We start from the raw sequence: 72,089 nt of genomic DNA, 5'->3' as shown, positions 1-72,089 counted from the left end.
CAGTTCTACAGAGGAATTATTGAGTCTGTCATTTGCACCTCTATAACTGTCTGGTTCTGTTCTGCAACCCAACAAGAAAAACACAGACTTCAGAGGATAATTAGAACTGCAGAAAAAATAATTGCTACCAACCTGCCTTCCATTGAGGACCTGTATACTGCACGAATCAAGAAGAGGGCCGTGAAAATATTTACAGACCCCTCGCATCCTGGATATAAACTGTTTCAACTCCTACCCTCAAAACGACGCTATAGAGCACTGCACACCAGAACAACTAGACACAAGAACAGTTTTTTCTGAAGGCCATCACTCTGCTAAACAAATAATTCCATCAACACTGTCAAAATATTTACTGAATCTGCACTACTATTAATCTTCTCATAGTTCCCATCACCAATCTCTTTCCACTTATGACTGTATGACTATAACTTGTTGCTGGCAATCCTTATGATTTATATTGATATATTGACCATCAATTGTGTTGTAAATGTTGTACCTTGATGAAGGTATCTTTTCTTTTATGTACACTGAGAGCATATGCACCAAGACAAATTCCTTGTGTGTCCAATCACACTTGGCCAATAAAATTCTATTCTATTCTATTCTATTCTTTTCTTCCCGTTGCTCGTCCTACCGTAGGCAACTGTGGCAAGAAAAGTGAATGGTTAATTTTCTGATCTCCAGAACCACCACTCTGTGGAATTGAGGAGTGACAGCAAAGGTGGTCCAGGCAGAATAGATGAGCAGCAGCTGCTCCTGACCAGAGGAAAGTTGAGGAATGTTGTGCTTCTATGTCTTTGTGTTTTACCTCTGTTTGGGTGTAAATTATCCTGCCTAGCAAGATTTTAGATCAGGGGTCTCCAACCTTCGCCCCTTTAAGACTTGTGGACTTCAACTTCCAGAGTTCCTCAGCCAACTTTGCTAGCTAAGGGACTCTGGGAGTTGAAGTCCACAAGTCTTAAAGGGACCAAGGTTGGAGACCCCTGTTTTAGATTTTTGATTTATATTCTGAGAAGATCAAAATATGAGATCCTTGGTATTGTTGGAGCTTGGTTGTTCTCTTCTAATCAGGGGTGTCAAATGGGAGGCATCACACGGAGGCCACGCCCACCCCAGCTGGGCGAATGGGAAAAATGTCATGAAATATCATGTGGTGGCAACGTAACACGGCGAGTTTGACACCTGTGTTCTAGATGTTTCATTACCAAACAAGGTAACATCATTAGTTTTAGTAGGGAGTAGGGTTTGCTCTAATTTTATATTTTAATGGCTTCCCTATCAGTGTTAATGGGAGTTATCTTGGTTGGGCTGTTTACTGTTAGCTTGTTTTGGGTATTGTTTGCTTCTTGATTGTTAGTCTAATGTTAAACTTGATTTTAATCTCCACTCATCTTGGTGTTGACTGCTGGTGAGGAGGTGTTTTGGTCTTTTTGTTTTCCCTTTTTGGTGTATTGATTGCAGGGGTGAAATCCTGCAGGTTCTGACAGGTTCTGGAGAACCGGTAACAGAAATTTTGAGTAGTTCAGAGAACCAGTAAATGCCATCTCTGGCTGGCCTCAGAGTGGGATGGGAATGGAGATTTTGCAGTATCCTTCCCCCAGGAGTGGGGAGGGAATGGGGATTTTGCAGTATCCTTCCCCTGGAGTGTGGTGGGAATGGAGATTTTGCAGTATCATCCCCCCCGCCCACCAAGCCCCACCCACCAAGCCCCACCCACCAAGTCACACCATGCCCACCAAGCCACGCCCACAGAACCAGTAGTAAAAAAAATTGAACTCCACCACTGATAGATTGCCTTTTTTGAATGGTATGTAAACGTTGTTTATGTCTTCATGACTGTTAATGGCCAATTTGTCAGAGTGCCTCCTCCTGGTAAACCAGTGGGAGATGGATTTCTCTTGAGTAAAGTGACATGTTGAGTTGAGTTGACTTTCCATAAGAGTTTCAGGAAGAGTCTAAGGGGGTGTGGGGAAAGGGTTTGGAAACACTTCATGAGAATCAGTGGAGGTCCAAACCACCATATCATGCAACCATGGCATGCTACTTCATCAAAGAACTCTTTCTAGGAGAGTTCTAATCATTGATTTTTCTTTGGGTGGGACATCCAAGTCTGTCTTTGCTCTGGCAACTCAAAAAAACAAAATAAATCTATTTTGATTGGGCAGAAGCCAAGGACTTCAATAAAACCAACAGTTCACATTTCAGGTATAACATATCTGTCCTGATATGTCTGATTATTCTGTGTTTTTAAATTTATTTTCTTTTATTAAATAACTCTGATTCACCATTTATCGGGAGATTAGAGGAATTACCTTTTTGCATAAAATGTCACGTTGAAGAATGAACTACGATCTCTTCAAGGTAGTTTTGAGTACCTCAGCAGAGTCCATCCATTACATTTCTTCAGGGATTGTGATCTCTTGGTGTTTTATAAAGGATCTATTTTGAAAGGCAACTTTGTGATTCCCCCCCGCTTAACATCCCACCTTCTAAACCATGGGTGCTCCATGGTTTCTTTGTTTATGTTACAGACAGAAATGATGGCTATTGCTCAGGCAGAAAGCATTTGTAAAATTAGCTTTGCATTCCCTCCCCAAATCCAATTATTACAACAGCCCTCCGAGGCAATGGTATGGTTAAATGCCTGTCAGTATTTCTATTATAAACTCCATCCTGCAGGACTTACAACTCTGCCATAGACGTACATTCTAGACTGCAATTTGTCTTAGATGGTTTTAGCCCAGACACATTTTTTTGTTCAGGCAGCAACATTTCCAAATGTCTGCTGGACTATTTTTAATTCTCAGGAGTAAAAGTATACCAGACAAGTTGATATGATCTTTTCACTGCTCAAGATAATCAAAAGTCCTCTTGAATTTATTGTCAGCTACTATAAATCACCTAATGCACAGCCTATTTTTCTGCTGCAGCCTAGTCTCTGTACTTATATGTCTGTAACTACAGAACATGTCCAGAATATTACATATTTGCTAATTATGTGGCCGTCGCTTGGATCTATTTACATCGAGCTTATTTAATTAAGTGGCTTAAAATGTAAAGCAAAGAAAAGCCTATTGCAACAGAATAAGGTCAGTTATCCTAAAGTGTTCTTTTAATATATATATATATATATATATGTATGTATGTATGCATGTGTGTATGTATGTATGTATGTATGTATGTATGTATGTATGTAATTAGAAATATAGTCCTTTACTGAAATTTCTATGCAATATACTGTAAAGGGGCACATACATTCTTTATCTTTCCTTTCCTTTCCCTTTTTCTTTTAAAGGTTTTTTTTTAAAAAAATAAGGTGGATTGGAATAGTAAGTTTGCTATGCTAAAAGATCAAAGGAGAAAAGTATATATACACTTTGAGTACTGCATCCAGTTCTGGTCTCCATGATACAAAAAAATATGCTGAGATCCTAGAAAGGCTGTAGAGATGAGCAACAAGGATGATAAGAGCTCTGGAGGCTAAATTGTGTGATGAATGGTTAAGGCAGCAAGGTATGTCTAGCCTATCGAAGAGAAGGATTAGGGGTGACTTGTTAATTGTCTTCCAGTACCAGAGGGGCTGTCGCAGAGAAAAGGGGGTTGGCTTATTCTCCGAAGCACTTGAGGTCAGGAAAAGAAGCAAGGGATGGAAACTAATCAAGGAGAGAACATAGAACTAGAGAGAAATGTCCTGATAGTGAGAGCAATTAATCAGCAGATCAGCTTGCCTCCGAGAGTTGTGGAGGTTTTTAAGAAAAGATTAGATAACCATTTGTCCAGGTTCTTCTGCCTTTAGTAGTGATTTGGAGTAGTGATTTGGGAGACCTCCAGATTTCTTCCCAACCCTGATTTCTATGCCTCTATATGAACCTTCCACCAAAGTTCTTCAAATTATTGAGAAACCAAGCCAGATTTTAACCTGAGCTGAAATAGCAACTGGAAACAACCAAGAAATATCAGAAAACAGCTGTCTGATTAACTCTCTGGCAATTTACAACAGATCAGTAACGAAGTAATGGTGCAACTGACCAAATGACATCATCAGCATCAGTTACCTCATCTTCACAATCACCAGGCAAACAATGTAAAAGGAGGCCAGGGTGAGTGTGGCCAGCTCAACATTACTCATGTCGCGGCTCCTGTGGTGGTTCGAGCGCTCTGCCAGTGAAAACAGGCTCCAGAGCTCCATTTTAGGCTGTGACAGTTTCCTGCAACCCTCTGCCAGTGAAAATGGAGCTCGGGAGGGCTGCCTTTTCGTTGGCAGAGGCACGCAGGCTGGTCCTTCACTGTTTGCAAGGCAGTCCTGTGGGCCAGATCTAAGCAACCTGTAATGTATTACTGTAAGTTTTGGCGGGAGTTTTAGGCGGGAAATATCTCGCTTCTGATTGGATGCAGCCTCTGGCTGAAGTGTATATAAGGAGAGGTTTTTCTCCAGAGTTTTGCTGGGTCACACTATATTAAAGAGCTGTTGTCACTAACCTGGTCTCCTGCCTCGTCAATACCCAAACTTAACATTGGCGACGAAGGTGGGATTTTGAGGCAGAGCGCCAGAACAGAGCTGAACTCACTACGAGAATCAAACCCAGCAAGGTGATAGCGAATGCAGCGATGACCGGCTACACGCCACCCACTCCGTTTGACCCTGCCCAGGAGACATGGGGAATATATATGACCCGTTTCGAAAGTTTCCTGGAGGCAAACGAGCTACAGGGAGTCTCCGACAACCGCAAACGGGCTTACTTCATAAGCCACTGTGGGTCCGCAGTCATCGCCGTCGCAGAAGCCCTAGCGGAGCCAACACCGCTACACTCCGTATCGTGGCAGACCCTTCAGACCCTCCTGAAGAATCACTACGCACCAGCCCCGCCCAAATACGCTCGACGGCACGAGTTTGGGGAGCGAGGCAACAAGAAGGCGAGTCTATCAGCGACTACATGGCAGCCCTGAGACAAGCCTCCAAGCATTGCGAGTACCGCGATCTGGACGAAGAGCTGCTGGAACAACTTATACGGGGGGTCAGAGACATCCGTTTGAGGAGGCGGTTGCTAGCCAAGAGCAACCTGACATTGGCAAACGCACTGGACGAAGCCAGAGCCCATGAGATGTCCAACCATGCAGCAGACACCTTACAAAAGCGACTCACGCCGATGGCGGGCGCAAAGCCGAGCACAGTCCACCACGAAGAAACCTATCGTGAGTCAACCAGCGAAGAGGAGGAAGAAGTCCACTACACCGGAAAATCGACAAAGGAAGACCCGGAGGAATGCGGAAGTTGCGGGCGACATCAGCGCCAAAGATGTAAGTTCAGGGACGCCATTTGCGGCGGTGTGAAAGGAAGGGCACCTGGCTCAAGTCTGCCGAGCACCCCAACCTTCCGCCGAAAATTCAAATCGCCAATCAGAGCGGCTCTGAGTCAGAGATGCAAACCCCACATTCCGCCGAAATTTCAAACCAGCCAATCAGGCGCGAGATCGGCGAGGCGACCCGCGATTGGCCAGGAAAGAAAGAGCGCGAAGTCAAACCGAATGACTGTTACCATAGACCACGCAGCTACCCGCATCAAGAAAAGATCTTCACAAACCCGACAATTGAAGGCGTACCGTGCCGACTGGAAGTAGACACAGGATCAGCAATCACAATCATGTCCTGGGACACTTTTGTGAAAGCCTTGCCGCACCTCGCAAAGCGCAAGCTACAGAAACAACGGCTCCGGTGGCAGGATTACCAGGGCAACCGCATCCCTGTTCGAGGGACAACGACCGTCGAGGTCAAATCTGGGACATACGAAAAGACCCTGCCCATCACGTTAGTCGAGGAACCTTGCCAAGCTTGCTGGGGCTAGACTGGTTCAGGCGTTGGGAATGGGGTGACTGGCGTCCACGGAGCGGATGCAACCTGCAAACGCCCTAATGGAGGAATTCGCAGGCGATTCGAGGACCGTTTAGGCAAGTACAAGGGACCCCTATCTCCTTCAATTTAGACCCCCAAATAGCTCCCATTAGGTTAAAGGCAAGGAGGGTTCCTTTTGCACTCAAACCTAAAATCGACAAAGAGTTAGATAAATTAGTCAGCCAGGGGATACTAGTGCCAGTTGACCATGCCAAATGGGAGACGCCAATCGTCACCCTATAAAACCAGGCGGGTCCATAAGAATTTGCGCTGATTACAAGGCTACCTTGAACAAAGCATTGCAAAAGCGCCTACCCAGTTCCAGTAGTGCAACACTTATTGCACTCACTAGGCACGGACAAGTTTTCGCCAAATTAGACTTGGCACAAGCGTACCAACAGCTACCCGTAGATGCTAGCACAGCTGAAGCCCAGACCATTGTAACGCACCGGGTGCCTTTAAGTGCACCCGGTTACAGTTCGGGTGAGTGTGGCCCGGGCTATTCAAAATTTGATGGAGCGGCTCCTACAAGGGTTACCGGAGTCGTACCCTATTTCGATGATGTGTTGGTATCAGGGAAGATTTAAGAGAACTGGGAAGCGATTAAGGAAAGTTTTGGCCATTTTAGGTCGGCAGGATTAAAAGTCAAAGCAAGCAAGTGTCAGATAGGGGTCGAATCTGTTGAATTTTGGGCTATAGAATAGACAAAAGGATTCACCCCACTGAGAGCAAAGTCAAGGCGATAAAGAGAGCCCCAGCACCCAAAAACAAGACAGAACTCCAGGCTTTCCTGGGTCTGGTAAACTTTACGCCGTGTTTTTAAAAGACAAGGCAACCGTTGCTGAACCGCTGCATAAATTGCTTGGAAAAAACACTGCTTGGTCGTGGGGGAAGTCAGAGAATAGGGCATTTGAGGCAGTAAAAAGTTTGCTATCAAGCGATAGCCTGTTAATACAATACAACAACAGACTGCCGTTAGTATTGGTTTGTGATCGTCCCCTATGGAGTAGGAGCTGTACTTAGCCACAGACTCCCAAACGGCACTGAAGCCCCTATAGCGTTCTATTCACGAGCGATGTCCCGGCTGAGAGGAATTACAGCCAGCTAGATAGGGAGGCTCTTGCAATAGTGTCAGGGGTGAAAAAATTTCACGAATACGTTTTTGGGAGAGATTTTGAAATTATCACTGACCACAGACCGCTATTGGGATTACTGGCTGGCGACCGCCCAACGCCAGTGGCACTATCACCCGGCTGACCAGATGGACTATTTTTGACCGCCTACTCCTACAAACTGCAGCATCGACCTGGAAAGAGCTGGGGCATGCGGACGCATTGAGCAGATGCCCATTGCCAGGGAAATCGAGGACCCTACTCCGGCACCCCGTTCTACTAATTGACTCTTGGGACTCTGGGCCAGTCACATCGCAGGAAGTGGCTCGGGCCTCCTACCGGGACGTTGTTTTAAGAACTGTAATCGGTTGGGTTCAAGGGATGGCCCGCTCCGACCGTTTTAAGGAATTTGTAAAGAAAAGAGGGAATTGTCTGTGCAAGGGGTGCCTGCTCTGGGGGATAGGGTGGTAGTTCCAGAGAAGCTGAGAAAAAGTCCTGGAACTACTGCATGAGGGTCACCCAGGAATTGTAAGGATGAAGGGCTAGCCAGGAGCTATGTCTGGTGGCCCCTAATGGACAGGAAATCAGTGACAGGGTTGGCCGATGCCAGGTATGTCAGGAATCCAGACCACTACCACCACGGCCCCAGTTTTGGAGTGGGAGAAACCCCAAGGCCCTTGGTCCCGCATACACATTGATTTTGCCGCCCTTCCACGGCCAAACATTTCTAATTGTGGTGGATGCATTCTCCAAATGGCTGGAGATCATCCTAATGAAATCCACAACCGCTGGAGCTGTCATCTCAGCACTAAAACACCTTTTCGCCACGCACGGGCTACCGGACACCCTCGTGTCCGATAACGCCCACAGTTCACCGCAGCATTATTTGAAGGGTACCTGGCTGAAGAGGGCATCCGACATGCCCTCTCAGCGCCGTTCCACCCTGCGTCGAACGGCCTTGCTGAACGCTTTGTTCGGTGCGAAAGAAGCGCTATCACGAAGCGGCCCGGCGATTGGCAGGCACAAATCGACGCATTCCTAACCGTCCAACACAGGACCCCTGTGGCCACCGCCGCAGCCCAGCCGAGCTATTAATGGGGCGGAAGCTACGGTGCCCGCTAGACCGGCTACACCGAACTACGTGCAGGACGGGTTCAAAACAAAACCAGATAGAATCCGAATTAAACATAGGAGACTCAGTGTGGGCACATAATTACAGCGACGGCCCAACTGGAAGAGGGGGATAGTCATAGACAAAACGGGCCCCAAATCTTACCTAGTGGAAATAGACGATGGCAGAGTTTGGAGGCGCCACATAGATCAATTAAGAAACAGATTGAGCGATAAGGCAGAATTAGGCGAGACCAGCCCTGACTATGATTTAATTAACCCCACAGCTGACTGGAGCCGAGAACAAACAGAAAGCGTAGAACCAAACAGAGACTTATCTGAGTCAGGCGAAGTCCAGCGACACCCTCCGGTCCCTCTAGAGGACAGCAGGTCCGAGCCGGCAAATAATCCAGGGCCGGATGGCCGGGAGGAGGAGCTCAGAGGAACGAAAAGCCCCTCCGGCAAGCTCGACTCAACTCCAGAAAGTGAATTGCGCAGGTCCGGGAGAGTCAGGAGACGCCCCACGTACCTGCGGGACTACGTAGAGAAGTAATATGTAAATATTGGCAAAGTGCCTTCTGGGAGGGAAGGAGTGTAATGTATTACTGTAAGTTTTGGCGGGAGTTTTAGGCGGGAAATATCTCGCTTCTGATTGGATGCAGCCTCTGGCTGAAGTGTATATAAGGAGAGGTTTTTCTCCAGAGTTTTGCTGGGTCACACTATATTAAAGAGCTGTTGTCACTAACCTGGTCTCCTGCCTCGTCAATACCCAAACTTAACACAACCCATGGGCCAGATCAGGCTCGCGGGCCTTGAGTTTGACACCCCTGACATAAAGGATGTAAATCACCATGACAACCTAATCTCAAAATTTAACAAATAGGAAGAATGAGCATTGTTAGAAATTCTATTTATATATATAGCACCAAAGAGCAAACAAAGAGTACAGCCACCATGTGCTTTACTGCTCAACTATATAACTGTAACAGGAAACGGGAAACACTACTTAGAACAAAAGAGCATAGAGTATATATCAGGGGTCACCAACCTTTTGGATCTCAGGGACCACTAAATTCATAATTTTAAATCCCGTGGACCACTAATGACTGGCTGGGTGGGTGTGACCAACTCAATGTCACTCACATCGAGGGGTGCCTTGCTAACTTCTATTCGCCCCTCCCCTCCTCACCCGGACTCCTTAGGGCCCCAAAAGGAAGCAGGGGTTGGAGCTAAGAGAAAGAGTTGGCAAAACAACTCATTTCAAATTGGATCTGACTGAGAAGGATGCTCAGTAGGAGACCTCACTGAGGACTATGAGCATAGGCTTTCCAAGCAGAGGGAAGACCTACAGGAGTGCAAAGACCTACAGGCACCTGGAGGATCAGTGGGCTGAGATGATCAGCCAGTTCCAGGCCATGATGCAGTCCCACTGGAACAAGGTCCTCTGCTCTTCGCCACCAGTGACTCTTCCCTCCAGCCTTTGCCTAAAGCCCCACACCAGGAGGCTGAAACAGACCCCAAGTCAGAACCACTGCCCCCCTCTGCCCCACCCAAAAAGACCCTGAAGAGGAAGACTCTCTGCAGCAACACAAACGTTCATTGCACATATCCAACCCAGGGGCCATAGTTTGAGGACCCCAATTTAGTGCAATATAAAAAATGCAAATAATTTTTCTGTGGACCATCAAAATTTTCTCCTCAACCACCAGTTGGTGACCGCTGACATATACCATAGATCCAAACTTGTAAATGCTGCCATCTACTGCCTGAATGCTACTATGGTTGTTGCATAAAAATACATTCCAACAATGAATTCCAACAAGCATACATTTTCATAATTTGTCCATGGTTTCACTAACTTATAACTCTGTGTCTGTGCATGCATGTGTGTTTATGTTATGTTGTTTCAGTGTATATTCAGATGGGGTGTGGACACACGGTGGAAAGTTTCACAGCAGACCTGCTCTTGGGCAGCAGGTGCAGATACAGCTGAGGTCACATCAGATATTGCCCTGAGCATTTTTACAAAGCTATCAAAGCTGCGGCGCATTCATTAGAGCCCTGGATGTTCCAGTTAGTTACAGCAACTAAGAGACAGCAGACAAGTTTGTCAAAGAGAGCACCAGCTTGTTAGTTTTGTAAAACGCTCAGGGCGCTATCAGATATTCGGGGCATTCAAGGCAAAATGTTGCTATTTCATCTTTAAGCGCAACGACAGAAGCACTAACTTCAAAGGGGGAGGCAGAAAAGCTCTGGACAAATCAGGAATTCCTCAGCATAATAGGCTTCCCTTATCTGGGTTGGAAAAATCCATATGACCACTAGATGGCAATTCGGTGTTTGCCTGATTTTTTTGCAGACCAACTTACAGTAGGCTTGTTATCTGGAGAAATTCCCCAGAAGCAAACCAAATAACCTACAGGGGAAAAATAACTTTCTTAGCCTCAGGGATGAATACTGATAGATACATGAAGGAAATAAGATGTCTCAACAGGGAACTGGTTACAGCTCCCCATGCTCACCTATCCTTTGTTCTTATTCTTTTTCTTACAATAACGTCTCCTAGATATAATGCTTGGCCATATCTAAAAACTATTTTGGTTACTCCCACCCCACGCTCGACCCTACCTCCTATATCCACTAATAAAATCAAGAGGCAGGTTTTAAAAAACCCATCGGAAGACTTTAACTTAATTAACTTGGAGGGAATATCTGCAGTCCATTAAGGCTGGAGATGGCAAGGGGGATCAAAAGCGATAACAGAGCTCTCTGCCAAGCGTGCCAAGCAATACAAATTGCAAGCTGCAGCCAAGGTTAGAAAACTACAGCTGACGAACCTCCTGCAGACCTCTCCCCAATTTGTCTCGCTGCAATTGATTGACAAATATTTAATAGCATAATGTTTTGCAGGTGGGTTAATAAAAAACGAAAGTAAATGTGTTAAGCTCTCATAGGTTTAATGCAAACATGACTGCAGTCCCTCTCCCGCACAACATTTCAGCCCCATGCAGTGGTGGGATTCAGCCAGTTCACACCACTTTGGGAGAACCGGTTGTTAACTTTCTGAGCAGTTTGGCAAACTGGTTGTTGGAAGAAATCATTAGGGCAGAGAACCGGTTGTTAAATTACATGAATCCCACCACTGGCCCCATGCCATCTGCCTTGATGATATCATTGTATCAATACAATATCACCTAAAGCAGGAGTCTCCAACCTTGGTCCCTTTAAGACTTGTGGACTTCAACTCCCAGAGTTCCTCAGCTGAGAGTTGAAGTCCACAAGTCTTAAAGGGACCAAGGTTGGAGACCCCTGGTTTACACCATTAACGTCATTAAAAGTATATCTCTGTTTTCTCTTGATATGCCAGCACAATCTCCACACGTCCTATATGTTAAGTCCAACAGAATGTTAATTATTTCTTTACCCCAGTGGGGGTCAATATACAGTTCCACAACTCATTTGGCTCCTGAACAGTTTTTGGGATGGCCCTAAGAGCCTCCTCCAATTCTTGTTGCTGAGAAATGAGGTTGTCATTTTTCTGCAATTTGCAATCACCAAACATAAAAACTATGGCGCTAAATCTAAAGCAGGTTTGCTGTGCTTAAAAACAAAACCAATGCCCAGTCTATGAAACCAGAGAAAATGCCATCTGTCTCAGCATTTAAACTTTGTATAACTATCCCATCCATTGTAGCCCTTATCTCCTCAGTCAAGTTAAATGCATCCAATGGCCTCTGAAATATAGATCAGTCGTACTTTCCTTCCAGGCTCTTTCCAGCTTACTCTACAAAATATAATGTATGAATTGGCCCTAAGCTTGTCTCATATTCCTTTCATTTCAGTCTGGCACTCAAACAAGCTTCTAGGGCCATTGCCTTTCATAGCCTGTCACAGAATTCACTGACTTTGATACCTTTGATTTTTTTTGTCATATCAGTATATATAGGCATTAATATGAAATGAAATATATAATATATATATAAGCATATATATGAGCATAAGTATGTAATAACTATATTAATTGGATATAATGAAAAGAAACAATAGGACAGGAATGGTAGGCACTTTTGTGCTCTTATGCACGCCCCTCACAGTCCTCTTAGGAATGGGGTGAGGTCAATAGTAGATCGTTTTTGGTTAAAGATTTTGGGATTTTGAGAAGAGACCACAGAGTCAGGTAGTGTGTTCCAAGTGTTAATGACTCTGTTACAGAAATCATATTTTCTGCAATCAACTTTGAAGCAGTTGACATTAAGTTTGAATCTATTGTTTGCTCTTGTATTGTTGTGATTGAAGCTGAAGTAGTTTTCAACAGGAAGTACATTGCAATAGATGATTCTATGAGTTAAACTTAGGTCTTGTCAGAGGTGACTGAGTTCTAAGTTTTCTAAACCTAGGATTTCGAGTCTGGTGGGATAAGGTATTTTGTTGTTTTCAGAGGAATGGAGAACTCTTCTTGTAAAATATTTCTGGACAGGTTCAATTGTGTTGATGTCAGAAATGTAGTATGGGTTCCAGACAGATGAGCTGTATTCAAGAATTGGTCTAGCAAATGTTTTATATGCTCTGGTTATTAGTGTAGTGTTTTTGAAAAAGAAGCTATGTAAGATTAGGTTTACAACTCTTAGAGCCTTTTTTGCGATGTAGTTGCAGTGGGCTTTGGCACTTAGATCATTTGATATGAAAACTGTCTTTAACAGGGTGGGGGTCATCTGTAAGGTAATGTCCATCAAGCTAGTGTTTGGGTTCTTTTTTCCAATATGTAAGACTGAGCATTTGCTGGTTGAGATTTGGAGTTGCCAAGTTTTAGACCATTTGAATACAAAGTCAAGGTCTTTTTGAAGGGTAGTTGTATTGTTGATGGTGTTAAATAATTTGACATTGTCAGCAAAGAGAACACAATTACTTGTGATATGGTCACAGAGATCATTAATGTATAATATGAAGAGTGTTGGTCCAAGAACGCTGCCTTGGAGAATGCCACTCTTGACAGGAACAGGATTTGATAGAGCATTGCCTATTTTGACCACTTGTTGTCTGTTTGATAGGAAAGCAGTTATCCAATTGTGGAGGGGTCCTGAAATGCCGTAGGATTTTAGTTTTAGGAGAAGTTTATCATGTACTACTAAGTCAAGAGCCTTACAGAAGTCTATGTAGATTGCATCTATTGCTTTGCCTTGATCAAGATTTGTAGTCCATATATTTTTGCAGTGAAGAAGTTGTAAGTTACATGATAGTTTTTTTCTGAAACCAAATTGTTTATTAGAGAGTAGGTTGTTTGCTTCTAAGTGGAGGGTAATGGATTGGTTGATGATAGATTCCATTACTTTGCAGTATATATATATGTATATGTAGGAAGTTAGCACCCACCCCTCTCCTAGAAGAATGAAATATTTTAGAAAATATTAAAAAGGGCAGAATATTATATTTCCCTAGATGAGAAATGGAGAAACATATTTTAAGGACAAACAGCTCCTTGCAGCTTCCTGCCTCCCCCACCTTTGTCAATGGGCCAGAGACAGAAACCCAATTCCCCCCACCTTTGTCAATGGACCATCATCTGCAACACAATAGGACCCATTTAGCAACAGAAACTCACCACATGGCACCTGGGGAGATTACATCAGCCAGCAAGGCTAGCTAAGACCCCCATCCCCTGGGAGTCTGACAACCAATCAGGATGCTCTCCCTGTGCCCCGGGAAGTTCAAAGCTTAGAGAGAGCATAAAACCAAGGCACACTCAGTATCTCATCCCTTTTCTGTTCAGGAACTCAAACCATGAGATCCTGTCCACCATTAAACCACCTTTCCAAGCAGTCTCCATGTTTCCAGTGTCTTTTTCCCCACTTGGAACTGAACCCAGATGGACTTTTCTTCCAACAGATAGATACAGTTTCTAGCAAGTATCAAAGGACCAATCTAGCTAAGGACCAACCTGGAAATAAAATCAGTAATGGGCAGCATTTAATTTTCCCAGGACTAACTCAGAGTCATTCTAGCTAATCAAAATTGCCATCTGCCAAAACCACCTCCAGATAAGTCCACCAGTATGGCCGACTGATAAAGGATGTTAGCACAAGCTGTCTGCAAAGAGTCATTCAAAATGGATTCTGCCAGAAGGATCACATTGCATAGGAACACAGTGTTTTGTGGAATACATAGCTGAGGTGGGGGTGGGGGGAGGAAATAAGATACAATGGAAACCCATGGAATTGTTCTTGTCAGTTTACAGACCTAAGAGCTACAGAACTTCCTTGCACTATCGAATTTAACTTTTGGAAAGACTCCCACTGAAAGACAAGGTCAGTCTGCAATTTCAGAGCGGAATAGCTTTCTTTGATCTCTTGTCATCATTTCAGTTTTGCTTCTATGCAAAGAAAATTGTGTCTTATGTTGTGAGTCATACTACACTGACTCTTGGATAGCTTTCCACTGTCAGTTGCTACCAAGACCTTTTCCTGTCAAAATGTTTATATCGGTCATGAATTTGCTACAAAAACCAACTATAGTTCCAAGATGAGAAGAAGCTGTCTTTTCCTCTTTTTTTTTTTTTTTTAAACTGGTCTCCCTGCAGCTTCTTTGCTTAGCCATGTGCTGATAAAATAAAATTTAAAACATACACTGCATTTTCAATGAACGCTGGTGTATGTTCAATATTGTATGAATAAAACCAAAGAGCCTCAGTTGCCTGAAAGAGAGGTCATCTTTCATACTTTGGCCTTTGGTAATGTTGATTTGGAGCTCTCAAAATGTTAACCTTTTCCGCTAGACTTCAGAAGTGAAATAGCCAACAGTCCCTGAGTAGTACTTCTCTTACTATCTCACTTTTTATCAAAAATAAATAAATAAAAAAAAGGTGGAAAGGTTTCTTAATCTGTCAGCATTGCCTTTCGGTCATCTTGATTTTGAATTAAAGCTCGCAGGAGAAATGATGGCTCAGCGGAAAGTGTTCAGCGGGGCAGCCAACTCTGTCTTCTCAAAGAGGAAAAGCAAAACCAATGTACTGCATGCATCCTCCAAAAGAAGAAAGATCTAACTAGAAGAAAATCAAAGAAGGAAAGAAATACACTTGTATTATCTAGTCACACAAAAAGAAAGATCCAAATTGCAGAGAAATACATGAAAGAGAGAGATAACTTGAGATCTGCTAAGGGAAATGAGCAATTTCCAAAGCCCTGGTCCTTTTTCTTTTAGTTCTTGATCTTAAAATTAGATGCGATCGCCTGAACAACGCCTTCAAAGACCATCCAGTCCTCTTTAATGTAGGAGCTCACATAGCTCAACCTCCAACGTGCTAGTATGGCAGTATTCTAATATAACTTTAAAAAAAAAAGTTTTGGGGCAAATTCATGGAAGATCAATATTACCTCCAGGTGGGAAAGGACTGTGTCTCCATCATCTAGTTCAGGGGTCTCCAACCTTGGTCCCTTTAAGACTTGTGGACTTCAACTCCCAGAGTTCCTCAGCCAGTTTTGCTGGCTGAGGGACTCTGGGAGTTGAAGTCCACAAGTCTTAAAGGGACCAAGGTTGGAGACCCCTGATCTAGTTGGCCATTTTGAGAAAGATAATACTGGACTTATGGGCCCTGCCTTGATTCAGCAAAGTTATTTTTATGTTCCTATGTTATGTTTTTATGAAGTTTCAAGATCCAATCTGGGTCAGTCACTGGGACCAGAGGTTTAGTCTTCCGTGTTTTTGGACTTGGATGAGCTGGAGCCCATCCTCAGGGAACTTCTCTCTACTGGAATATGTGCTTTGGGCTACTCTATGCATTGTATTTATGTGGTGCCTTCCTATTGGTCGATTAGTGTGTTGATGGCCATCAATTGGCTGTTGTTTCCTTGTGCTGCCAAGCCCACTGCTCCTAAGTACCTGATAAGCTGGTGATAAATCAGCACTCCCATATTGACTGACAAGGAGCCCGTTGTCAGTCACGTATAATCCTCAATTTCAGGCAGAGGCAACTTGATGGCCTCTTAATGTGACATTTCCTACAATATTTGTTGCCCCATTAGTCATACATGCAGTCCAAAACAGGTTCCTGTTGATGCTCAATTCAGTTAAGTCCTGTTAAATTTAAGTTTGAGCATACACATTTGAACTGCAAATATATTTCCAACCAGACATGAGTCCTCTAATAACTTTACACTTTGAGCATCTTAACAGACCTAGATTTCAATCCTTAGTCAGAAACCCACAGATAGAAAAAAGTTATTACTGAATGCCTGAAGTAACAAAGTAATTTTTGCTTAAATGCTTTACTTTTTGAATAACGAGTGATTTGGGCAGATTTTGAGCATTTCTATTAGGTTCTTAAAGGCTTTCACCTAAAACTGACTGTGATTGATTTTTCTAGCTTTCATCCACATATTTGGAGATAAGAAATTGGGGGGGGGGAAGTCTATTCATTTTTCAGCTGTTCACCATAAAGCTAATCTAAATCTTCATGAGGCTTAAAAGACAACTTCCATTATTTTCTTTATGGATGTGAAAGAGTCTGCCAAGTTAAAAAAACAGAAGAAAGTAAATTGGATGTCAGAATAATCTGTGGAAATTGCTAAAAGAAAATAATCCAAAACCAAGAAAGACAAAAATCTCAAAGAAGGAATGTAACAAAGAGTTTCAGAGACCAAAGAGACAAGAAGCAGAATTACAACATCTGTAAAGACATTGAAGATAGAAACAGACATAGAAAACCAAACGAAGTCTTTCAAAAGATCTCTGAACCTAGAAGGAAGTTCCAAATTCAAATTTGTCTGCCTAAAGAACAGATATTGATTCAAAGAAGATCAAAGGAAGATGGAAGAAGTATATTGAAATAGAGTATGATAGAAATGTCAACATCAAAGCTATCTTAGAAGATAATCTATATTTGCAAGAACCTCTAGTATAAGATGAAGAAGTTAGATCAGCTCGGTCATTACCAAGCTGGAAGGCTACAATAATTGTTGCAATGTCCACAGAAATATAGCAAGCAACAAAAGAAGAATCAGTAAAGGTTTGAGCCTAGCTACAGTGTGCCAGCAAATCTGGAAAATGAAACAATGGCCGACATATCGGAAGAGGTCAAACTATATTTCAATACAAAAAAAAAAAAAGATTTAAGAGAATGGGCAAAAATATTATGAAATATCCTTGATTTCACATACTAGCAAAATAATTCTTAGCATCATTCAATGCAGTTCAGAGCTCCATGTTAAAAAAGAAATATCAGTTGTTCAAGCTGGCTTCAGAAAAGTCAATGGAACAAGAGATATTATTGTTGATGCCTGCTGGATAATTGGGAAAGCTAAAGAATACCAAAAATAAGTAGTATGTGCTTCATTGATATAGAAAGGTTTTGATTGTGTCAGTTGTGTTAACTTGTGGAATATGCTTAGAAAATGGGAATCCCAGAACATCTCATTATCTTCATGTGAAACCTACACACACACACACACACACACACACACACACACACACACAGGAAATTACAGTACAGACAGAAGATAATGGAACTGCAGGCTCCAGTTTTGCAAAGGATTGAGACAAAGCTGTATTAAAAGGTAAAGGTAAAGGCTCACCTCACACTTATGTGCTAGTCGTTCCCGACTCTAGGAGGCAGTGCTCATCTCTGTTTCAAAGCCAAAGAGCCAGCGCTGTCCAAAGACGTCTCCATTGTCATGTGGCCAGCATGACTAAATGCCAAAGGCATATGGAACATCATTACTTTCCCACCAAAGGTGGTCCCTATTTTTCTACTTGCATTTTTTACGTGCTTTCAAACTGCTAGGTTGGCAGAAGCTGGGACAAATAATGGGCAGGGGTGACATTCACTTATTTTTCCTATCAGTTTGCAAATGTACGCATGCGCAGAGCCTGAAAATTGAATGTCATGATGTCCACACAGGTGGCTTCGCACAGTTGGCCCTACGGATTGTGCGATCTGGATAGAACCAGCTGAATTTTACCCCTGGTAATGGGAGCTCACCCCTTTATGTGGCACTAGGAATTCAAACCGCTGAACTGCCAATTTTTCAATCAAGAAGCTCAGCGTCTTAGCCACTGAGCCACTGCATCCCTTTAAGGCTGTATACTCTCCCTTATTTAGTCAGTTTATATGCTGAATATATACTAAGGGAATCCAGAGTGGAAAAAGATGAGCATGGCTTTCAAATTAGAGGAAGGAACATCAATAACCTGTAGTATGGTGAACATACTTCTTTGATAGACAAACATGAAAAGAATCTGCAAGCTTGAGTAATAAAAGTCAAGGATCATGGTGAAAAAATTGTGATAAGATTACATATAAAGACCAAGCTAATGACAATAGGCAGTAGCCTTAATAATGACAATGAAAATATTGAAGCGGTGTGATAGTTTCTGCCTTTAAGGATCAAATATCAATAGCAAGGGAATTAGCAGTCAAGAAATACTATTGATGGTGAATTAACAGTTTAACTTTGGGTAATTTTATGTTTGTAATCTTGTAAACCACTCAGACTAGTATTTTATAGAATAGCCATGAAGGCCTCGGGAAAAGTTATTCAGGTGTCATGATGTATCCATACCTACAAAGGTCAGAATCATATAGCCCATGCTATTTGACACTCTATGAAAGCAAAAGTTGGATTTTGAAGAAGCAGGATAGGAAGAATATCGATGGTTTTGAAATGAACTGTGGGTGTTGGAGAAGACTCCTGAGAATACTGTGAACAGCCACGAAAACAAACAAATGGATCTCTGAACCAATCTACCCAAATGAGCGGATTGAAATTATCACACTTTGAATGCATATGCAAACATTTACGCTCTCTGGAGAAGACTCTGATGCCGGGAAAGGAAAGAGAAGAGGAAGACCGGCAGCAAGGTGCATGGACTCAGTTACAGGTACACTGCTAGAATATTTGAAGGACCAGGTTGGGGATACATCATCATGTGGTCACTAGGCGTTAGAACCGGCTTTATGACATCTATAATAATAATAATAATAATAATAATAATAATAATAATAATAATAATAATAATAATATTATTATTATTATTATTATTATTATTATTATTATTATTATTATTATTATTATTATTATTATTTAATTTGTATACCGCCCTTCTCCCGAAGGACTCAGGGCGGTTTACAGCCAAAATAAAACACAACAACAATACATACAATATTAAAAACAACCATTAAAAAACTTATTCAATGTGGCCAAATATTAAAATACGATCAACCCTATAAAAATAATAAAAGTTACAAACCCATAAAATCATCTAAAAATTTAAATAATCAAGCCAGTCCAGCGAGACGGAATAAGTAAGTCTTAAGTTCACGGCGAAAGGTCCGAAGGTCAGGTAGTTGTTGAAGTCCTGGGGGAAGTTCATTCCACAGGGTAGGAGCCCCCACAGAGAAGGCCCTTCCCCTGGGAGCCGCCAGCCGACATTGCTTGGCTGACGGCACCCTAAGGAGTCCCTCTCTGTGAGAACGCACAGGTCGTTGGGAGATAGAGGATGGCAGCAGACGGTCCCGTAAGTAACCCGGTCCTAAGCCATGGAGCGCTTTAAAGGTGGTCACCAGTACCTTGAAGCGCACCCGGAAGACAACAGGCAACCAGTGCAGTCTGCGCAGGATAGGTGTTACATGGGAGCTCCGAACTGCTCCCTCTATCACCCGCGCAGCTGCATTCTGGACCAACTGGAGCCTCCGGGTGCTCTTCAAGGGGAGCCCCATGTAGAGAGCATTGCAGTAGTCCAAGCGAAAGGTAACAAGAGCATGAGTGACCGTGCATAAGGCATCCCGGTCCAGAAAGGATCTAATTAATCTTTTCCTTAAAAACTCCTCTTGGTTGAGCTACATTTTGGTTGTTCTGATGATATGGATAATGTAGTTCCTGCCGTTAAACAAGAGATAGTCCAACATTCAAGGAAAATCCTCCCGAGAGTGTTCCTGAACAGGATCCCTGCAATTCATATCCAATTAGCTTTTAACGAGCATGCTGCCAGCTCTGCAATTCGTAGACGGCTTTTAAAATAAGGGTGATTTCTCTCTTCCCTCCAGGCAAATCCAGTAAGAAAAATAAATAAATGTCTAGTTATGATCAGACAAAAATAACTTTTTATTACTTGCATTATGTAAACAATAATCAAACAGACATTGAGAGAGTGTCACATGGTGCACTAAAGCAACACTAAACAATTGAATCAATGGGATGAATGAATCTCCCTGTATCCCAAAGGGAGTCTTGCTTAGACCTAACTCTGCTGTCTCATACAGAAAAGACAACATTCTCCTGAAAGGTTCAGTACATTTGGAAAGCACAATATGTGCTTAAATAAACCAATTCCTCCACCCCACCCTGCAAAATATGATCACAGCAACCATTGTCTCTGATGTTTCACACAGTAGTTCTCACTCTTTTGTGGCCATTTAATCCCCCCCTTCTGGCTTGGATCTCATCCCATCTGACCTATTTGGCTTCCTGTCATCTCAGCTTGTTAAGTGTGGATTCTTCCCTCAGGCCGTTCAATTACTAGGCTTTCCAGCTCTCTATTGGCTAAATCGACAACTCATCTGCAGCATCTTTTACACATCACAAGGCTCTTCTCTTCCCCCAGCTAGCTACAGGGAGTAGAACTCCAGCAGGATAAAGGGCTATAAAGTGTGGGGGGGACCCTTATAGCTCCTCCTTTTACCTCCTGATTACTCCCAGTCATCTTTCTTCCTTGCTTAAAAGTTTTGTCTCTTGTATTTCCTTCCATTGCCCCTTTCTAGGCTAAACTTTTACCTTATTTATTTATTTATTTATTTATTTATTTATTTATTTATTTAGTCAGTCAGTCAGTCAGTCAGTCAGTCAGTCAGTCAGTCAGTCAGTCATATTGTATCTAAGATAACAGGTAAAAGTATAAACATAATTTGGATACATGAAAAGAATAAGAGTAAAAGGGAATATTAGGACAGGGACGGTAGGCACACAGGTGCACTTATGCACACCCCTTACAGACCTCTTAGGAATGGGGTGAGGGCAACAGTAGACAGTTTAAGCTTAAAATTTTGGGGGTTTGGGGAAGAAACTACAGAGTCAGGTAGTGCATTCCAGGCATTGACCACTCTGTTACTGAAGTCATATTTTCTGCAATCAAGTTTGGAGCGGTTTACCTTGAGTTTGTATCTATTATTTGCTCATGTATTGTTGTGGTTGAAGCTGAAGTAGTCATTGACAGATAAATTGTGGTCATTGTGGTAGATAAATTGTATGTACTTTGCTTAGGTCAGACTGAAGTCGGCAGAGTTTTAAGTTGTCTAAGCCCAAAATTTGGAGTCTGGTGGCATAAGGTATTTTATGGCGAGCAGAGGAATGGAGGACTCTTCTTGTGAAATATCTTTGGACTCTCTCGATTGTATTTATGTCCGATATGCAGTGCAGGTTCCAGACAGATGAGCTGTATTCAAGAATTGGTCTAGCAAATGTTTTGTATGTTCTAGTTAGTAGTACAACATTACCAGAGAAGAAGCTACGCAAGATTAGGTTAAAAACTCTTGGTGCCTTTTTGGCTTCTCCTCTTCTTTCTCCCTTCATGTTTGGGTATTTCTTGCATACCTCCACCTACAACTCCACAGCTTTTATATCTTTCCTAGTTCTCAGTTTAATTCCTTTTGTTTCTCTAGCGCAGAGCTCTCCAAACATGGCAATTTTAAGACTTGTGAACTTTAATTATTTGAATACTTCAGCCAGCCATGGATCAACACTGGTCTGAGGCATGCCAGTAACTGGGCCATGCACACAAATGAAGCCTCATCCACGGGATGTAGGCAGCATGGAAAAGACCACTCCCTGGTGTCCAAAAGGTCAGGGGCCGCTGTTCTAGGAAGACCTTATAAACCCTTTGGGAGAAAGATTTTTCTCAGTTCTCACTATTTGCTATTATCACAAATTGCAACAGTTCTAAAAATATTTCGACCAGTGCACTACTATGCTTTATATTTCTCTTTTTGAGAAATGTTGACGGTCCCCAGTCTCCAAAGATTATATCAGGTTTGTGGCAACTCGTCAATTTTTTTAAAAAAAATAATACGGTAATTATTTGATTTTTAGTGAAGTAACATTGAAAACAAGGTAAGCTTAATGGGCCTATTTTCAGTGAGCCCTAAAACATATAATTGCCATGCTTCCTTGGAAGTTGATTTTTTAATAAAGACAAAAAAAAAAAAGGCCTTTGGACAAAACGAACTACCTACTCTTGTCAATTGTAAAGTTGGCAGTTCAAAACCTAAGGAGCTCCCATACTTGCTCCAGCTCCTGCCCACCTAACAGTTCGAAAGCATGCAAATGCAACTAGATAAATAGGTACCATTTTGGTAGGAAGATAACAGCATTCCATACAGCTCAGTGTATAGTCCTGCCAGCCACATGACCACAGAAGCATTTTTGGGACAATATTGGCTCCCTCGACTAGGAAACATATAGATAAGCGCTGCCCTCTAGAGCCAAACACAACTGGACAGGGAAACCTTTACTTTTATTTTCTAATTTTCTAGTATTTGAAGAAGCAAGATAGCATAGTATTTCTTCAGGGCTATTTTTTCAGGTTATGAAGATATTGTAATTATCTTTATTTGATGAAAAAAGAACCAGACTTTTTTGCTTGTAGGAAACCCAGAGGCACAGAACACCAGATTTCCCATGTACATCAGTTTTAGATTAAATAATGTACAATTTAATGTTTAATATGTTTTCAATGTTCAAAATATTTCACTGGGTAAATTTCATAGACATTTATAATGACTATAAAATGTTTAAAACTTAAACTACAATTAGGATAAATGCTATCTTCTTAAAAAGCATAATGAAGTTTAACATACGCATGTTTATATCTTCCTATATTTTCCATGAAGATCACAAAGAAAGCCTCAGGTGGCACATGAAATAAATTCTGTTCTGGCTTATAATTATCTAAAATTCTTTCCTCTCAGGAAATTTTTGGCCTTTTTTTAAAAAAAAAACCAAACTCTTTATTTTTAGATTTACACATCGAGAACATTAAAACTATCTCCAAAATAATTAAAGGCCTTAAGAAATTGTTTCTTGAATTATGGAAATTGGAATAGATTTCTAAATATTTTATATATTGCGCTAGATGCTTTAATTATTTAGAAATCCATACAAAAAAGAGCCCTTTCTGTTAATGAAAACTGAATTGCCTAAAAGAATTAACCTTTTTGACTTGTCTTTATAAACTGATTTTCATTTGCCAAGTCCTTTCAGACTAAAAACTAATAGAGCCACAGCAACTCCTATTAAAATTAAGCTTTTGCAAAGACATTGATGCTTATATCCAGTAATTGTGATACATTTTCCACGTAACATATACCCTGCCCTTGCTGTGGACACGCAATGCTCACATCTTCAACTTTAAGAAGCAATTCTGCAACACGATGTTGACCGAACGTCATTGTTGTTTACTCATTTCTTCCGAGAAATGGATGTCTGCCATTGAACAAAACCAAAAAACATCTTGTTGGTTAGAATACAGCACTGCTGCTGCTGCTGCTTCGTCTTCCTTATAATAACATTTCTCACATCCTGAGATGCCAGAGGAGATAATCCTCGGTTGTTTATTTTGCTTAAGCAATGGGCCTGTTCTAATAACAAAGGGACATCCTATTTAGTCCCACTTTGACAACACAGTTTGTTGTGCCAAGGATTCACTAGGCCAGAGGAAAGAGATGACCCGATTCACCTTGAGAAAGCATGAATGATGGCCTAAATGGGCCAGTGTTTATTGTGGTCCGCCAGCAGCCTGCGGAGCTGGCAGCAGAGTCAGACAGTGATGATGCTGAGGAAGAACATGGGCCAGTCCTGGAGGCTGGGGAAAACCTGGATGAGGGCTCTGCGTCTGAGGCAGAGATGGGGCCAGGGCCATCTGGAAGTGATGTGCAGACTCTAGGCGACTAAGTGGAGGAGGAGTGGAAGAGATATTTTGACAGCAGTGACTGCACAAAAGGAGAGAACAGAGGGAAAAGAGGAAAGGAAACTGCGGCCTGGATTTATCCTGAGAATTGAGTAAGGTGGTGACTATAATCTAAATATATTTATTCTATTAAGGCTAGTTTTTATAGCACTGTGAAATTTATGGTACATAATACAGATTTAGAGACTTGAGTGGTCATTTGAGACGTGGCGTTCTGAAAGAGGCATAGAAGGAACAGAATGGGAAAATAACAGGATTGATAATTCCTAATTAAGGTTTTTGAAATTGGACATTTTGGACACTTTTGGAGACCGACAAGAAACTCTATAAGTGGAGAGAATTGAAACGGAAGAAAGACTGGAGGTGACTAGACTGAGAATGATGCAAGATTGAGAGAAGATTACTCAGAAGCTTTGGTTTGACCCTGATCTTTTTCCTAATGCATAAATTATTGTTGAAAACTTCCATATGGCCAGATGTTTGCCATGTTCTTCCCACTGAGACCAAGTATCTCATTATCGAAAGAGCCACTTTTAAAATGCCCTACATGTCAGTTATGAAAGTAGCCTTAGATCTCCAGCTGAATTGTCTGGAAGATCAGGTTTTTTTTGTCCTGCTAATAGTTGTCAAAGCCAGCACAATCTGAAACAAATGCTGTATGCCGGTTAATAAAAATTTGATGCCTACAGGTGTTTCAGAGAATATTCTCAATGAATATCAGAAACAAAACAAAATCTCTTCCCCTCCACACACACCCTTCATCTGATGATTGAACCTTCTTGGTAATTATCATTCAGGGAAAACACCTTTATACGATCATCAATAAAATGCCGAATGTCAACAAAATTGCATTTTTTTCAAGTGTTCAAACATCTATTAGAATGTTGGAAAGGCAAAGTTTGATTTACAAAGGAGGAATCAAGTCATAATGTGCTGAGCAATGTAAACATTTTATCTCTGTTAAACACATTCAGAAGATAGCCAATGCAAGAACTAAGGTCAGATTCTAAACACACGATTAACTGTAACCCTTCCAGATGGCTTTGGCCTTCCTATTTCCAGAATACATACTAATATACCATAGCTACCTACCTTTCATCCTTCACACTGTGTAATTCCAAACTAGGAAACTTTTTGGTATATCCTGAGAGAACTTCAGGCCGGCTGCATCCTCTCCGTGTTGGAAGGTTCCCTTTGATTTACCAGACATGGGAGATTCCTTGATGTACTCCAAGAAAGTGTTGTGGTCGGCCAGCAGCCTGCGGACCTGGCAGCAGAGTCAGACAGTGAGGAGGCTGGGAAGGACAATGGGCCTGTCCTGGAGTCAGGGCCCATTGTCAGGGGAAGGCCCGGACGAGGGCCCTGCATTGGAGGAGAGATGGGGCCAGGGCCATCTGGGAGCGATGTGAGGACTCCGGAGCCTCCAGGGGTGGATAGCAGAGAGGCAGAAGAACAGGAGGAGCCTGTTCCTAGTGCACACATGCGAAGAGCTGCCAGAAGGCAAGAGCAGCTGAAGCAAAAAGGACGACTGGGGAGTAAGGCCAGAAGATGATTGTCCACTCCCATAAGGCTTAAAAGAGCAGCAACGAGCCATTGGGTTCTTTGTAGAAAAGCAACGTTGATTCCATTGCTTCTTGTCAGCATCTCTTGAACTTTGTGGGGGTTTTGCCAAGAAAAGCCTTTGGAAGGTTGCCAAAGACAACAAAGGTTGGTGATAAAGCCGAAGGACTGTTGATGAAGAATTTGTTTTGGACTCAGCTGAGATGAATTAATTCTCAACTGTTTTAATAAAATAAGTTTGTTCAGGATTGAATTGTGTTTGGTAATCACTACTGGGGCTCAGTCACAACAGAAAGATACAGATTAACCATTTCCTTTGCATACAAGCATTTTCCCAAAGCTCACTGTTGAAATGCCTGGCATAGAAGATACCACAGCCAATGCTGCAGGAGAAGGCTTCAGTAAGCCATCTCCCAGCACAAGCTTCAAGGGAGAGGTTTGTGTGGGCTTCCAAAGTAAACCAAGGAAAGCCACATGGATACTTCAGTTTAGTTTTAGAAGCAAAGAACTACTCTTGCTTCATTAAGTTGCTTCAGAATAATGCTTCAGAAGATTCAACCCTCTTCCTTTGAACCACTTCTTTGAAGTTGTGCATAGCCCTACTAGTCACGTCAGATATTACACTTAAAACATTTGTGTAACACTTACGTGTGGCCTAGGACACCATTGGCTTTGGCCTAGCCTGGTTTTCTTCAAGTAGCTTTAGAGCTGACATGGAGACAGGCATATCCATGCTCTGAGGCAGAAGGATGAAAAGTCTGTATTCACATTTCCCTTCAAGGATCATTCTTAGATGAGATCATTTTACGACCGCTTTTTTTTCCTCCTAGAACATTTTTTTCTTGAATGAAAGCAGAGAAAGTGTTACTTAATTTAATCAGTATTCAATAGCACATACTAATATGGAGTTAGGTTTTGCGTATATTTACTTGGAAATAAACTGAGCATAAAAGGGTGGCCTTGCAGTTCAAATTCATGCATGCTTATTTTACTTAAAAGTAAATCCACTGCTCGCTCATGGGTCTGCCTAAGCTTGTATTCTCAAGGCCATATTAAGCCCATGTGAATGAAATTTTATTTTTAATGTAAATAGAAATTGCAGGGGAGAAGGGTGATTAACTGCATCAAGGATATTGGGATGGAAAATTTAATTCTTTTCTATTTACCATATTTTTAAATGTTAAGCATCCTTTCCTCAGAAGTTATTTTTATTGAGTCTTCTGATGGCAGCTGTGTTTCTTCATCCATAAGCTACAGTCCTAAGTGTATAGTAATATTTAGATTATTTTGATTAAGGCAAAATATGTGTCATTAAAATAATTTCAAATCCTTCACCTGTTTATCATCTTTTGCTTTAACTCATTGCTCTTACTTTACAAGTCTCAAGGGATTGGGATCAGTCATACCTCAACTCTGTAAAGTTCTATGAATATATATGAAATAATATAATGATATATTTTTTAAAAAATACAGTGGATATAATTTTCTTAAATTAAATGTGTATTAAATTAAATTATACGACAATATAATTTTCTTCCAAACTAAAATTGCATAGGATGTTATATTGTTCTTGACCTTATATATTGTATGTAGATCCCCCAAAAAATGACATGGTTGGAGAAAATATTTCATAATGGAAAGGGCAACTAATATACTCTTGGTTTCAAGATATTGCAAATCTTGCTGTCTCTTTTTCAATCTTTCTTTCACATTCTCACTTTTCTTATATATTTTCTTTTATTAAAACTTGTCTCAAACTACATTTTTAATGTGCAAGCATCTCCAGAAGCTATCATTATCTTCAGGTAGAAGGACGATCCAGCGTTTTCATGTGATGGGTATATTAGATTTAAAAAGTAACCTATATAGGCTATAGAGGATCCATTTTCTTTCTTTCTCTCCCATTTTCCCAGCAGACTTCAGAGCCTAAATTTATACTTCCTTTTAAGATACCACTAACCCTATTTCATTACCTGCCTGGATTTCTCCAATAAAGGGGCGGGGACATTCTGTTACGATCAGACCATCCGCAGAAAGGGTTGTCATGGAAACCCCACCTGGCTTGATTACATCTGCAACAGGCCTATAGTATCTGATGCAGAACAGAGCAAGGAAAAGTATAAAGGATAGAGGGTTAAAATTTGATTTGATGGAGAAAATAACAAGAAGACTGATGATTTCCTATGGCCAAAGCCCATCCCCTTATCATTGTATTGTCCATGGAGTGTTTAACCATAACTTGCTAAAAGTTTAAAGCAGTTTGGAAAAAACAAACATAAAATGGGCCATGAATTATGGCCAGGTTTGTTAACTTACCAAAAAAAAAAAAAAGGCAGAACAATTTGGCCTACATCTACGGCTCTGATAATAAGGATAATAAGGATAATAAGGATAATAAGGGCCGTGGATAGCTCAGGCTGTAAGGAGCCTGTTATTAGAACACAGTAGCCTGCAATTACTGCAGGTTCAAGCCCGGCCCAAGGTTGACTCAGCCTTCCATCCTTTATAAGGTAGGTAAAATGAGGACCCAGATTGTTGGGGGGGCAATAAGTTGACTTTGAAAATATACAAATAGAATGAGACTATTGCCTTATACATTGTAAGCCGCCCTGAGTCTTCAGAGAAGGGCGGGATATAAATGTAAATTTAAAAAAAAAAGGCTAAAGAAAATCTATCTTTGTGGTTGCCAAGAGTTGAGATCAACTTGGTGGCACATAATCAATCAGTCAACGTTCATAAATGAAGAGCTGGGAACCGTTTTTCAGTATAAAAATAAATATTTGCCCTGAATATCAAATCGATGAATTGTATTTGCTTAGTAACAGGGCAAATGATAAAAGCTATAAAAAGATAGCAAAAGAAAAATATGTAAGATAAATGCTAGATCTATCTTTTGAAATTGTTTAGCTGTTTTTTTTTAAAAAAAATGGTAATCCTATGCTTGGCCAGTTTGATAAAGAATATACATGCTGTTTTGGGATTGTTTATTTGTTTATTTAAAACATTTGTATAGCTTGCCCATTTTAAAATCAAACTCTGGATGGCAGAGGATCAATCCAAGAATAAAGCAATGTATACAGCAATACAAGCAAAAAAAAACACACCCCGAAAACAGCAAATCCCATGCCACAACATTCTCCGTCCTCCCATGCATACCTCATCTTATCCCAACACTGGGGGAAAAGCCAGCTCTTAAGCGCTATCTGGAAGGTTAACAGGGTGGGCCCTGCCAGATCTTAAGGGTAAGAATGTCCTATAGATCAGGGGTCTCCAACCTTGGTCCCTTTAAGACTTGTGGACTTCAACTCTCAGAGTCCCTCAGCCAGCAAAGCTGGCTGAGGAACTCTGGGAGTTGAAGTCCACAAGTCTTAAAGGGACCAAGGTTGGAGACCCCTGCCATAGATCAAGGACTGCAATGGAAAAGGCATGCAGGGTGTCCAATCAGAGTCCTATATTGAGTGAAGACAGGTGACTTTGTTTGACAGATGCCAAGATGTTCCTCAAAGTAGTCCTCCAAGGGCACTCCCAGCTCGTCCTTACCCAGGAAGGACCTGCCCATCCAAACAAGCTCATTGGGCAGTTATTTGCAGACGTTATTAACATTTTTATTGAGTTATAAAGTATTATAAAATACAAAATACAAAGTAAATAGAAAAGCAGTGTGTGGGGGAGGGAGAGGAAAGAGAAGTGAGGATAGATAAGAAAAAGAAAAAAAGAAAAAGAAGCATTGACTTCCAACTCTCTGTGTTACAGTAAAATAATTTTGATGTAAAATTAACATCAAAACACAACTTTTTGCTTTTTTCATAATGATATGAACAAGCCATTTTTTAAGGCAGTTATTTGCAGAAGTAAGTATGCTTTGCTACCCTTATCACCACAGGTAAGTCCAAATAAAGACACTTACCTGTGCTTGCTTGTCTTCAGTTTTTCTTTTCTTCCACTTTATAATGCCCTGGTAAGGCCACACTTGGAATACTACATCCAGGTTTGGTTGCCACGATGTAAAAAAGATGTTGAAAGTCTAGAAAGAGTGCAGAGAAGAGCAACAAAGATGATTAGGGGACTGGAGGCTAAAACATATGAAGAACAGTTGCAGGAACTGGGTATATCTAATTTAATGAAAAGAAGGACTAGGGGAGACATGATAGCAGTGTTCCAATATCTCAGGGGTTGCCACAAAGAAGAAGGAGTCAAACTATCCTCCAAAGCACCTGAGGGTAGAACAAGAAGCAATGGGTGGAAACTAATCAAGGAGAGAAACAACTTAGAACTAAGGAGAAATTTCCTGACAGTTAGAACACTTAATCAGTGGAACAACTTGCCTCTAGAAGTTCTAAATGCTCCAACACTGGAAGCTTTTAAGAAGAGATTGGATAACCATTTGTATGAAGTGGTGTAGGGTTTCCTGCCTAAGCAGGGGGTTGGACTAGAAGACCTCCAAGGTCCCTTCCAACTGCTATTCTGTTCTGTTCTGTTCCGTTCTGTTCCTCCAGAACTGCTCTAGGTGTCTGTTGTGTGGCTTCATCTCTTGGAGTTCCTTGGTAATTTTGGATTTGGGTACACTGATAGTCAACACAGATGTGATTCAATCAGAGCCTCTTTCCATTTGCTTATTCCAAGCCGCAATGAGGGCATCTGCAGAACCACGTGCCAGAGCTTTGGGAACCTCCCCAGCTGTCTCTGAAACCGTAGGCACAAGATAGGCTGGACAACAAGGTCTCATCTCTGTGCAATGAGGAGCATTTATATAGAACTCTAAGGCCAAGAAACAGTGACCCATCCATGGCAAGGGACTAATGTTAACATCCCTCAAATCAGGGGTGAAATCCAAAATTTTTCTCCACCGGTTCTGTGGGCGTGGCTTGGTGGGCATGGCAGGGGAAGGCTATTGCAAAATCTCCATTCCCACCCCACTCCAGGGGAAGGATACTGCAAAATCTCCATTCTCTCCCATGCTGGGGGAATGATATTGCAAAATCTCCATTCCCTCCCCACTCTGGGGCCAGCCAGAGGTGGTATTTGCCGGTTCTTTGAATACCAAAATTTCCGCTACCGGTTCTCCAGAACCTGTTAGATCCTGCTGGATTTCACCCCTGCCTCAAACCCAGATCCCAATGTCACTGGTCCCTCTTAATATCTAAGCACATTATGGACCTATCATGGAAGACCTCTTGTAGATAACTTCACTGAGCCGTGGTGGCACAGTGGTTAGAATGCAGTACTGCAGCCTATTTCTACTGACTGCCAGCTGCCAGAAATTTGGCAGTTCGAATCTCACCAGCTCAAGGTTGACTCATCCTTCCATCCTTCTGAGGTTGGTAAAATGAGGACCCAGATTGTTGGGGGCAATATGCTGACTCTGTAAGCCACTTAGAAAGGGCTGTAAAACACTGTGAAGTGGTATATAAGTCTAAGTGCTATTGGTATTGCTGTGATCTTTGGCTGCACTAAATTTTAACTCTTATAGTTTCAGTAAATTGGGAAGAAATCATGTTGAGTAAGGCTATTCTAACATACTGGTTACTAATGTTCTTGCATTTCATTACTTGTGTATGGTATGTAACATAGTACATGATGGAAGGATTCAGCTGGTAAGGTGCTTTGGAACTTTAAACAGATTTGAAGAAAAATGAGCATATTTATCTATTTATTTATTTTTATCCCACCTTTATTATCTCTGTAATAAATCAACTGGGTAAGGATACCTCATATTCTTTCCTCGTCCTATTTTCTCCACAACAACAACCCTGTGAGGTGAGCTGGGTTGAGAGAGAGTGACTGGCTCAAAGTTACCCAGTCAGCTTTATTGCTTCAGGCAAAAGTAAACTCACATCTTCAGAGCTAGCTGATATTCAGATTCCTACAGGAACGTGAATTACATTGTATGTGTAAGAACAGTTCAATTTTGCTAAGAGCTTTCCAAAGAGTTTAGATACAAAAGCCATTGATAAGAACTAGCTTATCAACTTTGGAAGTCAACGTTGGGCATGCAGCCTCATGGGATTAACCCAGTGGTGAAATCTAAATATTTTTGCCACCGGTTCTGTGCGAGTGGCATGGTGGGTGTGGCTTGGTGGTGGTCATGTGACTGGCCCCTCCCCTCCCAGCCACTCCTTGTCGTGAATGGCAGGAAAATGGGGAGGGGAATTTTCCTATCTACCATTCTTCTCTCAATCTGTGCTGAGCTTTAGGAATGGATGACAGGCAGGAAAATGGGGAGGGGGATTTTCCTGCCTTTCACGAAAACGGCGCCATTCCGAACCTTCAGCGTTGCAATCGTGGGATATGCTGAAAGCTCAGAATGCCTCTGCTTCAGCGCCGAATGACTTTTGCCCATCTCTTTCTGGGTGTGGCGCTTCTGCCTATTGGGCCACTTTCTGAAGCTGGCAGCTCCACAGCCTAGACAATTTGCTTTTTCACTCTTTTCCTTCATGGGAGGCTTGCATGGTGGCACCAGCAGAAGGTGGAGGCAGAAGTGATCCTAATGCACCAGCCCCTTCATCCCACTGTCTCTTGGTTTGCCTGCAGCAGCAGTGAACAAGCACCAGCACTGGGCATCTGGATTGCCTGCCTCCCCCATGTCAGTGATGCTGCGCGAGCCTCCCAAAAAGAGGGAAAAAGCAAAGCAGCTGACTGCGGAGCTGTCGGCTTCAGAGAAGCGGCCCAACAAGCAGACGTGCTGTGCCCAGAAAGAGAAGGGCAAGAGAGACCAGTGGACTGCAGAGGTGAAGGCAAGCTCTAGGGCGGCAGCAGCACTCCGGGAGAGAGAGCAGATGTCCTGGAGTGCCTTCACCACCATCCCTCTTGGACCCAGTGCAGCAGCTGTGTCTCCCCAAGGGCCGGCCCACCACCCGCTCACTGGGCCGGAAGTGGCATGTCTCTCATCAAGGGCTGGATGTGGGACTGGACCTCGGAAGGCAAGCGGGCATGGGGGAAACTCCGGGAAGGCATTGTGGAAGGCAGTCAAGCATGGCAGGGCTGTGGGGAAGGGAGTAGGCTGCTAGCTCCCTTCAATGCAGCCAAGTGGCCCCGACATGGTTGCTTGCTTGCCTTCCACGCAGCCTTCCCAGCGGTCCCCATGGCCAACTTGCAAAGGCAGGCAAGCATGGCGGGTGAGCAGGCAGGCAGGGGCAGGGCCAACCGGGTTTCACACGCACTTGGACCCTATGCGCATGCACAAAACCTTCTGTGCATGCGAAGAGGCTCAAGAAAACAGGTTACTTCCTGGTTTTAATGATGTCTGGGTGGGCGGAGCCTCACGCTTCCACTGCTACCGGTTCTCTGGACCATGCACCGCCGTCACTACCGGTTTAGCCAAACTGATCCGTACCAGTAGCACCCCTGGATTAACCTCTCTGTCAGGAAACAGATCTTAAAATGTTATACCAGAGGACAGGAAAGCATTGTTTGCATTGTTTATTTCGCTCCTGAAGAATTTACCGTGTTTATTCTATGGGCTGGGCACCTTTTCAAAAACTATTACATATGCAGCTTTTCAGATGATTCCTGTTCTATATCAAAACTTGTATTCAATATGGTCTTGATGTATGAGGTTGGTTTTTACTGCAAGCTGCCAAATTTTTACAGGAAGAACAACAGAACTGCTGAAGATGAGAAACATGTCAAGGTCAGTGAAGGATTATCAACCCACTCGCATATTACAGTGCTGCTGGCAACAATAGTACAGTCAGAACAATGTCAGCATTTCCATTATAATCTTTTCTTAGATGCCATAATAGCACTCTGGCGTAAATTTCAAAATAGAAAATTTATAGCACAAAGTATCTTTTTTATAAGTTGGAATTACTATCCTTTCCCTGTCAATATCTCACAATCTAAACATCAAATTGGTTTTCTTTTACATATTCATAGCAGTTTCACAGTGTATTTTCTTTTAAAAAAAACCCGCACGTTTAAAGGAAAACTGGAGTACCTTATAATCTATTTGGATTATTTGATTTTGTGGAAACAATATTTAAAAAAAAAAAGATTGAGCTAAAAAGCTTTCCCTATGATAACACATTCTAGTTATCCAGTATGAAGAATATTACTCCCCGGTTGTTCTCATTTCTCATATCGGAAAATGTCCTAATAGAGGATTTCTATTCAGTTTATAGCTTAAATCCTACATTTCTTCCCACTGAAGACTGAAAGCAGATCCTCCTTGAATATACAAGAACTATATATGCTGAAGTAATCCTGAAAACTCAGCTTTGGGAAGCAGGATAGGGCAGTTGTTTAAATACCTGTAACATCTGAGGCATAATACTTGGGTCAGTGCAAGGTATACCTGCCTTTACACTTTACCTGACTTTACACTTTACACTTCAGATCCTTCAATTCAGTGGTGGGTTTCAATTTTTTTTACTACCGGTTCTGTGGGCATGGCTTGGTGGGTGTGGCATGGCTTGGTGGGCATGGCTTGGTAGGTGTGGCAGGGGAAGGATACTGTAAAATCTCCATTCCCTCCCCAATTCAGGGGAAAGATACTGCAAAATCCCCATTTCCTCCCGATTGGCTGGGACTTGGGAGGCAGAAAATAGATGGGGATGGGGCCAGTCAGAATTTTTACTACCGGTTCTCTGAACTACTCAAAATTTCTGCTAAAACCCACCTCTGCTTCAATTCAACTTTAAGCTACAAATATTCTCCTTTATTACCAACAGAGGTTCCAATTGTGGTTGTAAATAGAGGAATACCTTTTGTGATGTAGTTGATACTTTCTGGAATCTACTGAGAGTTGGTACACATGCAGTCTTGGAAACCGAGGTGATCCTGGGTTTATGCAAACCTCTGGAAAATCTGAAGACTGAAGTATGTGCCCAGGACTCTCAGTTTGTCTTTGACAGAAATAAAATTAAAATTTCAGTTTAAAGGCCCTGCAATCTGGAAATACATTTATCTGTTGGAAAACAATGCCCCTTACAGTGTACAAGTAAAAGGGTTTTTAAAAGCAGCCATTAAAAGTCATTGCCACTAGCTGCCAAATGCTGATCTACGAATGAAATCAAGTAGCTGAGGTTTGCAGATTGGAAGCATACTTATATAAATAGAAAACATTTTGTTTGTATTTTAAGCATTTCAATCCGTATTGGAGAAAGACTGTTCGCTTAAGTACCAGGCTAGAAACCAGGAGACCATGAGTTCTAGTCCCGCTTTCGGCACAAAGTTAACTGGAAACTTCACTGGTCAGTCACTCTGGGAATAAGTTCCCAAGAGTCAGGACCAGTGGTGGGATTCAGCCAGTTCGCACCACTTCAGGAGAACCGGTTGTTAACTTACTGAGCAGTTTGGCAAAGTGGTTGTTGGAATAAATTATTAGGGCAGAGAACCGGTTGTTAAATTACTTGAATCCCACCACTGGTCAGGACTGACCCAAGGTGGGGGGAGGGAGGGAGGGAGGGAGAGAGAGAGAGAGAGAGAGAGAGAGAGAGAGAGAGAGAGAGAGAGAGAGAGAGAGAGAGAGAGAGAATATTTATTGATCTTGATGATGGGCCACAGCTTTATATTCTGGGTATGGAAGTTATAAATCTTAAAAACATAAACTATAAAGATTCAGACTTAGTATTCTGCCGAGCTTTTCAAGTACCTTCAATGAGTAAAAGTGCCTGAAAATATATATATATTGGCAGCAATTCCTGCTGTTTTGTTGGAGCAGCAAGACTGTTTGAATATCAAAAGCAAAACATTTTAAATCCTTCAATATTTCGGCATCCTTATTCTTCATTTGTGAGAAAACAACATTTCGTTTGCTATGAGAAGAGAGTTGCTACTCCAGATACTGAAGGATTTCCTTGTAACTCTGAGCATGCAACTTAGTGCATTGAACATCTGGTCAGAAATGTAATAACACTTGGTGTGAAGAGTGTGGAAGAGTCATCCAGGTAAGGACAAAATACAAGCAATGGTCCACAAAGAGGGAGGACTTACAACTGACATCATTATAGATAATTTCCCTAGTTTTTCAGCCAGAATAAGTAATATTCTTAATAAGTGGGGTGTTGGTGTTTCATACCATGTTTCCCTGAAAATGTCCCAAAAATAAGCCCAAGGCTGATTTTTGGGATGGGCATAAATATATGCCCTCCCTCGAAAATAAGCCCAAGTGAAGGGGTGGGCGTGGCCAGCACAGGAGGCCGCCCTTCCCTTCCCCGATCACCTCCTGGGGGTTCAGCCCCTCAATTGCTGCCCGCTGATCAGCTGAGCCAGCGAGGGCTGTGCAACTCGGCCCAGACCTCCAGAGCACCTCCACAGCTGCCAGCCTCCTCCCACTTTTCCTGCCGATTGTTCTTTACTTCAGATGCAGCACAGACACACATTCCCCAAAGTAGCCCAAAGGAGACGCCTTCCATGTCCAGCCATGGAACGGTTCCCAGGACTGCCCGATTCTCAACCAGCCGGCTGCATGGTAAGAGGGGGCTTCCGGCCCACCTGAAAGAGAGGCTGGGTTGCAGTAAAGGGGCTTTCCCCCCCAAGACCCTCTCAAGCACTGGACTGTGGGCTCCACCCCAGGGACCCTCAATCGGGACCAAGCTCTTGGCAACCGATTGAGGTAAGTCTGTTCTTGAAGGGGGTATGAGACACATGGGGCCTTCTGCTGCTTTTTCAGCCTCAATTGGCTGCAAAAACAGCCACGATTCTTGCCGTCTCTTCTCCCCACCTCACCAGGCATGGCAGGGCTTCCTGCCCCTCGCTTTTCCCCCACCCCACCCCTCACCTGCCACCCCAAATTATGCCCCCAAATAATAAGACCTCCCAAAAATAAGGCCAAGCCCTTATTCTGGGGTTCAAAAAATATTAGACAGGTTCTTATTTTTGGGGAAAGATGGTAGTGGAAGGGGAAGAGGACATTGTTCAGATTTTGGATATTATTAGCCATCCCAGGTAAACCAGACAAGAAACATAATAGATGAACTAATTCTACTTTATTGTGAGGCTCCTTTAACAGAATTTTGTGAGTCTGAATGTACAAACTTCACTTTTAACTGCTTGATCCACTAGGGTAGATTCTTCCTAAATTTCTTTCTCTGACCATTAAGCCACTGGAGGCTTCTGCTTCTCCTGTCTGATTGTTTCCTACACAATTTCTCTTCCCCTTGTTCTCCAAGATCAACCACAAAAACCATTATAGATATCCAGTCTAGATACCGGGGAAAGTTGCCCAGAGTTAAGCGAACTTTTCCTGGGAGGAATGAATGGGTTATTATAGATTAGTTATAGACTGGATTAGTCTCTATTACAGTAGTTTTCTTTAAAACTGGCTGGCTATAACAATTATTGACTTTCTTCAAGGACTTGGGAAGAGGAAAGAGAGCAATGAACCAGTAAGGAAGGAGAAATGGAAACTTAGTCCTGAGATAGGGGAAAGTGTGAGAGAGAAAGTCCAAACAACCCTTCCTTGATCTTGTTTGGCATGCAACAGGGCAGAGAATGATTCTGTCGAGACTTTCCAAAAGCATTCCTGGGATTCCTGTTACTTTCCTGACCTAGCTGACCATTAGGGCTGACCGCTGTGCCTTCCCTCAAATATCTCCTTGGGCCTGGTGCATGGGAGGTAAATTGTTAACTGGCTAACACATGGGCCTAGGCCCAATGGCCGAGAAATAATTATTTCCTATATGGCATATGCAAAGGAGGAAAAGGGCTGGTTTCACAGAGCTGTAAGCATAGATAGACATGGTAGTACATGGTCAACGCATGAAATACTCTACCCGGCTCCGTTGTTCAAGCCTCAAACCTTCACAGCTTCAATCTCAAACTGTCTATCATGGACCTCACCCCATTCTTAAGAGGCCTGTAAAGGGGGCGTGCATAAGCTCACCAGCATGCCTACCATCCCTGTCTTACTGTCCCCATTTATCTTTATTTACTTCCTTTGTTCATGTTTATGTTCATGCCTATATTTGTTATCTTGCACATGTTTGAGAAACAAATAAAATAAAATAAAATAAATAGTACTCTTATATCCTAATTTAGGCTAATGTTAAAATGTTTGAATTATACAAAGGCAATTGTTATAATTTGATTTAAGAACAGGAGTGTGGTTTGAATTGGGGGTAGGAGGTGTGATTTTAGAAATAAGCCTCCTCCCCCATTTCTTTTTATAAGTTTTCAGAAGTTGTTGTTTTTTCTCCCCATTGCCAGACACAAGGCTCAAGGCACAGATGATAAGGAGCAGAGGTAGGTATTATTAGCATACTGTTCACTCAAGCTTGTATGCAGCTTTTTCTACCTTATTACACTAGCTGGTCATTCAAATGTATCTATTTGAAGAGTTCCAGTGCTCCAAATGTAAGTTCTGCTTTTTTTAAAAAAAAGATTTGGATTTCATTCCTAGGACTGTATCTGAAAATATCTTTAGGTTTAGTATAATATTGTACAATAAAGTGGTTATAATACAAATTTCCAAGCTATTTCATGTTCTAGAAGAGGAATTTCATCTTGGAAAACCCACTGATTATAATATAAGAGAGAGATTTGATCTAAAGCAATTCTTTGATTAAAAGATCAGAAAATGTAGGCAAACTAAAACTTTCTTTTTGCATATATATAGTTCTTGATTGCTCTTAAACTACCAGTCTGGATTAATTAGAATAATTTATAGTGTAACATTTATGATAAGAAAAGGTTTATACCAGAAAAAGGATTACTGCAGTCCTGGATTACTTCTCATTCTCTCCATACATTGAAAGATTCTCCTGGGGCCAACTAAAAATTTGAATTCACCAATTCTTTGCATTTTCCCTTTCTTGTAAAATAGATACAGTATGATATAGCAGCACACCCCTTTTGTTATGCAGTATGAGCTACCTATACAGAGAAAGATCAGCCTGTACTTATGGAGAGCCACATGATGTGGGCCAATCCGCTCTTTCATTTTCTAATCAGTTTTATTTTAACAGGATTATACTCCAAAGAGTATCGCATTACATGCTTTGAACGTACAAGGATTACATTTAAATGATCAGTAATAACAGGCATTGGAAGGGCAAGGGCAAGTAAGATAAGAATGAAAATGACCTCCAGGGAAAGAGATGTGAAAAAGAAACAAGGAATTCATGACATCTACAATGCAAACATTGCATTTGGGGCTACAGGGATCACAATGGCAGGCTTGGGAGCTCCATCCTCTTGTCCAGTGCAGGAATCCTCTCCCACTGCATCTCCGTGGAATCACATAAATTCTCCCGTGGTCATCTTTAATTCTACCAGCCAGAAAAATGCTAAAAAGAATAAGGTAATCTGATTTTTCTTCCTGTGGCTCAGGAGAAGAAGCACAGCCCTATCATTCAGTAGCCCATTCCCCCAGTTGTCTGGTGAGATGGGATGGCGAATAAATTTGATAGATAAATAAATAAAATGCCAATTTCTGAATTATTATTGTTATTGCTGGAAGGAGGCCAATGCAGATATCTGCACTGCAGTTATAAGAGCCGTGTCAGTGCAGTGAAAGTGCATACGTGTCAAAAAGGTCCGGGGTTTGACCTTGACCTTAATCCTGCCACGCACCCTTGGGGCAAAATATGTCTCTGTTACACTAATTGTGACAACATCTTGGAACATTATTGTTAATTTTGGACTAGGCCGCTGTTTTGAATGGGTTTCTCTTGTCCACTACGCCATCTCTCTCTGGGCCGATCCAATCTCTCCCAAGGCCTTCCCTTGAAGAGCACCATTTGCCAATGAGATGACTCTCCGATAAAAATGAGGTGCTTCCTTTCCCCACATGGAAACTATGGCCTGGAAGCCATATTTTTCCTTGGGCCTTCAGGCCTGCCACATTTAGTACTGTGGGAAACTCGGAGGAGGGATTGTATGGAGCAGGGGAGATAGATAGGCATAATAACATTCCTTTCCCAGAGAGTCAAGGACATCTTGCCTTCCACCTGGAGATTCGTGACTGGGAGGCATCTCCAGTTGGGACGGTGCTTGGATTGGACCATGTGATGGACATGTGGATGCAGGGGAAGGGACTTGAACTTTCCTTTGGGTGGGGAAAACCTGGAAGCTTTCAGATTCGGGATTTCCCAGATGTGTCAATGTGACATCTCTGATAAAATGGAACTTTGAGAAACTTCAAGCCTCGGAGTCTTATTTTGTTGGGGATGTTACTTGGAACTGCTAAGTTTGGGCAATAACGAGGCAGGAAACCAGGGTAGTGACAACAGCTCTTTAATATACAGTGAACCCAGCAACCAGTACTGGGGCAAACCTCTCTTTATATACAGTTCGGCCGGTGGCCTCAACCAATCAGCAACGTGCTAATTCCCGCCAAAACTTTTAAAGATACATTACACTCCTTCCCTCCCAGAAAACACTTTACTCATATTTGCATACATTTAGCATATTATTTCTCTACGTAGTCGCGCAGGTACGCTGGGCGTTTCCTAACTCTCCCGGACCTGCGCAGTTCATTTTCTGGGAGTGAGTCGAGCTGACGGGAGGGACTGCTCGTTCCTCTCAGCTCCTCCTCCAGGCCATCTGGCCTTGGATTACTTGCCGAGTCGTGCCCGCTGTCCTCAGGAAGGACCGGATGGTGTCGCTGGACCTCGTCTGAACCAGATAAGTCCCCCGTTTTTTCTCGGCTTGAGTCAGCTGCGGGTTCAATCAATGAGTAGTCAGGGCCCGTCCCATCTATCTCTGGTCTAGTGTTAATTCTATTTCTTAGCTGATCTATGTGGCGTCTCCACACCCGGCCGTCCTCTATCTCCACGAGGTACGACTTGGGGCCCGTGGTGTCTATGATTGTTCCCTTTAGCCAGTTTGGGCCATCACCGTAATTGTGTGCCCATACATAGCTTCCTATGGCCAGTTCTCTTGTTTTGCCTGGTGTTGTTTTGTACCCGTCTGGCGTGTAATTCGGGTTTAAACGGTCTAATGGGCATCTTAGTTTTCGTCCCATCAGTAGTTCTGCTGGGCTGCGGCCAGTGGCCACACAAGGGGTTCTGTGTTGTACCGTTAGGAATGCATCAATTTGTGATTGCCAATCGCCTGGGCCACTTCTGGACAATGCCTCTTTCGCGCTCCGGACGAAACGTTCAGCAAGGCCGTTCGTCGCAGGGTGGAAAGGCGCCGAGAGGGCATGTCGGATGCCCTCTTCGGCCAAGTACCCCTCAAAAAGTGTCGCAGTGAACTGTGGCCCATTGTCTGACACTAGAGTGTCCGGCAACCCGTGCGTTGCGAAAAGGTGCCTTAGTGCTGAAATGACAGCTTCAGCGGTTGTGGATTTCATTAGGATGATCTCCAACCATTTGGAGAATGCATCCACCACTATTAGAAACGTTTGGCCGTGGAAGGGGCCGGCGAAGTCTATATGTATACGGGACCATGGGCCTTGGGGTTTCTCCCACTCCCGGATTGGGGCCGTAGGTGGTAGTGGTCTGGACTCCTGGCACACTTGGCATCTGCCAACCTTGTCGCTAATCTCTTTGTCCATTAGGGGCCACCACACATAGCTCCTAGCTAAACCCTTCATTCTCACGATCCCAGGGTGACCTTCGTGCAGAAGTTCCAGAACTTTTCCCCTCAGTTTCTCTGGAACAACCACCCTATCCCCCCAGAGCAGGCAACCCCCTTGCACTGATAATTCCCCGCTTTTCTTAATAAATTCTTTGAAACGCTCGCCCGGCGCAGTGGGCCACCCTCTTTGAACCCAACCAATTACAGTTCTCAAAGTAATGTCCCGGTATGAAGCCCGAGCCACCTCCTTAGACGTGACTGGGCCAGAGTCCAGAGAGTCAATTAACAGTATGGGTGTCCCCGGAGTGGGGTCCTCGATCGCCCCTGGCAGTGGGCATCTGCTTAATGCGTCCGCATGCCCCAACTCCTTTCCTGGCCGATGCCGCAGTTTATAGGAGTAGGCAGCTAGAAAGATAGTCCATCGGGTCAATCAGGGCGATAGTGCCACGGGTGTTGGCCGGTCGCCAGCCAGCAACCCTAATAGTGGTCTATGGTCTGTAATAATTTCAAAGTCTCAACCAAAAACGTATTCGTGAAATTTTTTCACTCCTGAAACTATGGCTAGGGCTTCCCTATCCAACTGACTATAGTTCCTCTCTGCCGAGGACATCGTTCTGGAGTAGAAGGCTATTGGGGCTTCTGTGCCATTCGGGAGTCTATGGCTGAGCACAGCCCCCACCCCATAGGGGGATGCGTCGCAAACTAACACCACTGGCATTGTGCTATTGTACTGGATCAGTAAACTATCGTTCGATAGTAGGTTTTTTACTGCCTCGAATGCTCTAGCTTCTGCCTTTCCCCAAGACCAAACAGCATTCTTTCCCAGTAACTTATGTAGCGGCTCGGCAACAGTTGCCTTATTTTTTAAAAAGACCGCGTAAAAATTCAATAGACCCAAAAACGCCTGTAGCTCTGTTTTGTTTCTGGGGGCTGGGGCCTTTTTTATTGCCTTGATTTTGCTCTCTGTGGGGTGAATTCCTTCCTTGTCTATTCGGTAGCCCAAGAAATCTACGGATTCTACCCCTATTTGGCATTTGTTCATTTTAGCTTTTAGACCGGCTGACCGGAAAATGCCCAAAACTTTTCTCAAACGCTCCCCTAGTTCTTCCAAATTCTCGGCGGATACCAACACATCATCAAAATATGGTACCACCCCCGGGAGCCCTTGCAGAAGTCGCTCCATTAAGTTTTGAAAAAGGCCAGGTGCCACACTTACCCCAAACTGTAATCTGGTACATTTAAAGGCACCTCTGTGTGTTACAATTGTCTGGGCTTCGGCTGTGTTGGCATCTACGGGCAGCTGTTGATAGGCTTGGGCCAAATCTAATTTGGCAAAAATGTGCCCTTGCCCCAGCGAGTGCAGCAAGTGCTGCACCACTGGAACCGGGTAAGCGCTTTTTTGCAAGGCTTTGTTTAAGGTCGCCTTGTAGTCAGCGCAAATTCGAACTGACCCATCTGGTTTTACTGGGGTGACGATTGGCGTCTCCCATTTCGCATGGTCGACTGGTACTAGTATCCCTTGACTGACTAGTTTGTCTATTTCCCGGTCAATCTTGGGCTTAAGGGCGAAAGGAACCCTCCTCGCTTTTAACCGTATGGGGGCTACCTGAGGATCTAAGTTGAAAGAAATAGGGGTCCCCTTGTACTTGCCCAGGCAGTCTTTGAAAACATCTTCGAATTCTTCCATGAGGGCATCCTTTAGGTTAAAGTCGTTTCTGTAGATGCCAGTCACTCCCATGCCCAATGCTCGAAACCAGTCTAGTCCCAACAAGCTTGGCAGGGTCCCCTCGACTATCGTGATGGGCAGGGTTTTCTTGTGTGGTCCGTACTCGACGCGGACGGATGTTGTCCCTCGAACAGGGATGCGATTCCCTTGGTAGTCTTGAACTTTTAGCCGCTGTGTTCGCAGTTTGCGCTTGGCGATGTTCGGCAAAGCTTTCGCAAAAGTGTCCCAGGACATGATTGTGATCGCTGACCCTGTGTCCACCTCCAGTCGGCACGGCACTCCTTCGATTTTCGGTTTTGTGAAGATTTTCTTCTCTACACGGGTCGCTGCACGACCCACTATCACGGTCGTTCGATTTGACTTCGCGCCCTTTTTGTTTTGACCAATCACGGGTCGCCTTGCCGATCCCGCGCTCTGATTGGTTGGTTTGAATTTTCGGCGGGAAGGTTGGGGTGCTCGACAGACTTGAGCCAGGTGCCCCTTCTTCTCGCACCGCCGACATGTAGCGTCCTTGAACTTGCATTGTTGACGCTGGTGTTGCCCTCCGCAACTTCCGCAGTCATCCCGGTCTTCTTTTCTCGGTCTCCCGGTGTGGAAAACTCCTTCCTCATCCTCGCCGTCTGATTCGGTCTGGATTTCTTCGTTGTGGACCGGAGTTGATTTCGCGCTCGCCATTGGTGTGAGCGGCTTTTGTAGGGTTTCCGCTGCTTGGGTGGACATCTCATGAGCTCTGGCTTCGTCCAGAGCGTTTGCCAGCGTTAGGTTGCTCTTGGATAGCAGCCGCCTCCGCAACGAATGTCCCTGACCCCACGGATGAGTTGCTCCAACAGTTCCTCATCCAAATCTCGGTACCCACAATATTTAGAGGCTTTCCTTAGGGCGGCCATGTATTCGCTGATGGACTCGCCCTCTTGCTGTCTGCGCTCTCCAAATTCAAAACGTTGCACGTATTTGGACGGTGTTGGCGCGAAATGGTTCTTCAATAGGTTCTGCAGAGTTTGCCACGATACCGATTGTACCGGCGTTGGCTCTGCCAGGGCTTCTGCGATGTCGATGACCTCGGGACCGCAGTGGCTCAGGAAATATGCCCTTTTTCTGTTGTCTGGAACTCCTTGCAGTTCGTTCGCCTCGAGGAAGCTCTCGAAACGGGTCATGTATGTCCCCCATTTCTCCTTGGATGGGTCAAACGGCGCGGGCGGTGTGTAGCTGGCCATCACTGCGTTTCCGCCCTGAATTTGCTGGGTTCGGTCCTTGTCGTGCGTTCAGCTCTTTCCTGGTGCTTTTAGCCTTGGGATCCCACCTTCGTCGCCAGTGTTAAGTTTGGGCAATAACGAGGCAGGAGACCAGGGTAGTGACAACAGCTCTTTAATATACAGTGAACCCAGCAACCAGTACTGGGGCAAACCTCTCTTTATATACAGTTCGGCCGGTGGCCTCAACCAATCAGCAACGTGCTAATTCCCGCCAAAACTTTTAAAGATACATTACAGGAACCCTGACAACACATAGGCCTCAACTTACAATTATTCATTTAGTGACTGTTCGAAGTCAAAATGGCACTGAAAAAAAGGACTTATGACCTGTTCTTGTACTCACAACCGTTGCAGCATCCCCACAGTCACGTGATTAAAATTTGGGTGTTTGACAACTGATACATATTTACAATGGTTGCAACATCCTGGAGTCATGTAATCACCCTTTGCGACCTCCCCACCTGGCTTCCGACAAGCAAAATCAATGGGGGAAGTTGGATTCAGTTAAAAACCACATGATTCATTTAACATGTGATTAAAGTGATTCACTGAACAACTGAACCAGGCATGAAATGCTCCCGGTCTGGACCAGATCAGCCAATCCGGTAGTGATGGCGGTGGGTGGTTCGGAGAACCAGTAGCAAAAATCCCCTCCCCCCTGCCCATGCCCACCCAATTGCCTGATAACCCACTTGCTGGCTTGCCGGTTCTTTTAAAAAATGCTTTTAAAAGGTTAAAAAAAGGCTCTGATGATCATAGCTGAGCCACGCGATCATCAGAGCCTTTTTTTTTACTTTTAAAAGCATTTTTTAACCTATTCAGCCGAATAGGTTGTAAAAAAATGCTTTTAAAAGTAAAAAAAAGATCACCCTCCATAGCTGATCCCCCCCCCCGCTGTTCTACTTACACCATGCCTCCTTTTGGCTGGCACTGCACGTGCGCACCTTGCATTTGATGCATGGTGTATACTGTGCTGGTGTATACTGTGCCTGTGCGTGTGTAGCGCGCTAGTACAGCCAGCAAACTGGTAGTAAACTGGTTTACATTTCACCACTGAACTGAACAGTAATAAAATTAGATGTGGCTCACTAAGCAACAGAAATTCAGGTCGCAAGAGGACAGGAGAAGCATTGGAAGGTAAAGAAGGTGGCAGATTCATTCATCCACAGCCTCAGTCACAAAGCTTTTCCAACCAAAGATTCTCCTATGAAGCTTCAGCCTGCTCAAATTATTAAAGCAAACCATCTTGGCAGGAGAATTCTCTGGTCTTCCTTCTCTGCTTGCAAGCCAGGAACACTGGCTTCTGTTGAACCCCTTTGAAACAGGGGAGGGGCATTTTATTGGTATGAACCTCTCAGCTTTTCCTCAGCTTTTTCCTTTCTGTCTAGTGTGAACTGCGATTTTGTCTGCTCTGATGTTTTTAAGCAGCCTGGTGGTGCAGGGGTTAAAGGGCAGTACTGCAGGCTAACTCTACCCACAGTCAGGAGTTCGATCCTGACCAGCTCAAGGTTGATTCCGCCTTCCATCCTTCCGAGGTTGGTAAGATGAAGACCCAGATTGTTGGGGCAATATGCAAATAATTGCCCAGAGAGTACTGTAAAGTGCTACGAGGTGATATAGAAGTCTAAGTGCTATTGCTATTGTCAGGGAAAATTGGAAAATACTCCCATGATGGCTTGGGTTTTCCCTCAACAGCCTGCACCACTGCCAAAACTGTGCATGCATCCACCAAGGGATTTTTCTTTTAAAAGTTACTTAAAAGCATTCCCCCTGCCCTCAAACCGATTAAAAATAAATTATGAAAACAGTAAAGAAAGACAGATGTTTCAGCACCAAACTACATGGGCTCCATATTTCGCCCTAGATATGATTTCACAAACTTTTTTCTCTGCATTTGAATCAGAAGACATGATATTTTCTCTCTCTCTCCCTTCCTCACACACACACACACACCCCTAATTAATCTGGTAGACCATTTTTTTTTAGCAGACAAAAACTGGCTATACATTTTGGTAATGAATTTAATTTTGCAGTGAGTAGTTTAACCTCTTCAAACAACATACTTAAATGCAGCTAATCCCAATTAATTTCCCACTTGAAATATTAGCCTTAACATGTGACAGTTATATTACTAGATAAAAGCCCTCAAGTCCTTTTCCTCATTCCATATATCTAAAGTTAAATAAAAGGTTGATAGAAAATATAATTAGAGTTCATTACACCATTTAAATCTTGAAACATATGTTTAGCACATATGTGAATTGTATTAGAATGGTTCCTCTCTCTCCCCTACTGGGACTAGAATAGACAATTGGGGTTCAGTTAAGTTTCAGAAATGGGAAAGAAATGCCTTATTTTCAGTGATGCGGACTTGCTCTGCAGGAAGAATCTCCAATCAATTTAAATCTCCAAATAAAACATCCTAAAACCTGGACTCCACATTGATGTTGAATGGCCCAATGGATACAGGTGGCTGTTGTGTCTCGCCCACTTTAACCGCAGCCGGGGCCTTCTTATCTGCTTCCAAATGCTGAGGAATGTCCTAGTATGCCTCCCGGCCCCAGCCCTGGCTCCATGCCCAGACAGGCTGAGGAGGAAGAAGTACCTCCAGCCCCCAGCTCTGGCTCCATGCCCAGGCAAACGGAGCAACTAGACCCCTCCCCCTCCCCCACAGCATGTGAGCCTGAGGAAGGTCAATTACCAACAGCTGCAGACTGGAGTGACCCTCGCTTCAGAAGAATTGATAGGCGGCGGCGACAGAAGGAAGGGAGGGGCAGGCCTGGATAAGTGCTGAGTCATGGAGCCACACCCCATGGCCTATATAAAGGATCTGCTTTCTGGCATTCTCTGAGTCAGGCAAAGTCTAACATATCTTGCTGAAGTCACTTTCTGGTCTTCTGCCTGCCTTGAGAACTTTGCTAGGACTTTGGCAGAGTTGCAGAGGCACGCCTGATTCAGATTTCCCTGACCCGGTCATCAGCGGAGGAGTGGGACACGACAGTGGCCTTCCATGATGCAGCAACTCTTTCCATGTGGACTTAAGGGTGAGCTTCATTCGGTTCATTCCACCGGGTTATGCTGTACCTGCTTTCACTTTACCTCTATTTCCCCCGAACCAAAGGCTTGCTTCAGGACATTTTACCTTACAGGTAGTCCTCAACTTACAACAGTTCATTTAGTGACATTAGTAACTTTTCAGTTCAAAGTCACAACGGCACTGAAAAAAGTGACTTATGACCATTTTTCACACTTACAACCATTGCAGCACCCCCTCCGCCCCGCCCCCGCCCCCCCCATGGTCACTTGATCAAAATTCAGAGGCCTGGCAACTAACTCATATTTATGATGTTTGCAGTATCCTGGGATTATGTGATTATCTTCTGACAAGTAAAATCAATGGAGAAACAAGAGTCACTTAACAACCCTATTACTAACTTAACAACTGATGTGATTCACTTAACAACCATGTCAAGAAAGGTGATAAAACGGGGCAAAGCTCGCAAAGGTTTCACTTCGCAACAGAAATTTTGGGCTCCACTCAAATCAAGCATTATTTGAGAGCCAGTTTGGTATAGTGACAAAGGTGCTGTCCTAGAAAGCAGGAGGCAGTGAATTTTAGGTCTCCCCTAAAATTTGGGTCAGTCACTCTCTTTGAGTCCAACCACTTCCCAGGTTGGTGCTGTAGGAAAATAAGAGAATTCTTCTTTCTCCTTCTCCTTCTCTTTCTTCCCTTTTCCTCCTCCTCCTCCTGCTCCTCCTCCTCCTCCTCCTTTCTATTGGCTAGTCTTCCCCAATCATATGTAAATATTGCAGATTAATTTTCATAATCTGTAATTAATAAAATATGGAATTCTAGGTGAAGGGGGCTGGAGTAGAAGACCTCCAAATTCACTTCCAGATTTATTCTATTCTATTCTATTCTATTCTATTCTATTCTATTCTATTCTATTCTATTCTATTCTATTCTATTCTATTCTGATTAGATTTAGTTCAGGTTAGAAGAAATATGTAGAGGAAATTAGGAGAAACAACAAATATATGCATAGTGTATGTGTGTGTGTGAATACATTTATCAGAAAGCTGCTTTTAAAAGCTGTGCTAATTTACACATACCACTATTTGTTTCTAATGCCCATTTTCTAATCACTGATGAAATCCTGATTTAAACAATTACTATGACCCAATAATGATTTTCTTATTACAAATAGGTTGTTTTCATTATTCATGGACTTAAATTTGTTTTATTGTGGAATTAAATTTCAATTATTTATAACCAAAATTTACAGTCTCCTATATGTACTTTCGTCCCCAATGTTCTATTTACAGAATGTACAAACAGGTAAATAGCAATAGGTTGACATAATTAAAAACAGAATAAGAGATAGATTTATTCCTTGAACCTTAACTGATAAACCCTTATCTCCACAATTTGGATGACTGTCATAAAAGGATGTCACATTTCTCATCAGCCGTAACTGAAAGGAGGTATACCAGCCCAACAAATGAACATTTACAAGTTGTGTTCATTTAGCATCTGTATTGTTTAGCAACCATTCAGTTATGACAATAATATTACAATCAATAATTATATTTATGACCCTTGCAGATCCATTAGCAAGGGAAAGCTGAAGTAAGATCATAAGCAGAGTCATGATTTTACTTAGTGACTGCTTCATTTTAATGACTGAGTTGCCAGTTTCAGTTGTGGTTGCTAAACCATTTTACCCACCTCGGAAGGATGGAAGGCTGAGTCAGGCTTGAGCTGGTGAGATTTGAACTGCCAAATTACAGGCAGCCGGCAGGCAGCAGAAGTAGCCTGCAGTATTGCACTTTAACCACTGTGCCACCGTGGCTCATAAAGTTTAAGTCCCTGTTATGCTTCTCTCAATAAAATAATACAACAAGATGGCACAGCTTTCACTGTTAAAAAAATATCTTGCTATACTGTAATTAATAATGTTATGGCACTTAGTTTACTTGGCCTCTGTGCACCAAATCATTATTTCTGAATGTGGTCCAACAGATGCCTTAATTTCCGGTACAGTACACAGAATGTCAGAATCTATAACTCATTGATTAACAATTTGTTAGATTTGCGGGGGGAGGGGGAATCTTTTTATGTGCATGTGCTGCAGCAAAATCATTTTCACAAGTTTGATTCAAGTAGTTTATCTAGTTCACCTATATATCCTTATGGCTGTTGGAAAGTGGAAATTCAGCCTTGCTGTTGAATTGTGGATTACAACCACCGAAAAAGCAAGAAACAGTTTAATATATTTGCATCTTCACACAAAGCTACTGTACAAATAGTGGACTAAATTCACTGCTTTATCTTCCCCACAAACACAAAAGGTTAACAGGGTGCCTTTAAAAAATAACAATTTTTAAATGGCACAGGAGGTATGTTGCAAATATAAAAGCTTTAGAGCTCTGACAATAGAACTCTTTAGATGTGTGAAATGCCTCTCATAGCCACTATTACCTTAAATTATGCAAAACCAAAAGGTACTCTGAGTTTTGAGAACACAGATTCCTACACTCAGTTTTGTGGGGTTTTTTTTGGCATGGAATGTGAATTGTTGTCAGATGAGGGTAATTTGTTTCTAATATTTTTACACACATCATTTTCTGACTTATTCCCCAGAAAGTTGAGAATTGTAGGCTTCTTAAAATATGGTTCAATAAAGTTGTATAGGAATGCAAACAGTTCATAAATGAGATATTACACATACTTACATTTTAATATGTGTGGGACTGGGTCAAGGTCACAGCAAGCTGGTTTATTAAGCTAAATGAAAACGCGCAAAGTTGTGTAAAAGGTAGACTCCCATATTTTTAAAACTTCAGGATTATCCCCAATTCGTCTCCATTTCTGTTATAAAAATGCATTGATTGCTTCCCGTCTAAAATGCATCTAATTCTGCTTTACCATAAATCTCAAATATTGTTAAGAGCCTTAATATAGTAAACTTGGAAGACAATAAACCACCGCAATAACAGGCTTATACTTATATAGGAATTGATTTAAGCAGTTTTTCCTACTGCCAATTTTGTGATGGATTGCTTATAGCAGGGGTCTCCAACCTTGGTCCCTTTAAGACTTGTGGACTTCAACTCCCAGAGTCCCTCAGCCAGCAAAGCTGGCTGAGGAACTCTGGGAGTTGAAGTCCACAAGTCTTAAAGGGACCAAGGTTGGAGACCCCTGGCTTATAGCATCATGTCAGTGATAACTCTTAGTGAGTGATCTGATGGACAGAACTTCCACAGGATAATCTGTCCCCAACCTGAAACTTCAGGTGTTCCAGTAGTATTGCCTTCCTCTTGGATATCCTCTGCTCTTTCTTTCCAATTTTCCAATCATTAAAAAATTCTCAAGAGAACGAGGGCCAGCCCTGCATGGTAGGCCAGTTCATGAAACAGATAAGTAGAATTTGTAGAGATTCTCAGTCATCCAGGTCATGTTTGTCCCAAAGATGCTTTTTTCAGGAGGCAACTGGACTTTCTTATTTTTTCTTTTGAAGATGTTTCGCTTCTCATCCAAGAAGCTTCTTCAGCTCTGACAGGACGGTGGGTGTAATGTATTTTGAACTTCAAGAGGGAATTTTGGGCGGGAAAATTGCACGTTGCTGATTGGTTGAAGCCTCAGCCAAAAGAGTATTTAAAGAGGGGTTTTTGCCGGTTGTCTTTTGCTGGGTCACAATAAACTAAAGAGCTGTTGCCACTCGTTGGTCTCCTGCCTCTTCATTGCCCGAACTTAACATTGGCGACGAAGGTGGGATATTGAGGCAGTGAGATCAAAAGAAAGAGCTGAAGGAACCAGGAATTCCTTAACCCAGCCAGTTTGCGAAGGCGGAAAATAGCGATGTCCAGCTACACGCCGCCAGCGCCATTCGACCCAGCCAAGGAAAAATGGGGGTCGTACATGGCTCGTTTCGAGTGTTTCCTCGAAGCGAACGAACTACAGGGAGTCTCGGACAATCGGAAGCGAGCATACTTCCTGAGCCACTGCGGTCCAGAGGTCTTCGATACGGCGGAGTCACTCTCAGAACCAACGCCGGTACAATCGGTATCGTGGCAGACACTACAAACAACACTTCGAATGCACTACGCACCGGTACCCTCAAAGTTCGTCCAACGTTTCGAATTGAGGCAACAGGTACAGCGAGAAGGCAAATCAATAAGTGTGTACATGGCCGCATTGAGGAAAGCTGCAAACCACTGCGAGTACAGAGATTTGGAGGACTCCTTACTCGAACAGCTCATTTGTGGGGTCAGAGACATCAGACTACAAAGGCGGCTGCTGTCTAAAAGCAACCTGACTCTAGCGATAGCCCTGGACGAAGCCAGAGCTCATGAAATGTCCACCAAGGCGGCGGAGACCTTGCAAAAGCCAAACGCGCAGGGTGCCGGGACAAAGACTACACCGGTCCACAGCGAGGAAGTCCAGGCCGAATCGGAAGGTGAGGAAGAGGAAGAGGTCTTCCACACCGGGAGGCTGGAGAGAGGTGACCGGGACGAATGTGTGAGTTGTGGGGGGCAACACCAACGGCAAAACTGCAGATTCAAGGATGCGGTTTGTCGGCGGTGTGAAAAAAAAGGACACATAGCTCGGGCCTGCCGAGCCCCCCAACCTTCCCGCCAAAAATTCAAACCGACCAATCAGAGCGCGGGAGCAGCAAAGCGGCCAGGGATTGGTCCATTTAAAAAGGGCGCAAAGTTAAACCAGACCACTGTGAGAGTGGGCCACGCATCGACACGACTAGAGAAGAAGATATTTACCCAAGTCTACATTGAAGGGGTGCCGTGTCCCATGGAAGTAGACACTGGGTCGTCAATCACAATTATGTCCTGGGACACCATCGTGAGAGACTTGCCAGCGATCACTAAACGTCAGCTACAAAGCCAAAAGCTGAGGGTGCAGGACTACCAGGGAAATAGGATCCCTGTTCGAGGAGCTACAGCCGTCCAAGTCAAATATGGACAATTCATAAAGACCCTGCCGATCACCATAGTAAACGGAACTCTACCGAGTTTGCTAGGGTTGGACTGGTTCCGAGCTTTGGGTATGGGAGTGACCGGGGTCCACAGGAGCGACGTCATCCTCAGAGACGAACTACTGAAGGAGTTCGAGGACGTATTCAGGGATTGCCTGGGCAAGTACGTGGGGACCCCTATTTCTTTCAACCTCGACCCCCAAGTCGCCCCTATCCGGTTAAAGGCTAGGAGGGTCCCATTCGCCCTAAAACCTAAAATTGACCGAGAATTGGACAAGTTAGTAAGCCAGGGAATATTAGTCCCCGTCGACCATGCAAAATGGGAGACACCCATAGTAACACCAGTCAAACCGGACGGTTCGGTCCGAATTTGCGCTGACTACAAAGCAACGCTTAACAAAGCGTTGCAGAGAAGTGCATACCCCGTTCCAGTGGTGCAACATCTGCTACACTCATTAGGGCAAGGGCAGGTCTTCGCCAAACTTGATTTGGCCCAAGCCTACCAGCAGCTGCCTGTAGATAGCAGCACAGCTGAGGCGCAGACAATCATCACGCACCGTGGGGCTTTCAAATGTACGCGACTCCAGTTCGGAGTTAGCGTGGCCCCAGGGCTCTTCCAGAACCTAATGGAGCGATTATTACAGGGCCTGCCAGGAGTGGTACCATACTTCGACGATGTATTGGTATCAGCTGAAAACTTAGAGGAACTCGGGGTAAAACTAAGGAAGGTGTTGGGCATTTTTAGGTCAGCGGGGCTTAAGGTTAAGCTCAACAAATGCCATATTGGGGTGAAATCTGTAGAATTCCTAGGATACAGGATAGACAGGGAAGGGATCCACCCCACGGAGAGCAAGGTACGGGCCATTAGAAAGGCCCCAGCCCCCAAAAATAAAACAGAATTACAGGCATTCTTGGGGCTTGTTAATTTCTATGCGGTATTCTTGAAGAATAAAGCAACAGTAGCCGAACCGCTACATAAGTTGCTAGCAAAGAAAGCTGTGTGGTCCTGGGGCAGAGAAGAGGCTAGGGCATTTGAGGGGGTAAAAAACCTTTTGTCCAGCGATAGCCTCCTCATTCAGTACAATGGCACGTTGCCACTAGTACTAGTTTGCGACGCTTCACCATATGGGGTGGGGGCAGTGCTTAGCCACAGGTTACCGAATAGAACAGAAGCCCCTATAGCGTATTATTCCCGGACTATGTCCTCTGCAGAAAGGAACTACAGCCAGTTAGATAGGGAAGCATTGGCCATAGTCTCCGGGGTTAAGAAATTTCACGAATACTTATTCGGACAAAATTTCGAGATAGTCACGGACCACAGACCCCTTCTAGGGCTTTTAGTGGGTGACCGCCCAACGCCCGTGGCACTTTCTCCCAGGCTGACCCGATGGACTATTTTCCTAGCAGCATACTCCTACAAATTGCTCTACCGCCCAGGAAAAGACTTAGGGCATGCGGATGCTCTGAGCAGATGCCCTCTACCAGAGACAATTGAGGACCCCACCCCGGGGACACCCGTCTTACTAATTGACGTTTTGGACTCTGGCCCAGTCACATCCAAGCAGGTGGCTAGGGCATCATATAGAGACATTACAATTCGGACTGTGATCGGTTGGGTGCAAAGGGGTTGGCCCGCTGTGCCGGGCGAGCGTTTCAAAGACTGCGAAAAACCAATCAGAACTGTCTGTTCAAGGGGGGTGTCTGTTATGGGGGGATAGAGTAGTTATCCCAGAAAAATTACGTGAAAATGTGTTGGAACTGTTGCATGAGGGCACCCAGGGATTGTGCGGATGAAGAGTTTAGCGAGGAGTTATGTATGGTGGCCCTTAATGGATAAGGACATCAGCGACAGGGTAGGGAAATGCCAATCCTGCCAAGAATCGAGGTCGCTACCCCCTACAGCCCCAGTTAGAGAGTGGGAGAAACCCCAGGGGCCTTGGTCCAGGATTCACATAGATTTTGCGGGGCCGTTCCATGGGCAGACCTTTTTAATTGTGGTAGATGCCTACTCAAAATGGTTGGAAATAATCCTCATGAAAAACACAACGGCCGAAGCAGTAATCACAGTCCTAAGGCATCTATTCGTAACACACAGCCTGCCCGACACCCTAGTCTCTGACAACGGCCCGCAATTCACGGCAAATCAGTTTGAGGGGTATCTAGCGGGAGAGGGTATCAGACATGTCCTCTCGGCGCCTTTCCACCCGGCAACGAACGGACTTGCAGAACGTTTCGTTCGGAGCACCAAGGAAGCGCTATCTAGGATAAGTCCAGGTGACTGGCAAACAAAAATAGACACTTTCCTGGCCGTCCAACATAGGACCCCTTGTGTAACAACTGGCCGCAGCCCAGCAGAACTTTTAATGGGCAGGAAACTCAGGTGCCCGCTAGACCAACTAAACCCAACTTATACCCCAGACGGGTACAAGGGTATTCAAGGAAAAACCAGGGAAATGACAGTGGGTGACCTAGTATGGGCACACAACTATAGCGAGGGCCCAACATGGTTAAAAGGGGAAATTTTGGGCATAACCGGACCCAAATCATACGTAGTAGACATGGAGGACGGCCGGGTATGGAAACGCCACATAGACCAGCTAAGAAAACGTATACCAAACAAATTAGAAACCAAACAACCGGGCCCTGACTACCAATTGTTTGAATCTGCAGCTGACTGAAACCCGAGGCGAGCGGAGGACTTATCTGATTCCAATGAAGTCCAGCGACGCCAACCGGTTCCTCCTGAAGGCAACAGGAACGATTCAGCCAATAATCCAGGGCCGGACGGCCTAGAGGAGGAGCGGGGAGGAACAAACAGTCCCTCCGACCAGCTCGACTCTCTCCCAGAAAATGAACTGCGCAGGTCAGAAAGAGTTAGGAGACGCCCTGTCTACCTGCGTGACTACGTAGAGAGATAGCATGTAGATATTATGTAAATAGAGGTACAAAGCATTCTGGGAGGGAAGGAGTGTAATGTATTTTGAACTTCGAGAGGGAATTTTGGGCGGGAAAATTGCACGTTGCTGATTGGTTGAAGCCTCAGCCAAAAGAGTATTTAAAGAGGGGTTTTTGCCGGTTGTCTTTTGCTGGGTCACAATAAACTAAAGAGCTGTTGCCACTCGTTGGTCTCCTGCCTCTTCATTGCCCGAACTTAACAGTGGGGGAATGGAAGGATTTATATTCCTTGCAGACAGCAAGGATGAAGACCTTTTGAATGGTGTGGGAGTAGGAAGGGTTTTCCAGAGGAAAAATTGCAGACTACAGGAACCAGGAGCACTGCTCAGGTGACCCTGAGGACATAGCTGTCTGCAAGGAAAATAAATCCTTCCATTCCCTACTATTATGTCAGAGCTGAAGAAGCTTCTTGGATGAGAAATTTCCAGACAGAACAATTAATAAGTGGAACAACTTGCCTGCAGAAGTTGTAAATGCCCCAACACTGGAAATTTTTAAGTAGATGTTGGATAACCATTTGTCTGAAGTGGTTTAGGATTTCCTGCCTGGGCAGGGGGTTGGACTAGAAGACCTCCAAGGTCCCTTCCAACCCTATTGTTGTTGTTGTTATTATTATTATTATTAAGAGAAGCAAATCGTCTGCAAAAGAAAAAAACAAGAAAGTCCAGCTGCCTCCTGAAAAAACACCTTTGGGACAGATAAGTGGAATCCAACTAGAACTCAACTTACTGTTCTCAGGTCAAATTCTTTTTTTTTTCTTTTTTTCTCCTATTTATTTATTTATATTTATTCTTATTATTTGTTGGAAATAATACGTTATAGTGTTTGGATACAATGATATTAATTAAAATTATTAACAATCTAAAGTTTAGATAACAGAATATTAGAAATAAAGAAAAGAGAAGAAATATTTTATCAATTGCAATTTAGAATTATAAGCATAAAATTACATGACTTCGTGAGAAAGAGTATAATGTATTTGGTATTTGGTATTCAGTTTTCATTAATTTTACAAAAAAAAAACCAAACCCACAGGTAACTACATTTACATAAATCCAAGATACACACAGAGAAGAAAAATAAAAATAAAAAAATACCAAGAAGATCTACTGCAAATTGAAGAGACATGTATTATACATATGAAATTTTAATGTATACATAAACTATCCCAGATTTTTGTTAAACCATAAAATCCATCCAGGTTTGATAAGATTGTGGTTCCTGTCTCTGGCGCCTCATTAATTTAACTTCATAACTTTTTCTATTGCGGCAATTGAAAAGGACTTATTAATTCTCAACTTAGTTGTTATCTGGAGTTTTCCATTATTGCACAATTATTGATTTGGCTGCCAAGTTTTAATAAATAATAAGATTTTTTATTTTTAAGCTTATAATTTGGTCCTATAAATAACAGTAGCAAGCCTAGCTCTGGAGTGCATTTAATTTTTTGGTAAGTTATGGTGTTTATCTCTCCAACATCAATTTTACACCAAAAGTGTATAACTTTATTGTATGATGATCACAAACAAAAAACTGTTTTTTATGAGAATATATATGTGTGTGTGTATCTACACATACACAAACACACATATATACACACATACACATACATGCAGAATATATATATATGTAGGTCTTTGGTTATTCGGGTTTTCTCCCGCGTAAAATTGGAAGTGTCTTGGCGACGTTTCGACGAAGTCTCATTCGTCATCTTCAGGCTTCAGCTTTGTGCTTCTGGGAGCAATGTGTGATTGCAGCTGTTTCTTCCTTTTTAACTGCTAGTGAGGGTTTGAACTGATTGGGTGGGAGCTTGGCTGTGCTCTGATTGGATGGGTTTTTTTTTTGTGCTCTGATTGGCTGGGGGGGTGTCCTGTTTGGGTGGGGGCTTGGTTGTGCTCAGATTAATGTGAGTTGCAGGGGGATTTGAGCTGGTGAGTTGCATTGCTGTTGTTTGGCTTCGTGTTTGTGGTCGTGCTACATCTTCATAGTGGGTGTCTGTCTGCTGTATGTATGGATTGGAGGGGTTTGAAATGACTAATGTTGCAGCTGCGGTCTGGCTTCTGGTCCTTGGTCGTGCTTCCTGATCAGTGTGGGTTTGGGTCTGCTTTCTGGGTGGATGTGTGGTGGTGACATCCTGTGTGGACCTCGTGAGTGTGGGTCTGGTGTCATTCCTCGTGTTAGGGACTCGTTTGTCAATAAGGGCGGGTTTCCAAATGGCTGGTAGGCGGGAGGTATCATCTCGTTTGTTCATGCTGTGTGGGCGTTTTTCTATCTCGATGGCTTCTCTGATTATTCTGTTGTTAAAGTGTTCAGTTTTGGCGATAGTTTGGCGATAGATATTGTCTTTTTAAAGTCAATATCGTGTCCTGTGGCTTTAAGGTGTTGGACCAGGGAAGAAGTTGGTTCCTCTTTTTTGACTGAGTTCTTGTGTTCTTCAATGCGTGCACTTATTCTTCTGTTGGTTTGTCCGATGTATGTGGTGGGGCAGGCGGTGCATGGGATTTCATATACTCCTTGATTTTCTAACTCAATTTTGTCTTTGGGGTTTCTTAGGATGGTGGATATTTTTTGGTTTGTGCAGAATGCTGTCTTGATGTTATGTTTGTGGAGGATCTTGCTGATTCTGTCTGTGGTGCCTTTTATATATGGGAGGAGGGCTGTGCCGTTTTCTTGTTCTCTGACTTGGATTTTAGTGGGGGGTTCTTTTTGGATTAGTTTGGTAATCTTATTTCTCTGGAATCCATTGGATGTTAGTACATTTGTGAGAGTGCACAGCCCTCCTCCCATATATAAAAGGCACCACAGACAGAATCAGCAAGATCAGCTAGAGTTCGTAATGCCTTGTTTACACAGGCTTGTGGTGGGACATAAACAGCAATTAAAAGAAATGAGGAAAATTCACGAGGCGAATAGTAAGGTTTGCAGTTAATAATTAGAGTCTCTAAATTGTTGTCACAGAATTTGTAAAATATATTAAAATCTTGACACCAGTTTCTATTAATATATAGGCATAAGCCTCCTCCTTTCTTTTTACCAGATGTTTCTGGAATCCTGTCTGATCGTTCAATCTGAAACCCTGGAATGTTCAGGCTGCTATTTTCAATTGATTCATTTAACCAGGTTTCAGAGAAGCATAGGACTTCTGAATTGCGAAAATCAGAATAGTATTTGTTTAAGAGGAGTATTTCATCCATCTTATTTGCAAGTGAGCGTATATTTGTTAGGAAAATTGAAGGCAGAGGAGTTTTAATGCGACTTCTTAATCTGTTTAAGATCTCAGATCGCTTACCTCTTTTCCTTCGTTTCCGTCATTTGGTTTTTTTAGTAATCCATGGCTCCGTGGGAATTGCCTCCTCTTGTGTTAGAATCTCCTCCGTGTTTGTAAAGACAGGTGGGGGTGAGATTAAAGAAAGCTGCTCCGTAAAGAAATGTTCCTTAATTTTTAGCAGATGGTCTCGTGAGTAGGAAATCCGTAGTGAGTCACAGAGAACAATTAGAAATAAAGAAACAATTAGAGAGTATTTCACCGAGGCAGCCTTCGTTGGCGCCATCTTGGAGAATTTTTATGCACACCCCTTACAGTCCTCTTAGGAATGGGGTGAGGTCAATAGTAGACAGTTTTTGGTTGAAGCTTTTTGGATTTTGGGAACAGACCACAGAGTCAGGTAGTGTATTCCAAGCATTAACAGCTTTGTTACTGAAGTCATATTTTCTGCAATCAAGATTGGAGCGGTTAACATTAAGCTTAAATCTGTTGTGTGCTCGTGTATTGTTGCAATTGAAGCTGAAGTAGTCTTTGACAGGAAGGACATTGTAATAGATGACTCTATGAGTTAAACTCAGGTCATGTCGAAGGCGGCGTAGTTCTAAATTTTCTAAACCCAGGATTTCAAGTCTTGGTGGCATAAGGTATTTTGTTGTATTCGGAAGAGTGGAGAACTCTTCTTGTAAAGTATTTCTGGACACGTTCAATTGAATTGATGTCAGAAATGTGGTATGGGTTCCAGCTTGGACCCTACCAATCATCAAACATTTTCTTTAAAGTAATCATCGGCTGCCCTCTAGTATACAGACTTCAAAGTTTTGTTATCAGTTTGCAATGTAAGCAAAAAGATTATTTTCCATCCAAGAGGTCCCTTTTAATTAACTTCAAAGTCTTTCTTTAATTCATATTCATCCGAAACCCTTGGTACATTTTTTGAAAAAAAGAACACTTTTTAAAATCAACAGAATATCAAGCTTTTTACTGTATATCATAAAAAAGAAAACTTTTACAAAATTGTAGCCATATTTTATTTTATTTTATTTTATTTATTTGCCAAGAAGTTTCTTCCTTTCAAAGATGGATTAAAGAGACACTTACCCTAGTGAAAACCAAATTTACCATTCTGGAAATTTTTCAATCTTAATAAATCAGCACACAAAAAAGCGCCAAAATTATTAAGAAAATGAGGTTCAGTTGAATTGTAAGTCTCCAATGAAAGGCTGCATTCATGACTCTGAGCACAATGGAAGGTTCGTTTCAACAGTTAACCCACCCAAAACTGCTGTCTGGAATACATAGGGGTAATTTCATGTTCTCTTGTCCCAAAGGTGATTTTTTTTTTCCAGGAGGCAACTGGACATTCTTGGTTTTTTCTTTGAAGACATTTCACTTCTCATCCAAGAAGCTTCTTCAGCTCTGACTGGATGGTGGAGAATGGAAGGATTTTTATTCCTTGCAGAGAGCTGGTCATTTGCATCCTTTTAGAGAGTCGTTGAGGCCACCTGGAAGTTTATCTGTGTCCTCAGGGTCACCTGAGTAATGCAAAGGAGTGTGGAGCCGCCTTGGAACTGATGAAAAGACTATGTTGTAGACTGGATAAGTGGTTGTTTTGTTTCATAAACGCATGGCACAAAATAGGAGAACAAACCCATCAGGACAAGATTCAGCTGTCCATCTTCATTTAAAAGACACAGGGCATTCTTTTGAAGACAGCAAAGTCCACATTTTGGACAGAGAGGACCGCTGGTTTGAAAGAGTGGTCAAAGAGGCCATCTATGTCAAAATTGAACAGCTCTCTCTCCACAGGAGGGGTGGGATACAACATCATGTATCTCCAGTCTACCACACAGTCCTTTCCACAATTCCAGTGTTGTAGAATGATGGGACACAAGCCAGCTCTTCAGTGAGGGAAAGGTTTAATGCGGAGGCTCAAACAGCAAAACACAGCAAAGGGTCTGAACCCAGATGGGCGTTCAGTGAGATATACCTTGTCTTGCGTATACATTTCCTGAGTAAGCATAATTCCATATATAGTTATATTCTAAACATTAGTATTTTGAGGAACTTGAAAAGTACATGTCAGACAGTTAGGGAGGTTACCATAATATGTTCAGATAAGATAACAGGATGTGGCTATCGAGGTCAGCATATTTTGGGTGTACACAGCATCTTGCTAACACAGCAGTTTTCTGACTAGCACCACAGTCTTGACCAAGGATTGAGGCCTAGTGATCAGAACCAAAGCCATGGCCTATTTTACCAAGAAGGCTCCACACCTATTTGCACCACTCAGGTGACCTTGATGACACAGATAAACCTCCATGTGGCCTCAATGACTCTCTAAAAGGATGCAAATGACCAACTATGTGCAACGAGTATAAATCCTTCCCTTCCCCACCATCCAGTCAGAGCTGAAGAAGGAGCTCAATGAGAAGCGAAATGTCTTCAAAGAAAAATCAGAAAGTCCAGTTGCCTCTTGAAAAAAGCACCTTTGGGACAACTATGACCCGGATGACTGAGAATCTCCAGAGAATTCATGATCTCTCCTTCATCCAGAGAGAATTTTTAGCAGTATAGATCAGATACTATATCAGTATAGATCCACCTGCCTTTCAGCCATGTGCCGCTCTCCAAGGAATGTCAGTTCATCCCTCCCCACCTGCAGTGACTCCATTTGCTTAAAAGTACTGAAAGGCTTTTGTGTAAAGTAGGCCTTTCCTCTCCTCCAAGAATGCAAGCAATCCTCTCAGAAGAGCTGGATGGAGCTAAGCAACAAGACTATTTTTCTTCCATTGGCCTGAATTGTGAAATAATAAAAGCAGTTGAAAACATCCTGGATATACAGTGTCATATTGCTTTAACATTTGCAAGACCTGATCAGCTGGACATTTTTGACATGTGGCAATGCACGAAGTGTGTTCTGTTTTAGCTATCAAAGGTTTGAGCAAAAAATGGGAACTAACATAAGCACTCAGAGTACTGAAATAGTATTCCCATATGTTTTTCTTTTGCACAACTTGGGCTATAAGGCTCGGTATGGTGTCTCATTTACAGGCAGATCACCTGCAGTGTTGGATACCATAAATCTCACACAGAGCAGAAAAGGGGCAAAGAAATAAAAGAAATAAAGAATTTATTATCTAGATCAGTGTCTGGACAGAGATTTGAGAAAGCTAGCAATTCATTTGCTGCATTCAGAAAAAAAAAGAACAAAGAAGTTTATTTATTTATTTATTTATTATTTAAATTTCTATACCGCCCTTCTCCCGAAGGACTCAGGGCGGTTCGCAGCCAAATAAAATACACAATAATATTACAATATAAACACAATTAAAATACAATTAAAAAACTTATTCAATTGGCCGAAATTAAAAATTTAGAATGAATAATAAAAACCCAATTAAAACCCATAAATTAAAAAAACTAACCCAGTCCTGCGCAGATGAATAAATGCGTTTTAAGCTCGCGACGAAAGGTTCGGAGGTCCAGAAGTTGACGGAGTCCCGGGGGGAGTTCGTTCCAGAGGGCGGGAGCCCCCACAGAGAAGGCCCTTCCCCTGGGCGTCGCCAGACGACACTGTCGCACCGACGGCACCCTTAATCAGTTAGGGGTACTTTGCTCTCTTTCAGAAATCAATGCCATTTAAATTTGCAATTAAACACCTGAAACTCATTGATTACAGCTGGAATTCAGCATGCCTACCTGCTGGATTGTAGAAATCAAAATGAAGCATTTGGTTGCCAGCAACAAACAGCCAAAGTTATAGTGAGAAAGTTTTAATAGCTATGCAACTTTGTAAATGAGCCCACCAATGAACTAAATAGTTCATGAGCTAAGACCATTTATTAATTAATGAATTTTATTTATTAGCTAATGTACTTTATTCATTCCATTTCTAAATCTCCACAACCAAATGACTCTAAGTAGTGTATAAAGGTACTAACAGTATACAAATGTACGAACAACATATATGTTTAATATCGCAGATACAAAACTTAAAAACAATAATTAGAGCAATATACATTCATGGTGTTCCTTCAATAAATTAAATTTAAAAAGGTTTCCAGGAGTGCACCCTTTCAACTTCCTTATGGAAGGACCATAATGCTGGGACTAATTTAGCTTCTCTGGTAAAGCTATTCCACAATATGAGGGGTGTAAATTCTTCTTTGGTCTCACCATATTAACTTTACAATAATGAGAAATTACAAGTAACTGAGTTCTTGTTTGATTATAAGTTCTAGGTGATATAAATGGTCCTGAAAGCATCATCTCGTATGTGAGCATTACATGAACAAATGGATGGCATCTCAATCTTATGGCCATGATTTTTGACACCCACCCAGATGCTCTGCCTTGGTGCCAAGTCATATAGACTGTTATAAGCTAAAACCAGCACTTTAAACTAAATCTGGAGATGTACTGACAACTGATGTAGGCTCATAGTACAGATGTTATGAGTTCATACCATCAGACCTGTGGACTGCTTCATTTTGTACTAACTGCAGTTCTGCTGGTTCATTGCAATAGTCTACATAATGATAGCAACATGAGATACTGCAATCAGGTCTTCCCATTCCTGGTTGAGTTGACAATTGCGTAACAACCCAAACTTGTCAAAGACGCCCCTGGCCACATACTTCACCTGCCAATCCATCAGGAGCTGTGAGTCCAGGAGGATCCTCATAGTATGTTTTCTCAGTGTTGCCGATTTGAAAGACATCACTGGAGCTGATAGAGAACCTTGCTGATTAAACAGTAGTTGTTATGACCCAGGGCAGGGCATGTAAGCATCACTGGAGATGCGAAGGATGGAATCCTCTTTTATTGAACCAACCTTCCCCCAAATCCCTACAATTCATGTAAGCCCAAGAGCAAGACTCTACCATGTACACACATCTCAAGCAGCTCCTTGAAGAGAGAAGAGTGTGTGTGTGTGTGTGTGTGTGTGTGTGTGTGTGTGTGTTTGAGAGAGAGAGAGAGAGAGAGAGAGAGAGAGAGAGAGAGAGAGAGAGAGAGAGCAGCACAGTTCTCAGAACAAAAACAGTTCAGGACCCATGGTCACGTGCATCTTCGTTGCACAGAGAGTTTGCTGGGGCCACAGCACAAACCAGAGCAGAACTGGGTCACTGCAACCCACACACAGCAAGGCTAGACAAGGTGAGGCAAGGCAAGGCGAACAAGGCAGAGCAATGTAGAGCGAGGTAAAACAAGGCAAAGCAAAACAAGACAGCGAATCCTCGGTAACAGCAAGGCTTCTTCAATTGTGGCAAGTGTTGCTGGCAAGTACTATACTTGTTCCCAATAAAAGCCCCTCCCGCCCTGCATCTCCTTAAATCCTATTCTCCAGGTGAGCCTTGTGAAGAGGGGTGGGTCACCCTCCTCCCGAGTAGTTGGGTTGCCTTGTGCTGACTCCACCTCCTCTCCATTCTCCGTGCTCAGGGATCATGCGGGGAAGGCAGTTGCTCATCTCTGGAGCTCTAATGCTCCTCTGGTCCTATGCTTGCCCTTTCCCTCTTCTCCCTCCTTACTTGGTCATCCTGTACTCTCTCTTCCTCTCTGGTAATCCTTTGAGACCTGAGGGATCTGGGACTGCCTTGTCCTGCTCCTCCGGTTGTTCCTACTGGGCCAGAGAGGCTGCGCCCTCTTCCTCTGTTGGCCCCGGCTCCCTCTCCTCATCCTTGGAAGCGGGCTCCAATGGGGCCATGACACTAGCTCCCTATTGCTTGAGTTCATTTCCAGCTTGTTTATTCCCATCTAGTCCTCACTAGTCATCATTTACTGAACAAGACTTCAGTCACATCACTGGAACAGCCCCAAGTTGCAATCTGTTGTCGGATGTTTTGTTTAAATTATGCTCTCCAAGTTTACTTTGAAAAAGTCAGGTAGAATTTAATGGCAATCTTAAACAAAAGGGTGGTTTAAATTGTGTGGAATGTGTGATTAGCAATCTTAATTAGGAAAATAACTAAAGGATGTGAAACAGCTTTGTGGCCGAGCAACGCTTTGCATATTGATAGCATCAAAGGACCAGAAAAGAAGTGATTAGAAAAGTCTTCATTTTGAAGCTTTATGGCAGAAAGTTGCAACAAATTGGGAAAGCAAAGAAATTAACTTATCACACCAAAAGAATGAGGCAGGAGTTCCAAAAACAAACAGAGGTCGCAGGGACCAGATCTTGAGGACACTTTTGCTCATTGTTACATGAGCAAAGAAATACAGCTGCAAAAAAAAGACCTGAGCTCAATTCAAGGATTTTTTTTAAAAAAATGCTGAAGTGGAATTATATAAAAATGTTTTGTTATATTTATCTTAAGATATGAATTTTTGCACAGTTGGTAGTTGATTGATTCAGATATTCTTTCTCTTCCTTTTACTTCTTGGACAGAAGGGATCTCTTTATGTGTGATCACACATATCCTTTTCTCCTTTGTTTATCCATACTGATGTGGGGCTTATTGTTAAAGTACCATAATCATTGCAGGCTTCATGACGTTACAGATATTCAATGGGTCTCCTTTGTTCTTACGTTTCATGTGTAGTAGGAGGCATGGGAATCGATTAGCATACACTTAATATGCTCCTAATGGGAGGCTTAGTGGCTAAAACGCTGAGTTTGTGGATCGAAAGGCTGGCAGTTCAGCGGTTCGAATCCTTAGTGCTGCATAACAGAGTGAGCTCCCATTACTTGTCCCAGCTTCTGCCAACCTAGCAGTTCGAAAGCACATAAAAATGCAAGTAGAAAAAATAGGGACCACCTTTGGTGGGAAGGTAACAGCGTTCCATGCACCTTTGGCATTGAGTCATGCTGGCCACATGACCACGGAGGCATCTTCAGATGGCGCTGGCTCTTTGACTTTGAAATGGAGATGAGCACCGCCCTCTAGAGTCAGGAACGACTAGCACATATGTGCGAGGAGAACCTTTACCTTTACCTTTAATATGATCCTAATGCAGAACCTTACTTAATGAATCACTCCTTCAACAACCTGTTCAAAGTTATGATAAGAACTGGTCCTCCTACTGACAGTGGTCGCAGCATCCTGATGGCCACATGATTGCCATTTGCAACCTTCTATGCCAGCTTTATTTAATTTATTTATCTATTACATTCATACTCTGCCCATCTGGTGATTCCTACAAATAAAGTAGATGGGGAAGCAAACAAATGATCTCATTATGTCCTTACTTAATGACCTGTGATGTTTTGCTTAGCTATGGCAATCAGAAGTGCTGGACTGTCCATCAGCAAGCAGTGCAGTCATGTGATGTTGCGTTTTATGACCAAGATACTTAACGATGGAAATTCCAGTTCCAATTGCAATCATTAGGTAAGGACTATTTGTTTCTGTAATGAAAGGAACAGAGGTGGATTTCAGCAGGTTCTGATCAGTTCTGGAGAACTGGTAGCGGAAATTTTGAGTAGTTCGGAGAACCGATAAACACCACCTCTGACTGGCCCCACCCCCCATCTATTCTCTGCCTCCCGAGTCTCAGCTGATCGGGAGGAAATGGGGATTTTGCAGTAACCTTCTCCTGGATTGGGGAGGAAATGGAGATTTTACAGTATCCTTCACCTGCCATGCCAGCCAAGCCACGCCCACCAAGCCACGCCATGCTCACCAAGCCACACCCACAGAACTGGTAGTAAAAAAATTTGAAACCCACCACTGGAAAAGAACTATGAGTAGCAGGCATGGAAGTATCTTATGTAGGAAAGAAAGGAGAAGGGAAAGTCTCAGAAAACTTGTGAGAATTTTTCCAACTTATACATAGCGGTAGTAGTACAGGCATCTTCTACAATGGAATGTCAGTTTTATTGCTTTCCAGACTTTCAGCTTCTTTTTGAATTCTTTCTCTGGCAAGATTCAGAAATAAGTACGATGACCATCCAGAAGGAAAGCAGACAGGTTAATTTCACACCTAAGCCTCTGATCAAAAATAAAATAAAATAAAATTGTATTGTAATGCTTGCTTGGGATAAATATGGTAGGGGAAAAAAAACCCAGTCTTTCAAGTTTCACATATTAAATTTTCCTGGCTTTAACTCAGAGGATTTTGCTGGTATGGAATAAATATGTATATTGTTCTTTTTGATAACACTCAGTAGAAAATTCAAAGCCAGAAAGTCAGGTTTTATATTGCAATAATAATTTTGTGGAATTTTAAAATTGTGGAAAATCACTACCTTGATCAACAGAAATGTTTTCATAAGGAAACTGAAGTTTAGAAGAAATATTTCAGGTATCTCATGCCTGACTTTTATTTTTGAGTCAAGAAACAATATAAACAGATATTTACCAAAGAACAGGAAAAAATAACAAACATCATGTTAATAAATAAATAAAAATCCTTATTAGGTGGATCCTTCCTTCCTTCCTTCCTTCTTTTATTCTGTGGTCAAAGTTGAGCTTGGAAAGCCTCCTTCATTTTCTTTTACCAGTTACCATATACCATTTTGATCCTGTACATTTAGATTTTCAAGAAGCTGCAAAAATTAGACTATTTCTGAAGACCTCTTTGAAACCAATGCTGAGTTGGAACTGAAAGACAGAAACAGGTTTATTCAAATTCTATTCAAACCAAAGTGCTTAAAGAATAGTATTTTTTAATGGATCCATGATGAATTAATTCTTCTTTATATGGTCTTTTTCTTCTTTTGTTCAATCATGTTGTTGTGACCCAGGCCCCAGTAGGTAGTTGTAGACACAATCAGTTCAAAAACAAATAGACTTTATTAGAACAGCTGAGAATTAACTCATTCTTAGTGTAGTCCAAACTAAATCAAAGCAAATTCTTCATAACACAATTATTCAGTCTTATCACCAACCTTGATCTAATTAGGCAAACTGCCAAAGGCTTTTCTTCGCAAAAGTTGAAAAGCAGAAGACGCCGACAAGAAATAAATGCAGCAAGACAAGGAGCAAGGCTATCAACGTTGTTTTCCGACAAAGAGCCCAAAATCCGTTGCTGGTCTTTTAAGCTTTATGGGAAGGGCGAATTATCTCTTGGCCCTACTCCCGAGTCGTCCTCTTTGCTTTAGCTGCTCTTGCCTTCTGGCAGCTTTTCTCATGTGTGGATTAGGGACAGGCTCCTCCTGTTCCTCTGCCTCACTACTGTCAGCCTCTGGAGGTTCCACATATCACTCCCAGATGACCCTGGTCCCATCTCTGTCTCCAACGCAGAGCCCTCATCCGGGTCTTTCTCAGCTTCCAAGAATGGCCCATGTTCTTCCTCAGTCTCATTGCTGTTTGACTCCGTGGCCAGCTCCGCAGGCTACTGGCAGACCACAACACATGTTCACTTCTTTTTTTTTTAATCAATTTTTTATTGATTTTCTTTCCCCCCCACAAACATACCCACATATTTTACGAACAGAATATTGGGCACTTCTCAGAGACTACCTGGACAAGTCCATGCAGGCTTTTTGGCAATATTTTTCAGGAATTGTCTCCTTTCTAGGGCTCTTTTCTCTTCTAATGCCTTTAACCACTCCCCAAACTTGTTCTCCCTTTATATTGTACTTCTCTTGAATTCCTGTGAGAAGACTCTCTAAAATTGGTTCTGGAGCAGAAATGGTTTATGGGAACATTTAGTTTTGTTAGTTGCACCAGGAGTTCTGGTGGTATATTCAACCAATGTTGAAAATGACTTTTGTGGAAGTTTGGTCTGCCTTGATCGGTTTTTTTGTTTGTTTGTGTGTTTATTCATCATGGCAAAACAAACTGACATATCCGTAATGATATCCTGCATTAAACAAATTTCCAATATAATCATGCGTAAAGTCTGATTTTTCAGCAACTTCAACCAAGGTTGTAAATAATTCACATAGAACAATAAATAGAGGCTGCCTTAAAATTGATTTCAGCATATTGAAACATTAGTCTGTTTCCAGTCAATATCATTTTTCATTTGTTTCCTTTATCAATCTCTATCCAATTTTCACAGTAACAGTAACCAATGAATAAAAAAGTACACAAAATTAACATTTATTTTCATATGTAAATTTTCCATGTATTTTAATATGTGATTTTTATTTGCAGTTTCCACAAATATATGCACTTACGCATGCAACTGCAAAAAGCCACATTACAATGAGCAAACAAATATAACCTACAAAAGGAACACACTGAAGGATAACTGTATTGCAAATTGGCTTAAAAAATACAGGAGGCAAGACTTAAAAATGTGAACAAACTGTTGGAAGAAATATCCATCTGGGTTCAGTTCCAAGTGGGGACAAAGACACTGGAAACATGGAGGCTGCTTGGAAAGATGGTTTAATGGTGGTCAGGATCACATGGCTTGAGATCCTGAACAGAAAAAGGCCGAGATCCTGTGTGCTCCCTCGTTTTATGCTTTTTCTGAGCTTTGAACTTTCTGGGGCACAGGAAGAGTACCCTGATTGGTTGTCACACTCCCAGGGGGTGGGAGTGTTAGCTAATGTTGTAGGTTGTCTCTCAAGCTTGCTTGAGCCTTGCCATGTGGTGAGTTTCTGTTCTATTTTGTTGCAAAAGATGGTCCATTAACAAAGGTGGGGGGATTGAGTTTCTACCTCTGACCCATTGACAAAGGTGGGGGGAAATGAGTGAGCTTGGTTGAGGCTTTAATGGCCCATTGACAAAGGTGGGGGTGGCAGGAAGTTGCAGGGAGCTCCTTTGTCTTTAAAACATGTTTCTCCATTTCTCATCCAGGGAAATATATTTTGCCTTTTTAAATATTTTCTAAAATATTTTCATTCTTCTAGGAGGGGGTGGGTGCTAAATTCCTACAAAACGAAACTGCCACCATCTTTGCTTTGCAATAATAAAGGAAAGGGAATTCAATAAAAAGAAATACATTTTGTCAGCATTCCTAGAATTGTTTGTTATTAGAGATCTACAAGGTAACATAAAAACTGTTCCCATTCCTCCTCTTTGACTTTTCTTACTGTTGTGTGTCTGTGTACACACACACACACATGCATACATGCATGCCTATATGAGAGGGTGATGAGGGAAGGAAATTCAATTGTGAATCATAGATTTCTCTACATTAAAAATAAAACTGATGAAACTAATGAATTTGTTTGCTTGAAAATCGGAGGTGGGGTTTATTTAGCATGTGGCATAGCCAACATGGACTTACAATATATATTACTATTTCATCTAAATTAAAAGACAGTAAAATAAGAACATTAAAAGGATCTATATTTAGATACCAGTGTCTAACGCCATCTAACCATTGAAGCACAGCATCGTTTATATGGGGAAAAAAATCAGAAACTGGACTGGTATACTGTATGCCCTCAACTTACAACTGATCACCATGTGATCTACAATTTGACGTGGGACTTCACAGTCACATGAAAGGGAGGATCCTATGCAGTGAATCCCAGCAGACACCATGTGAAGTGCGAATCCTATTCAGGACTGTCCATTGCTTCTGAGGTAGCTTAGAACCTTTTGCGTAGGATCATCTATATATCTTCCTGTACCCACCATTTTGCTTTCCATTGGGAATCGGCATTAAAGTTATTAAGCAGATGTTGTGCAAATGCCAGAGGGGGGCTTCCTAGATTTGAACCTTCCAATTAATAAGTGGGAGAGATCAGCATGCAACAGTAGGAAAGAGTTGTTTATAATTTTTCTGTATTCTCTCACTAGTGCATCTTGCCTTCATAGAAAGCATACAGCTCAGAACAAGAAGCCAGCAAATAGAAGTGGGTTTAATACATCCACATACCGTGTTTCCCCAAAAATAAGGCACGTCTGGATAATAAGCCCAATTGGGCTTTCGAGTGCCCACACTGTAATAAGCCCCCCTGAAAATAAGCTGCATGCGCAGCTGCCGTGCAAACAGCATGAGGTGAGGTGGTGAGAAGATGAGGTGGGGGGGCGAACAGTGGGGGAACATGCCCCACATGCACCTGCCATCCACCCAGAACGGCCTCACAGAGGCTGCTCCCGCAAATCCTAGCTCACACCCCCTTCTCTTAGTGGCCGTCGCAAACAAACTCTTGCCAGCCCTAGCCCTGTCGACCTGGGAGGAGGGGTACTGGCACCAGAGTTCTGAGCACTGGCCGGTGCAGGCTGTCTGTGCAGCCATGAAGTGGGATCGGCATGGCTGGTTCTAGCCCGCAGTATTGCCGGCGAGGATCGGGTCAGAGTTGCTGCCGCTGCCACCTGAGATCAGCAGGCCAGGTTCAGTGAGCCGGACACAACGCTGCTACTCGGGAGAAAAAGAAAGAGAGGAGGCACTGCGAGAGAGCCCATTTCTGATGTTCTTCTCCTCCTGGGCGGCAGCAGCTTGTTCAGCTCCCCAAATCAGGCTTGCCGATCTCAGCTGGCGAGGGGGGAGTGGCAGGTGGGGAGGGGTGGGGAGGCAGAGAAGCGAGACGCATGGAGAGAGACAGGGCCCCCCTTGCCATCTGTTCTCCCTTCCCTCGCCAGCTATGGCAGGAGCTGGAAGTCAGGTAAGACACGGCGGAGAAGCAAGACGCAATCCAAAGTACTTCATTGTACACCAAAGTACACCATTCCCATCTCCCATCCCCGCCTTGCCTCTCACCTCATGCTGTTTGCACGGGAAGCCAATTAAAAGCTGCCACGATTGTTGAAGGCAGCAGCCTGAGCAGCACCAGTGAAGCAGCTGGTCGGCGCTCCGGTACCAATTCCCCTGCAGCAGGCTGATGTTTAGGGGCCTCCTGCACCTCAAAAATAATAAGACCTCCCTGTTAATAAGGCTAAGGCCATATTTTGGGGGTCAAAAGAAAATAAGACCCTGTCTTATTTTCGGGGAAAGATGGTAGATGTGTGAAAACGATATAAATGAACTGTTGAAACCAAACGCTTTAGGCCAAGTACAACATTCAGAAATAAAGAGCTAGATCCAAATTATCACAGGTAGAGTAGAAGGAGGTGGGTGTCACGTAGTGTAACAACCCATTTGCCCAGCACTGGAAATGTGAGGACGCCATCTGCGCATGCGTGCGGCGTCAAAAAACCTGGCAATTCGCTCATGCGTGCTTTCCACACATATATGCTGCGTCAAAAACACAGCGATATAAGGCGGGGTTGTACCCGGGCAGGTGGGCACCCAAACCAGTTCAAACCGGCAGCAGCCTACCACTGAGAGTAGACTGATATTAAGGGAATGGGGTTTAGGGTCAGATGAGCATTGAGCCATCTTACTTATTTCACATATTTTGAACATTATGAGGGGTGCATTCAGTCTAAAAGACAACAATGAGTAATTATTTCTTAAGACAACCTTCCCTATCTAGGTGCTTTTTCCATCTGAGTAAGCTGGCATTGTCACTGCTAAGGTTAGGAAAGACAATCTTAACATATAGGCCTTTTTAGGAAGATACCACAAATTCATGATTCATATAAATTGTTTTCTCTTTTATAGACTTTCCAATACCGCTTTGAATATTTGGCTATCAAGAAATAAAATATCTTAGGCAATAAAGAATCTTACACCTAATTTGCTAACCTGCCAGCTATTTTTGTGAAATTTGTGGAACAAGAATGATTTTTTTTTAGTAACTAAATGAAAATAAAAGACAATCTGTCTAAAATATGGGTGGCTAAAATGTTATATTGTTCCTGTTGTATAAATTTAAATTTGGCCTTTTGTGTGTGTACTAGAAAGCTTTTCAAAAGTGTTTTCATAACAGCAACTACATTTCTCCTTTTTTTAAAGCATTATCATCTACTCTAAATAAATTGTTATGTATCTTTAAATATTTAGGCGGGAAACAAGCACGTTGCTGATTGGTTGAAGCCGCCGGTTAAACAGTATATAAAGGGTTGTTTTTCCCCAGCCTGGTTG

At 42.8% G+C, this 72,089-nt stretch overlaps 1 pseudogene; it reads left to right on the top strand.

Moving 5' to 3' along the window:
- Window positions 1-25,971: 25,971 nt before the first annotated feature.
- On the top strand, window positions 25,972-54,267 carry LOC131196174 (uncharacterized protein K02A2.6-like; annotated as a pseudogene).
- Window positions 54,268-72,089: the final 17,822 nt, after the last annotated feature.

Source organism: Ahaetulla prasina, chromosome 1 (assembly GCF_028640845.1).
Source record: "Ahaetulla prasina isolate Xishuangbanna chromosome 1, ASM2864084v1, whole genome shotgun sequence".
Lineage (NCBI taxonomy): Eukaryota > Metazoa > Chordata > Lepidosauria > Squamata > Colubridae > Ahaetulla > Ahaetulla prasina.
The sequence above is the reverse complement of the archived record's forward strand: the minus strand, read 5'-3'. Positions and strand labels throughout refer to the sequence as shown.